The sequence below is a fragment of the Lactuca virosa genome, chromosome 3 (genome assembly GCF_052849685.1).
Source record: "Lactuca virosa cultivar CGN04683 chromosome 3, Lactuca_virosa_CGN04683_v6, whole genome shotgun sequence".
NCBI lineage: Eukaryota > Viridiplantae > Streptophyta > Magnoliopsida > Asterales > Asteraceae > Lactuca > Lactuca virosa.
The window spans coordinates 227277006-227349094 of record NC_136428.1 but is presented as its reverse complement, the minus strand read 5'-3'; positions in this window follow the sequence as shown (position 1 = coordinate 227349094).

The window sequence follows — 72089 nt, the reverse complement described above, 5'->3', positions numbered from 1 at the left end:
GTAGTTCACAAAGTAAGGATCATAGACAAACATAGAGTCCATACTTGGTGTATGGCAAAACTATTGTTTAGAAGAACATAGTGTACATGCTTGGAGCATGGGACAACTAGTATTTTTAATTCAAGTATAAAGTTGATAAAACCGAAACAATGAATAATGAGTAATCAGTATGGTGATAAATAAAAAGTGTTTTATTTATATTCATAGGTTTTGATATCATATTAGATTTAATTATTCTTGTGTTTCAGTTTGCATGTTTTGACTTCCAGAATAACTAGATCGTTCTTCTCGAATGACAAATTTATTCAAACCATCCACAGTCGATAATACGTTGGAAGTAGGTATTAAGGCAAGACTGTCATGAATCGGGTTTGTAGATGTCCAAGGTAGTGGACATAGCCAAGAGGTGCTACAACATTCATGAGTGCTCATAAGTTCTGAGTATTGGATTCAACCCGCGCTCATTTGAATCACTTCATGGATTTTATCACGAGTGATCATGAGATGATAATATCTTATATTTTTCAAACCTAGAGATATGAGTTGTTACTATGAGTTGGTTGTACATTGATTACGCGAAAACGCATTGGTAACTCGATGTTATAAAACGTGCCTTTGTGTATGATTCAACAAGTAGTAGAGCAAGCCATATGAGTCGAAGTTTATCCATTCCTTTTACCTTCAGGATAAAAGCGATATATGTGGGCCCCTCGATGATTTAATGATGATACATGTGAGTGATTGGCCAAGCCAGGACTGATTTGATCTGTTCAATCAGTCAGTCGTCATGAATCGGAAATCGGGAAACAACAGATGGACAGAGAGAATGATTTATAATCCATGTCGCAGTCCATATGATATCTAGAATGGAGGAATATATGATCCTTATCTAATGGACAAGTCATTGGCGAGATCAGAGTTCAGTTACAACGTCAGAGTTCGACAGCGGCTTAAAGAGCTACGATTGCCAGTTGGTTCTTGAAGTCATACTCAATAATAGTTTTAGACTTATCCAAGTGGGAGACTGTTGGATTAGTGTCTAAGTCCATAACTATATTTGGTATGTACTTGACCCGACTCGACATTGTCCATTTGGGTTGCATGGCATCATGCATTTGGATAGACTAAAATGAGAGAAATAATACTTAAGGTTTATTAGTATATTATAAGTTCTAATATATTAATAAGATTATTTAATTAGTATTGATCAAGAATTAGTTCGGAATTAATTAAGTGATCAAAAGAAGACTAATTAAATATATGGGTTGATTGTGTAAATCATCCATACTTGTATAGTGGGCTAATGCTTCATGGATTATCAAGTTGGGCTAAAACCCATAGGATGGTCCATGGGTGCTCCATGGTGTATTTGTGTTGGGTTATGAGCATTCTAACACTCCTAAGTGTACATGCAACCCTAAATACCTTGGATCTATGTTTTCTCTATTATACATACAATTATGAACATCCAAGGTATTATCCTAATCTAGCATACAAAATAATAAATATAACAAGATAGAATACATACCTCTTTGATGTAGAATGTCTTCATGAAGCTTGAGTGCCTAGTGCCCCAAGTGTGACACCTCAAATGGTTCACACAACACCAAATACACTTGGAATAACTTGAGAGAAACTTGAACACTCCTTGAAATCGTCTAGCCCTCACACTCACACATTAGTGCCCGATTTCTTGAGCCATGGGATTCTTTTATATGGTGGCTATTAGGGTTACACCATGTAATTCATAACTTTACCCATTCCTTATGCTCCATGGATTTTAACCTCCATGGAGTATCCATGGGTCACCCCATGGACTTAGTCCAACATAAGGAATCTTGGATCACAAGCCCACATATAAAAGAATGAATGATTTACACAATCAACCCATATATTTAATTAGTCTCCTTTTGATCACTTAATTAATTCCAAATTAATTCTTGATCAATACTAATTAAATAACCTTATTAATATATTAGAACTTATAATATATTAACCAACCTTAAGTGTTATTTTTCTCATTATAGTCTATCCAAATGCATGATGCCATGCAACCCAAATGGACCATGCCGGGTCGGGTCAAGTCTTACCAATTATAGTTATGGACTTAGACATTAATCCAACAGTCTCCCACTTGGATAAGTCTAAAACTATTATTGCATATGACTTCAGGAACCGATCAGCAATCGTAGCTCTCAAAAGCTTCTGTCGAACTCTGACCTTGTCGATGAACTCTGACCTTTGTCAATGACTTGTCCATTAGATAAGGGATCATATATTCCTCCATTCTCGATATCATATGGACTGAGACATGGATTATCAATCATTCTCTCTGTCCATTTGTTGTTTCCCGATTTCCGATTCATGATGACTGACTGATTGAACAAATCAAATCAGTCCTGGCTTGGCCAAGCACTCACATGTATCATCTTTAAATCATCGAGGGGCCCACATATATCGATTTTATCCCAAAGGTAAAAGGAATGGATAAACTTCGACTCATATGGCTTGTTCTACTACTTGTTGAATCATACACAAAGGCACGTTTTATAACATCGAGTTACCAAATGCGTTTTCGTGCAATCAATGTATAACCAACTCATAGTAACAACTCATATCTCTAGGTTTGAAGAATATAAGATATTATCGTCTCATGATCACTCGTGATAAAATCCATGAAGTGATTCAAATGAGCGCGGGTTGAATCCAATACTCAGAACTTATGAGCACTCATGAGTGTTGTAGCACCACTTTGTCCACCAACTTGGACCTCTACAAACCAACCCATGACAGTCTTGATTCATATCTACTTCCAACATATGACCGACTGTGGATGGTTTGAATAACTTAATCATTCAGGAAGAGCGACTTAGTTATTCTGGAAGTCAAAACATGCAAAGTGAAACACAAAAATAAATGAATCAAATATGGTATCAAACCCTATGAATATAAATAAACACTTTTATTTATCACCATACTGATTACTCATTATTCATTGTTTCGGTTTTATCAACTTTATACTTGAATTTAAAACAATAGTTGTCCCATGCTCCAAGCATGTACACGATGTTTTCTAAACACTAGTCATGCCATACACCAAGTATGCATACTATGTTTTTCTATGATCTTTACTTTGTAAAATAGATCAATTGAACATCACTCCAATGATCCTCTTTTCACAGTCCCAATTCCTTACTGCAAATGCAAGAATTCCAAATTCATGCCATTTACTGAAATCTGTTAGATTCTAAACTTATATGCATTGATCCTCTTAATGATTATGCACGAAGTCAGAAAGACTTGACAACAATCATTACAGAGCATTCCAAAGGAGATCAGCTCCTTGGAAACATCCTTCTTTCATTAAGTTTCCTAATCTTACACAGATTGAATAATTTCTAACTTTGAAACATTTCCATATTCCATTTTGACTATCACTTCTGAACAAGAGTTGCCTCCTTACAGATTATGTCAATATGGTCCTTCCAGAATTAACATTATACTTCCAACTGTCCTTGAGCAACCAATCTTTGGTAAACCTTAGATTGTCCTCGATAATTGCTTAATCATTTTAGTCATATCCAATTCTAGACCTTTTCCCTTCATAATGCCCCAGGCATTTGGAAAATTTAAGAAAGGATGAATATAGCACATGTAACCGATCCTATATCCGAAGCATATGGGACACGATTCATGATGTCTCACATAAAGACTAAACCAGTCTTTTGCTATAATATTTCCATTTCAATTTGCCAAGTTCTCAAAATTCAGATTATGAAAAGGGATGCCCTAATCATAATCAAATTTTAGAACGCAAATAATGGACCCATATATAGAATTTCCTTATGTTGAGCCATTCCAACATGAAATTCATATATATATCCTTGATTAAATACGATTAAAATCTCAATCTAAGCTTTTAGAATTGAAATGAAGTATAATTTCCTCTCCCTTAATTATAGCAAAACAACTTTTTCAACCCCTGCAACCTCACGAATTGAAACTTTTGTTTTCTATAATTAACATTGCTAACTTGCAACCTTTGTCATAATTATCATGCTCCCACTAACATGATGATTATTAGCATAACACTTATGCTCCCACTAGCTTTGACATGTACTCAGAAATCAGCTGACTTTCTTACCAAAGTTCAGATTTATGATACTAGATTGTTTTGATAAAACTTTATCAAAAACATACACCTCTCTTAGATAGCTCACATGTGTGTCTAAACAATTTTAGAACTATGAAAAGGGATGCCGTAATCATAGTCTCAATTGTTTAGACCTTTGCCACTTCTCACAAGTCCATGTTAGTGTGCCGGTAAACCACACACGCTCCACTAACGACTTTGAGAATGCAAATATCACAATTGCTATCTAGCTAAAATCTACTTAGTGAAAGTGTTTCCTCACCATCATTTTCATGAATCGGAGAGAAACCTTATGACACTTAGATTTAATAGTGTATGTGTTCTTATCCATGTGAATTTGTCAAAACCATAATCACAAGACAAGGTTAGTGACAAATCCAAACTCATATTGATTAAACTTGTGCAATCTTAAATTCTTGCAATTTGGCAGCTCAGGTGCCTGCCATTGCTTCCAAGTAGTTGTGCAACCAATTGAGAACTCTCAGAACTCCTATGCAAAGCCAACTTGAATAGGCACAAAGATTTCAACACGATAGGTTATAAACCTCAAGTCGTGTGCTAGTGAAGGACTTTAGGTTTTATTCTTGATTAAGTCTTGAAACTTTCAAGAGCTTTAAGACTCCCACTGTCCTCTTGACATATAAGACCCCCTTGTCAAATATTCAAGAGATAGTGTGGATTCTTTATCAAGACTAACACTTTACACAATTGGCCTAAGTTGGTCTCTGTTTTATCCAAAACATCACAACTTACCAATTTCAAATGTACAAGAGTAGATAACCTTTTACTCTTACATTTGACTAGTGTTAACAAACCCTCTTTAAGATATGTCACTCAAGTTACAATCTTGGAGTATGACTCTAAGAATTGTTTTGGAACGAAGTATGACTCATCTTTTTGATTTAACCATTTCAACAATTCATGCCTCCTCTTCTTAGTCATAAGAATGCACTAAGATGACTTTAGAGGACCAATTGTGATATGGTATCTTAATCATTAAGATGATCATAAACATGATACTAAAGTACTCTCCCATCTTTTCAGATTTGAGAAACTTTTATCTTTCTGCCATACTTTGATTCTTCTTATTCGTTCTGTCTCACATTGAAACTTCTCCAATGCTACAGACTTATACTTAAACTTATAAGTATAACCATATTTACTGAACTTAAGTAAATCATGATGAATAGTCTTCTTGATCTTTTGTGGTGGACTTGACCAGTGCACAAGAATGTGTACTCGATCCCTTAGTCCTTTCCTTATTCACATAAGGAATTAGTCTTAATTTTCCAAGCTGAAAGTTCTCATTCATCATACTATACAACTTGCATGATTCCAAGTTTCGGTCCAATTGAACCTTGGGTGATGAGAATCTTTCCTTATTTGGTAATATTAGACACTACCACAACCAAAAGAATCAAATCCATTTTTCCAATATTGCTATCAATGGAATCTTATAAGCAACAACTTTTCACAAATGCCATTGTAAGGATACTTAAAATAAATAAAATCAAAACCTTTTTCTTTTATTTTAAAACTTTGCGGAAAAACTTATCCTTACAATCCATATGAAAACCTTGTTGTTATCTATTCCTAAGCAATATAAATATCATAACTCTTAAGTAATAGCCCAAAATTTTGATCACCGAACCATGCGATTGAAATCCATCTTCGCGATCAGAATCAACATGTACTTAATAGAGTTAGACAATGGACTTTACCTGAAGTAGAGCCAAACTTATTGACTTTAACATCCTTAGGTAAATTTGGCAGCTTCGTAACCAATGCCCCTTCCTTTGGCAATAGTTACCTATGGACCCTTGATAATGGGACTATCTCAGACTTCGCCTCTCTCTTTACCATTGGGTCAACCGAGTTGACTATGGCCGATCCCTTTCCATTGGGAAGAGAGAGCTTTACTGGATATCCAATGTCATCATTGTCAATGTCCATAGCGTTTTAGGAAGTTGATCTTAGCAAATAGATAAGATCATTAAGGGTCTTGTCTTAGTCTGTTTCATAGGATTCCCAAAAGAACTCACTATGTGACTTAGAAAGTAGTTGAGCCACCAACTTTCTCAAGACTTTGACACCCAACTCTCCCGGCTTGTCAATATGTGACTACATCTCCAAGATGTGATCACACGTAGACCTTGCCTTGCCAATAGGGCTTGAGTGACCTTAAACTTTTTAGGAACTTGTGGGTTAAGGAGAATAATTGGAGGAGGTGAAAGAAGTATGATATCCATGGGACATCATCTTCATTTAGGAAAGCTTGTTTCAAGAGATTCGGGAAGATCATAAATGTCTAGACCAGACATCTTTTTGGGAGATATTCAAGATAGTTGATTTAAAGTCCTTAATATGAAACCCAATATGAAATATTAAGGCTAGGACCCAACAAACTATTTTATAACTTAGAAGAGGGATGCCGTAATCCAAGCTATAAAATATTTGAAGGTAGGTGAATGACGATTGACCAATTTCCACCATGAAAAACGAAATAATTTATTAGGTTTTAATTGGATTTGAAAGTCCTAGATCTTTGAGATTCATTGAACTGTTCAAAGGCATGTTTCAATCTCGAGTGTGCCCTTCATGTTTTGTGACTGGGATGCCGAGGATCACAAAACAAGGTGTGAATATACATGCAAATATACTTGGTACCCTTAATATTTAACCCTTAATCAGTGTGCCGGTTAACCACACACGCTCCACCGATACTATGATAAATATTAAGTTACCCTTTGCCTACCTTGTTAAGTCCAGGTTAGTGTGCCGGTTAACCACACACGCTCCACTAACGACTTAAGCAAAGTGCAAAGTGTAATTTCATGGGTTAGCACCAAATTCACATTTTCCTAAGTAACTAAGATTGGGTATTAATAAGAGTTTAGTTACTTAGTATTTATCATTAATACTTTTAATGAAAGGAGAATTATAGTCCTTGTCCTACCCGTTCAGCTAACGACCCTCCACTAGTCAAGGAAGCGGTGGGTGAGAGTGGACACCCATTAAACGGCCATTTTATAGGCGGTAACCTTATACCCCCCTTATAGACCGGCTTCGTGAATGTGGCCTACTAACGGTAAGACTGACTTTACTCTTATACATATATATAAATATTATTAACTTATAATATTATAAAGTATAAGGGTTGAATTTTAACTTTTAAAATTCTAAGGGCCAACTTGGAATTAAAGTATTCATAAGTGAAAACTTTTCAAATTCCAAAACTTGAGGGCAAGTTTTGAAACTATTCAAAACTAATGGTAAAACTACTTTAAACTAATTAATAAAAAAAATAACTTTTTTTATTGTAACTTATGGAACTAATTAAGGTTACACTTTTTTTTTTAATTTAATGAAGAGACTCTTGAACCTCCATAACTTGAGGACAAGTTATGGAGTCATAAAACCATTTAATTAGAACTAGACTCTTCATTTTGTAACCTTTGCCAACTTTTATGAGTTTTATGATTCTTAAATGTGACTTTTCATATAACTTGAGGACAAGTTACAAAAACACACTTTGGAATCAACTCTTAGATTAAAATGGATTGAAAACAACTATTTCACACAACTTTTCTATTAATCTAAGAACCTCATAAGAACAAGATAATTCAAATCATCAATCTTCAAGAAATTAGCATGAACATACAAACTAATACAAATCTTGAAATTATGACAATTATCTTAGAAATTGGATTAGCATGAACATTACCACATCAAAAACAAGTTTATAAGTCCAAAAACATCTTAGGGTAATGTTCCTAGTCCAATTCCAACCAAAACAATCGAATATATGCATCCAACTCGATTTTTCAGCTACTTTTGCAAGTATAACAAGAAAACAAGCCTAGGCTCTGATACCACTGTTGGGTTATGAGCATTCAAACACTCCTAAGTGTACATGCAACCCTAAATACCTTGGATCTATGTTTTCTCTATTATACATACAATTATGAACATCCAAGGTATTATCCTAATCTAGCATACAAAATAATAAATATAACAAGATAGAATACATACCTCTTTGATGTAGAATGTCTTCATGAAGCTTGAGTGCCTAGTGCATCAAGTGTGACACCTCAAATGGTTCACACAACACCAAATACACTTGGAATAACTTGAGAGAAACTTGAACACTCCTTGAAATCGTCTAGCCCTCACACTCACACATTAGTGCCCGATTTCTTGAGCCATGGGATTCTTTTATATGGTGGCTATTAGGGTTACACCATGTAACTCATAACTTTACCCATTCCTTATGCTCCATGGATTTTAACCTCCATGGAGTATCCATGGGTCACCCCATGGACTTAGTCCAACATAAGGAATCTTGGATCACAAGCCCACATATATAAGAATGAATGATTTACACAATCAACCCATATATTTAATTAGTCTCCTTTTGATCACTTAATTAATTCCAAATTAATTCTTGATCAATACTAATTAAATAACCTTATTAATATATTAGAACTTATAATATATTAACCAACCTTAAGTGTTATTTCTCTCATTATAGTCTATCCAAATGCATGATGCCATGCAACCCAAATGGACCATGCCGGGTCGGGTCAAGTCTTACCAATTATAGTTATGGACTTAGACATTAATCCAACAATTTGAACCCATGGATCCAAGGAAATGGAAAGCCATGACAATTAGGGTTTACCCTAATTGTGAAACTATATAAAGATCATATCATTGGGAAAATCGGACACTAGAGAATGAACATGAGGGCTAGCCGATTTTCATGAAGTGTGTATTTCTCTCTAAGTTTTTCCAAAAGCATATGATGTTGTGTGAACCATTTGAGGTGTCACACTTGGGGCACTCGGCTCTTAAGCATAAAGGAATCATGCTACATCAAAGAGGTATGTATTCTAACTTGTTATATTTCATATGAATCAAAGTTTTTTGTATGCTAGTTAGTATAATACCTTGGATATTCATATTTGCATGTATAATAGAGAAAACATAGATGCAAGGTATTTAGGGTTGCATGTACACTTAGGAGTGTTAGAATGCTCAAAACCCAACAAAGCCTCCGTCGCCGCCGCCGGTTCGTTTTACCGGTCCTTTCTTCATGCCGCCGTCACAGTTCCTTCTTCAAGACCGAAGCCCAAGTGTGGGTATGTTCTGTTGTTAAGTGGATGTTGGGTGTACTGTCATTGGCCGGAATGCATAAGAACCGCCACCACCGCCACCACCGTGAGGTGGTGGCTGCCGCCAAGCACCGCCACCGGCCACCATGGTGTGGCTGTGTGTGTGTGTTAGTTAGTGTGTGTGTGTGTGTGTTTATGTTTGGATTAAACATTTTAATTGTAATTAGCTTTGGTTAATAATAAAAATAATGATAACCACCACCGTAAGGTGGTGGCCGCCGCCGTGAGCCGCCATTGACTACCACTACTCGAGGTGGTAGTGGGTGGTGCGCCACTAGCAAAACCCTAATGGACCTAGTAAAACCCTAATGGGCTTAAGGATTAGTTTTGGGCCTATTGGGCCATGTTTAAGTGGAAACCCTAATGAGAGTTTAGAAAACCCTAATTATGAGTATTTGGGCCTTAGACTTATTGGACCCACTTTTGGGCCATTGAGATTGAATTATGTATTAAGCCCAATCACTCCATATCATGTATAAAGTAGAGCAAAGGACTTAATGGATTAAGTCCTTAATGGGTTAAGTAAGAAACACTTAACCCTAATCATCATTTTATGTGAAACCCTAATTTCACTTGGGCGTTGAGTTCGGCTTTTCCATTGGGCTTTGGTAATTGGTTTATTAATGGGCCATCCACAAATAATCAAATGGACTAGAATAATTAGTTGGGCTTAGGGTAAGGCCCATATGAAGGATTGGGCTCAATTTGGAAAATCAGGCCATAGATGGGCGATAGTTTGCGCCTAGATGGTTGTATGATATTAGGCCCTTAGAATAAGACATGTTGGACTGGACGGAACAATTGGGCCTAAAGTCAAGACCATGTAGAGGTTGGGCCCAATTTGGAAAATTTGGCCATAGTTGGGCTTTGGCCCATTATTAGACCTTTGGGCCTTTGGATTGGGCCTTGGGCTTGAGTCAAGCTAAGATCGGGGTAAGGTAGTCTCTTACCCAAGCATGGACTTATGACTATTAGTTGGAACCCAATTATTAATTGGGTGTTATTTTGATATTGACAGATCGGGAATCTGTCATCCAGCAGCTATGGTTTTGTCAGCGGGACTTCAGCATGTAAGGTGAGTTTTCCTCCAGTAGGAACGAGTCTAAGGCACCAATGCTAGCTCGTTTATATATTGGTAGTATACCGGGGTTAGCCCGATGCAGTCTATATGTTTCCGGACTTCGGTCCGATGCCGGGGTGGTCCCGAGAAGTAGTTATATATGCTTGACGTCTTTGTGATTCATGCATGTGTATGTTATGTGTTATATGCTCCGGACTTCGGTCCGATGCCGGACAAGCCCGATGCAGTGTATCTGATTATGTTATATGTTTATGTTCATGTTTATGTTATGTTCAGTTTATTCCGTACTTGAGTCCGATGCAAAGGGCGAGGCCCAAGTTATTCCGGACTTCGGTCCGATGCAGTGGGCGAGGCCCAAGTTATTCCGGACTTCGGTCCGATGCAGAGGGCGAGGCCCAAGTTATTCCGGACTTCGGTCCGATGCAGTGGGCGAGGCCCAAGTTATTCCGGACTTTGGTCCGATGCTGAGGGCGAGGCCCAAGTTATTCCGGACTTCAGTCCGATGCAGTTGGCAAGGCCCTTGTTATCCTGGACTTCGGTCTGATGCAGTGGGAAAGGCCCAGTATTTGTTTTATGTGTTATTGTATGGTATGTGGTAGTTTGGGGGAGCTCACTAAGCTTCGTGCTTACAGTTTCAGTTTTGGTTTCAGGTACTCAGTTATCAAAAGAGGAGCTCGGGAAGATTGCAGTGCACACACCATCTGTTCAGCCTGGGATGTTTATACTCTGATATTTTGACAATTGTTATGATATTTTGAGTTACACTGTTTATGATTTTTATATGATGTTCGATGACTATGGGTTTTTTATTAAATGAAAACGAAATTTTTAGACTGTATTTTTGGGATGTTACATAAAGGCAACCATGAGGGGGATGGAGTACACCTATGAACACATCGTTCACAAACACCTATAGGTTGCGAGCCTGCTAGCGTTCCACTGGACTATCTAGAAGAGTCTGTGGTCATCATCCATACTCCGCTAGATGACAAAATCAACGACAACAACATCGAGGCCTCTTATCATTTTATCACACATCGTCTATTACATCTACCCATGTTTTACCCCAATATTTTTGTAGATATAAAATACATATACAGTTTAAATCATTTTAAACATGTATAAAAATCTTTCATCAGCATAGACAAGAAGTATTCAGACAGTATGCACACATAGCACGTAGTTTATATTAAATACTTCATATCTATGTGTAAGATGAAAGTAACTATGCACTCACCTGTTAAGGTGGTGATTCTGAACTCAGACAACGCTTTGCTTCTATTAATTTATTTTCTTTCGACGAAACCTAATATCATTACCACTAGATTTTAGTCTAATATTCATTGCGACTAATTATTAGTCTAGATTCATCATTAACTCCGAGTCTACTTCATGATCTATCAAGTAAGGATCAGCCAGGCAGGACAGTTGGGAGGCAGGACCATTTCGACATATAGCTTTTCTGAAATCCAACAACCAAACTCAACGTGACCATTCTAGATACCTTTCCCGTAAGTAGTTCAATCAGTATAACGACTTTGAATCACTGATAAATCTTATTTATAGGTTCATAATAACGGTATTATATTTAAATAAAAGCTAAATTTAAAATGGTGTAGGTGTAGCTCACTTACAGCGGGTTTTTATCAAAAACCGGGCTTCTTTGGCGCAGCGTTTCCGAACCGAAAGGCTTTTTTTCTCGAGGCTTCGGGAGCCTCGGCGCTTCCTTCAGGTGCTAGGTGGTTTACCTAGACTTAGGAGGGGGTTAGGGAGGTAGTGAGAGAAAGTAGAGAGAGAAAGTTGTGAGGGAAGGGGTGAGAAAGTCGGCTGCCCTCGCAGCCCTTTTATAGGCTGGTCCTCGGACGTACACTGGGCGTACAGGGCCTCGGACGCGGGGCGTAAGTCGGATAAGATCATAAGTGTCATCGCTTCGGTGGGGCGACGTGGACGATGCTGGGCCGAGGAAAGCAGCTGTACGCGGCGCGTTCCGAGCTCGGACGCTGGGCGTGTGCGAAGGCGACGTGTCACGATCCGAAGCAAGCTCTATGATCAGCATCGGACGGCTGGGCTTCGGCCACGTCATCGAGTTCGCATCAGGCTTCGCAAATTCATACTCCGACTTCAAAAGTTCGTATCTTTCGCATACGAGCTCCGTTTTTGACATTCTTTATATCCACGCGTAGGCGGGACCGTTCTCTACAACTTTTGTTTAGACTCTATTGGCTAATTTTGACTTTATTTTTAAAGTTATATTTTTAACAGGCCGGGACAGGATTGGTCCGTTAAAAATCCATAACTTCTTCATCCAACATCCGTTTTCGTCTGTCTTTTTATCGTTACGCTACCATTAACGAGATATTTGATTCTCGTTTAGGTTGTGTAGGCTAAAAACCGCTTGATCTAATATTCGAACTTCGGGCTGTACACTGCTAAGCCGAAACTTCGAAAAATCATAACTACCTCATACGAAGTCAGATTTGGGCGTTCCTTTTATGGACGCTCTCGGTTTAACGTATTCTACGATTTTCGTTTAGATCGCTAAGGTTAAAAGTCGCTCTATCGTAAATTCACTATTTACGTCTGCCGGTGCCTTGTCGGTTCTGTCGCGAAACTCCGACAGATCATAACTCATTCGTTATAACTCGGATTTCGGCATTCTTTATATGTCCTGAATCCTTGTCACGGCCACTATCACTTCATGTATCGATATCGGGTTTATTGAAAACTTAAATTTTGACGCTTATTTTTATCCTTTATTAATTATAACTTTATAAATAAAAAATAAACATATAAATTCACATAATTCACATAATACTCAAATAATTCATCTTTATTACTTCAAAAAGAGTTACAATAGTTGACCTAGACTATTACACCACTGCACTAATGCTTAGCCCCGAAACACGGGCGTTACATGATGTAACTGACAATATCTTGATTGTAGGAGAAGGTTGAGAAGCGGATGTCATTTTTGAAGATGCGCCTTTAGATTTTGATCCTGTATATCCACCATTGGATAAGTGGACAAGAGATCATACAAAGGAACATGTTCTTGGTGATCCAAATTCTGGTGTCTTGACTCGAGCCAAGATTCGAGCCATAAATGAAGTGCTGAATGTTCATCGAGTATACTATACGTTTAATGTGTTTATTTCTAAACTAGAGCCAAAAACAATAAATGTTTCATTAGAACACTAAGATTGGGTTGTTGCAATGCAATTTGAACTTGGTGTGTTCGAACGAAATAAAGTTTGGAGGCTAATTCCTAAACCAAAAGATGTTTCATTAATTGGTCTAAAATGGATTTTTAAAAATAAAACAGATAAAGAAGGCAATGTGATTCGAAATAAAGCAAGACGAGTTATAAAAGGTTACTCTCAACAAGAAGGTATCGATTATGAGGAAACCTTTACCCCTGTTGCAAGACTCGAGGCAGTACAATTTTTCCTTGCTTATGCAGCTCATAAGGATTTTGATGTTTATTAGATGGATGTCAAATGTGCATTCCTCAACGGAGTTATGTAGGAAACAGTTTATGTCGAACAGCCACCTGTATTTGTTAACAATAAGTATCCCGATCACTGTTACATTTTAGATAAGGCATTCTATGGGTTGAAACAAGCACCTCGAGCCTGGTATGCAACTCTGACCATTTTTCTAAAAATCGCTAAATTTTAACAAGGATCAATTGATCCTACTTTATTTCGAAAGAAAGTAGGGGATTAGCTGATGCTCGTTCAAATTTATGTCGATGACATTATTTTTGGTTCGACTGACCCTTTGTTAACTAAGGAATTTAAGGAACACATGAAAAATCAGTTTGAAGTGAGCATGATGAGGAAGATTAATAACTTTTTGGGTTTGCATATTCGTCAAAGCAGGGAAGGCATTTTTATTAATCAAGAAAAATATACGCGCAATCTGCTTGAAAGCTTTGGAATGACAAAATAATACCAAGGTTAAAGAACCTATGGTTGTTGTCACACACTTAACTCCTTCGTTGGATAAGCCTATTATGGACTTAATGACATATAGAAGCATGATCAGTTTGCTTTTGTATTTAACTGCAATTCGACCTGATATTATGTTTTCTGTATGTAATTGTGCCAGGTACCAAGCAAACCCAAGAGAACCCCATCTCAATGTTATTAAGAATATATTTCGATACCTCAAAGGAACAAATTTGTTGGGATTATGGTATCCATCGAAGACATGATTCTTTATACAAGCATTTTCTGATGCGGATCTAGGTGGATGCCAACTTGATCGAAAAATCACAACTGGTGGATGTCAATTATTGGATGGAAAGCGTGTGAGTTGGAAATCGAAAAAGCAAACTTGTGTTTCGATTTCGACTGCAGAAGCAGAGTATATGGCTGATGTTGCATGCACATCACAAGTAATTTGGATTCAAAGCCAATTGCGAGACTATGAAATCAATATGAAGAAAATTCCTTTGTATTGTGATTCACAAAGTTCCATTCATATCTGTCACAATCCAGTCCAACATTCGAAAACCAAACACATTGCTCTTCGATATCACTTCATAAAGGATCATGTAGAAGACGGGAACATTGAGGTCAATTTTGTCAAAACAACTGATCAACTTGCACACATTTTTACAAAACCTTTAGATGAAAAGTCATTCTTAAGGATTGAGAATGATTGATGCAAGTTCTGTTCCGTGTTCTTCTTGATCGAATTGTTGTCGATTCGTTGGTGTTTTATTGAACTGTTCAGAAGTTACTATTTCCGTTCAGCGTTTACATGTGTTCACATTTGAATTCCCTCTAAACCATTCTGAGATCAATTCGCTTTTAGGGAAAACTTGTTCGATGTACAACATGATTCGGGATTCCTATCTGCTAGGTTGAACATCTTTCGATAACATTTTAAAGTTCATTTTGTTTGTTCTTTTTCAAATATCAAAAATCTAAGAAGATTTTATTATTTTTGTATTTGATTTCCAAAAACAAAAAGCCAAAAAGATTTTCTTATTTTTGTGTTTGATATCAAAAAACAAAAATCCAAAAAGATTTTCTTATTTTTGTGTTCGATTTCCAAAAACAAAAATCCAAAAAGATTTTCTTGTTTTTGTTCTTCATATTATGTTTAACGGTTCATGTCTCATTGTAACAACGTATTGAAGTGGCGCATGCTCAATGAACATATCCATCAAGGGGACAAGTATTCATTCGAACGGATGTACTAGTTAAGCGTCCCTACAAGCATGTTGTTGTATGTTGACCTCAATCCTCATAGACTATCTCTGTTCGAAGTCTTAATGGAACTCTCACTACAAAAGTTTCTTCCCAATTAGGCTATTTCACATTAGTCGAAGAGCTACATTTCTCTTCTCATTTTGAGTAAAGAGATTTCTGAAATGTCAATATATTCGCAGAGGTACAATGGGCTCTTATACCCAATCCTTTTCATCAAATTTTTTTCATGATCACACACTTCACGACATATCCTCCACATCTCTGGTTGAAACCAACCAGAATGTAGATATGACACCACTCTATGTTTATGATCCTGAATCATTCTTCTGTGATGATGGTGAAACCTAAAAATTCTTACTATAAAGGAATTGACGGTGTACAATTTTGTTCAAGATTTTAACGAAGCACTTGTTTCAGTACCATTTTTGATATTCAAAATCTCATTCCATTCGACTTGCATGATCTTGATGAAATGTTTTAAGACCAAGACATTTTTGTCCAACAAGGTCCAAAACTTAGTTTTATTTGGAATGTGATTTTTTTTCTAAATATCTTTATGAATTCTTTTCATTACAAATCATATACAACCATACTTGTTCTTGACTACATTGGCATTTAAGTCATTTTGTTCAGTTGAATCACACTTATGTTAAGTTGTGGTGTTGAGCAAAATTAAACCTACCTTTCGAAACCAATGAAAAAGAAGTCCTTCGATGCTCATCATTGAGTATTCAATTGTAATTAATGGGATACCACACAATCAATTCGTCATCTTTCTTGATGTTGAATGAATAGATATTTGCCTGGGATCATTCTACTTTTGTATAAAAAATACTTTGATATAACTGTACCCACTTTTTTTTTTTTAATTTTCTTCTCTTTCATTCTGTAACGCCCGTGTTTCTAGGCTAGGCATTTATATTGATGTGATAGTCTAGGTTAGCCTTTGTAACTCATTTTGAAGAAATGAAAAGGAATTATGTGAATATTATGTGTTTTATGCTTAATTACCAGGATTTAATTAATTAAGAATAAAAATGAGCGTCGAAAATAAATATCAGATAAAACCGATATCTATTAAGAAAGTTGTAGTGGTCGTGACAAGGATTACGGATATATAAAGAATACCGAAATCCGAGTTATAACGAAGAAGTTATGACCTGTCGAAGTTTCGCGACAAAACCGGCACGGTGCCGAATGACGTAAAAAGTGAGTTTTTGATAAACTACTTTTTAGCCTTAGTGATATAAATGAAAGTCGTAGTGTTCATTAAACCGAGAGTATGGATAAAAAGAACGCCCAAATCTGACTTCGTATGAGGAAGTTATGATTTTTCTAAGTTTCGGCTTAGCAGTAGACAACTAAAAACTCGAATTTTAGATCGAGTGATTTTTAGCCGACACAACCAAAACGAGAATCGAAGGTCTCGTCAATAGTAGTACAACGGTAAAAAGACAGACGAAAACGGACGTCGGATGAAGAAGTTATGAATTTTTAACGGATTTCTTGTCCCGGTCTGTTAAAAATAATAATATAAAAATTAAATTCAGAATTAGTAAACGAAGTCTAAAGGAACGTTGTAGAGCGTCATTTTACCTACGCGTGCATATAAAGAACGTCAAAAACAGAGCCCATATGCGAAAGTTATGGATTTTAGAAGTTTTTGCAAACAAATCGAGAAAATTCGCATAGTCATGCTTCGGCTACGTCACCTTCGCTCTATGCGTGCCACGTGTCCTAAATTGCCGAGTCATCCGAAGCCGTGGTGCATCCGAGGAGCGACGCGTGTGCAGCTTCGTCTGAGCCTCGCTCTCCCTGTCGCGTGTCCGACCTTCGCACCACCTGTCCCCCTTCCGTCTTACTTCAGATCCGAACCTTGGACGTAGACCTAGGTCCAATCAGAAGCAGCCACATGGACCCTCGCACGTGCGAGCCATCAGCCTTCCTTCGGATCTTCTGACACCTGGTCGCTTCTCAGCCGTTGGATCAGAAGCCTTGCCCCTATAAATAGAAGGGTGCGAGACCTGCCGGGGATAATTTGGAAATTTGTTATTTTACACCCCTTAAACAATATTTCTTTTATTTCAACTTCCCCCAAAGCCCTGGTATCAGACCAAACACCCGAAACACGTCTCGAAGTGCCCGAGAAGCCCGAGAAATTTATCTTTTCGGTTTTGAAGCCCGACCCTCGCAGAGCCCGATTTCTCAATAAAACTCCCGGTTTTATTAGAAACGATCGTTTTAGGAAACGAAGTGCTGCCCGATTATCAGTAAATCATATGAGTGTGTAGTCACTTTCATCTTACACCTAGATATGAAGTATTTTCTATAAAATACGTGCTATGTGTAATTATATTAATTGTTTAATTGAGATGACTGTTGAATAGATGTTTTATACAAGTTTTAAACTGTATATGTATTTTATCTACAAATACGTTGGGTAAAACATGGGTAGATGAAATAGTCGATGTGTGTTAAAATTTTGAGAGGCCTCGATGTTGTTGTTGTTGTTGTTGTTGTCGTCTAGCGGAGTATAGATGACGACCACAGACCTTTCTAGACAGTCCAGTGGAACACTAGCAGGTTCGCTACTTGTAGGTGTTTGTGAACTAAGTGTTCATTGGCGTACTCCATCCCCCTCATGGTTACCTTTAGGACATGTATGGTTGAGGAGTCCCCCTTAGCAGTGGTGTCCACCCCGATGATAATCCTTAGGCTAGGTCCCTTGTGATAGGTGTTTAGGGACGTAAAGTGAGGATAACGGGAATGGGTAATCAGGGTTATTGTTGATTGATGAACTTAATAAGTTTATTATTATTGTGGGTTGAAAACCCTATATGCTCACCACCCTCCCAAGCCTGACCCACTCAACTTTTTATATTACAGGAAGTGGACCCCGAGCATAGTCGGATGATGATGAGAGATTTTTGGATTATAGGCCAGTAGTTGTAAATAACTGTTGTAAGGCTTATAATTTATTGTTTATGCTTTTGATCTGTATCGGAACATGACATCCCGAGGTTTTGTTATAAAAGGAAAATGTTTATTTCTTAAAGAAAGGTTTTGATAAACTTTTATCATGTTTTGTTTTGGGGACCAATTCCGCAACATCTTTTAAAAGGATTTCTCTGACTTTATTTTAAAAAGCATAAATTAAATCGGTCTTTTTTGGCCGAGAAATTAGGGGATGTCACAGTTGGTATCAGAGCATTAGTTTAAACGAACTAGGAAATTGTAGGATTTCTAGACTTAAACTTAGAATGCTAAGTGATGATTGTGAGATGAGTGTCTACCATATTTTAGACACGAGCACTAGTTTATTTTAGGAAAGATGCCTAAAATGATTTTATGTGCTAAATGCTATATGTTTGCCATATATGCCATTAATTATTCGGATCTATGGTCTGTTGCCGACCGGATCTAGAAACCTTATGTGTGTAGGATTCTAAGCGTATGACTACGAGATTAGAACTAACATGTAAACGTTTCAGAGTGATAAGGAGAATTTAAATAACTATCGAGGATAAAGACCTAAATTCGCCTTATTCGGTATATAGATTATAATGGCAAGAACTCGAAGTGGAGCTAGAAATGCAAACAAAAACCAACAACCTCAACCCCAAGTGGTGGAATAGGTGCCTATAGCAAGAGCTGCACCAGAACCCATCACCATGGATGGAGTACAAGCCATGATTCAGACAATGATGGCTGAATAAAGGGAGGAAATAAGGCAAATATTGCTGAACAACCGGAATGAACCATCAATTCCTGTTGAACAACGTGAATTAAATGACGATCAATCTGAAGAAGGAAACAACAGTAGATCTGTTGGTCATAGTGAACCACTTGTGGTTGGGAGAAATAACCATGAGGATAGAGTGGAGAGAAATGGGTGCAAGTATAAAGACTTTATGACTTGCAAGCCATCAACCTTCACTGGAAAAGAAGATCCCATCGGAGTATTGGATTGGATCTCGGAAATGGAATTGTCTTTCATGACTTGTGGTTGCCAAGGCAAGTTACAAACCACATTTGCAGTGCGGCAGTTCAGAGGTAGCGCTGCTCGATGGTGGAGCACTTTGGGGAAAACCCTAAGCCCTAATGAGCCACTGCAACTGACATGGGCAGAGTTCTTGATGCACTTCAAGCACAAGTACTGCTCAGCCCAAAATGTGCTTGAACTAGAAAACCAATTTCTGACATTGAAGAAAGGAAGTATGACCGTTGATGAATATACAAATAACTTCACAGACAAAGTGGAGTTTGCTTTGCGTATTGTCCCAGATGAGCTAGCAAAAATTGGCAGGTACGCAAAGGGACTTCCATGGGAGTATGCGGTGCCAGTATGTCAGGCACTTACTTTGGAGGCAGCTATATGGGCTGCGAAGTCTGTTGAAGACATGATTAAGGGGAGAGCCGCCAACAAGGTTGAAGTTGGCGAAAAGAGAAAGTTTGAAGGAACTTCAGGTTCCAATAAAAAGAACAAATTCTTGAAGACTGGTTTGAGGAAATTCGGAGGAGGAGCCGAAGCCAAGTGGTGTGACAAGTGTAAGAAGCAACATGCTGGGAAATGCAGCGTGGAAGTCACTTGTTACAAATGTGGAAAGCCTGGGCATTATGCCAATGAATGCACCTTCAATAAGAACGTCTGTTTTGGGTGCAATGAAGAAGGGCATATTTTGAGGGATTGCCCGAAGAAGAAGGATGCATCAAAGCCCAATCTTCCACCAAAGCCGAAGGCGAGAGCCTTTCAGATGACACTTGAAGCTGCGGAAGAAGAAGCCGATGTCGCTTCAGGTACCTTTCTCGTAAACGAATTTCCTGCCCAAATTTTGTTTGATTCTGGAGCCAATTACTCCTTTATTTCGCATGAATTTGGTAGAAAACTAGCTTTGCCTGTTGATAGACTAGTTAATGATTTAATAGTCGAGATTGCTAGTGGCAAGTTTATACCTGTTAGCCATCGTATCAAAAACATCCTCATTGACTTGAATGGGAATAAGTTCCACGAGGAATTATTGCCTATCGAGTTAAATGGTTTCGACATAGTTCTAGGAATGGATTGGCTTAGCGCCAATGATGCCGAAATATTGTGTAGGAAGAAGATAGTAAAAGTAAACCCGCCAGGGAGAGAGTCGTTTATGGTGTATGGAGACAAACGCAGAGTAAACTCTGGAATCATTTCCCTAATGAAAGCCAGAAAGTGTTTGGTCAAAGGATGTACATCATATCTAGCGTTCGTGATCGATGCTAAGAAGGAAAAGAAGGAGGTGCAGAATATTCCGGTGGTGTGTGACTATCCGAAAGTCTTTCCCGAAGATCTTCCCGGATTACCCCCTGATCGACAAGTAGAATTCCGTATCGACTTGTTACCAGGAACGACGCCAATAGCAAAAGCACCGTATCGATTAGCACCAACAGAGATGAAAGAGCTTATGACACAACTTCAGGAGTTATTGGACAAAGGTTTTATTCGACCTAGTTCATCACCCTGGGGAGCCTCGGTGTTATTTGTAAAGAAAAAGGACGGGAGCATGAGAATGTGCATCGATTACAGAGAGCTAAATAAAGCAACAATAAAGAACAAGTACCCGTTGCCGAGGATCGATGACCTATTCGATCAGTTGCAAGGTTCGAGCTATTTTTTGAAGATCGATCTTAGGTCAGGATATCATCAACTAAAGGTAAGAGAGCATGATATCGAAAAGACTGCGTTCAGAACAAGATATGGACACTATGAGTTTTTGGTTATGTCGTTCGGACTAACCAATGCTCCAGCAGCTTTCATGGATTTGATGAACAGGGTTTGTAAACCATACCTTGATAAATCCGTGATAGTGTTCATAGATGATATCTTGATTTATTCAAAAAGCAAGTAGGAGCATGACAAGCATCTGCGTGAAGTGCTAGAAGTTCTGAAAAAGGAGAAGCTGTATGCAAAGTTCTCCAAATGTGAATTTTGGATTCAAGAAGTCCAATTTTTAGGTTATGTGGTTAACCAAGAAGGGATAATGGTTGACCCAGCAAAGATTGAAGCTGTGATGAAGTGCGAACAACCAAAAAGTCCTACGGAGATCCGAAGCTTTTTAGGATTAGCTGGATATTATCGCCGATTTATCCAAGTCTTTTCTTCGATCGCTACTCCATTAACAGCTTTGACCCACAAATGAGCTACTTATACTTGGAGTGAGAAGCATAAGGAAGCTTTTGAGAAGTTAAAGAAGAAATTGTGTGAAGCACCGATTCTTTTGTTACCTGAAGGAGTTGATGACTTCGCAGTTTATAGTGATGCCTCTGGAGTTGGGTTAGGTTGTGTTCTGACCCAAAGGGATAAAGTGATAGCGTATGCATCGAGGCAATTGAAAGAGCATGAAAAGAACAACCCGACTCATGATCTGGAGTTGGCAGCGGTAGTATCCGCCTTAAAGATATGGAGGCACTATCTTTATGGTACTAAATGCAAACTTTTCACTGATCATAAGAGTCTTCAATATCTCTTTAATCAGAAGGAATTAAACATGAGGCAACGACGCTGGCTAGAGTTACTCAAGGACTACGACTGTGAGATACTTTACCACCCTGGTAAAGCAAATGTTGTTGCTGATGCTCTCAGTCGGAAGGTAAATCTTGAAAAGAAAAGGCCAAGAGCGTTGAGAATTAAAGTTGTCTCGACAATTGTAGAAAGTATAAAGAAAGCTCAAGAGGAAGCTTTAGAGAAAAATGACCGAAAGGAAGAACGTTTGGGCAAAACGTTAGTGTTTGACACAAACGGTCAAGGACTAAAGGTATTCAAGGATAGGATTTGGGTACCTAAGACGGGAGGAGTAAGAGATCTTCTGATGGAAGAAGCTCACAAGACCATGTACTCGATTCATCCCGGCAGTACAAAAATGTATAGGGATCTAAAACCCTATTACTGGTGGCCGACGATGAAGCTCGATTTCGCTAAGTATGTGGCCGAGTGTGTAACATGTGCTAGGGTTAAGGCACAACATCAGAAACCGTATGGGAGTTTAGAACCTTTACCTGTACCCATGGGTAAATGGGAAGACATCACTATGGATTTTGTGACTAAACTGCCTAGAACAAGGAACGGCCACGACATGATTTGGGTGGTCGTTGATCGCTTCACTAAGAGTGCGTATTTCATAGCAGCCAACGAGAAATGGTCTATGGATAAACTTGCGAATTCTTACATGAAGGAAATTGTGAGGCTTCACGGTGTTCCGTTAACGATTGTATCAGATCGTGACAGTCGTTTTACCTCAAGGTTTTGGAGGAGTCTACAAGAGGAATTGGGTACCAAGTTGTGCTTGAGTACAACTTACCATCCGCAAACCGATGGTCAGAGCGAACGAACAATTCAAACGTTGGAGGATATGCTGAGAGCATGTACCCTGGAACTCCAAGGTAACTGGGATGAACACTTACCTGTAGTAGAATTTTCCTCTAATAATAGTTTCCACTCGAGCATCAAGATGGCACCTTATCATGCTTTGTATGGAGAAAAATGTCGAACGTCGTCATGTTGGCTGGAAGCTGGGGAAAAGCAGTTTATGGGACCTGAAATAGTCCATCAGACTGCTGAAAAGTTGAAAGTGATTAGGGAAAGGATGTTAGCAGCTCAAGATGGACAAAAGAGTTATGCTGACAAGAAAAGACAACCGATATCATTTGAAGTTGGAGATTCGGATTTACTTAAAGTCTCGCTGTGGAAGGGACTTATAAGATTTGGTAAGAGGGGAAAATTGAGTCCAAGGTTTATTGGACCGTTTAAAGTTCTTCACAGGATTGGGAATCAATCTTACAAGCTAGAATTACCAGAAGAACTAGAGGGTATTCATAATACCTTTCATGTGTGTTATTTGAGAAAGTTCACGGGAGATGTGCCCGACATAATTCCAATTTCTGAATTAAGGTTGGATGAAAACAAGAGGTTAATTGAAGAACCTGAGGCAATCGTTGACTGTAAGACTAAGAAGTTGCGACGCAAGATGGTCGATTTAGTGCTTGTGCGTTGGAAACATACGAATGGGCCAAATCTCACCTGGGAAACGGAGAGTGACATGATAAGTCGCTACCCGCATTTGTTTGCTGATGTGTGATTCCGGGGACGGAATCATCCTAAGGGGGAGAGAATTGTAACGCCCGTGTTTCTAGGCTAGGCGTTAATATTGATGTAATAGTCTAGGTTAACCTTTGTAACTCATTTTGAATAAATGAAAAGGAATTATATGAATATTATGTGAATATTATGTGTTTTATGCTTAATTACTAGGATTTAATTAATTAAGAATAAAAATGAGCGTCGAAAATAAATATCAGATAAAGCCGATATCTATTAAGAAAGTTGTAGTGGTCGTGACAAGGATTACGGATATATAAAGAATACCGAAATCCGAGATATAACAAAGAAGTTATGACCTGTCGAAGTTTCGCGACAAAACCGGCACGGTGCCGAATGACGTAAACAGTGAGTTTTTGATAAACTACCTTTTAGCCTTAGTGATCTAAACGAAAGTCGTAGTGTTCGTCAAAACCGAGAGTATGCATAAAAAGAACGTCCAAATCTGACTTCGTATGAGGAAGTTATGATTTTTCTAAGTTTCAGCTTAGCAGTAGACAGCTAAAAACTCGAATTTTAGATCGAGTGATTTTTAGGCGACACAACCTAAACGACAATCGAAGGTCTCATCAATAGTATTACAACGGTAAAAAGACAGACGAAAACGGACGTCAGATGAAGAAGTTATGAATTTTTAACGGATTTCCTGTCCCTATCTGTTAAAAATAATAATATGAAAATTAAATTCAAAATTAGCCGACGAAGTTTAAACGAAAGTTGTAGAGCGTAATCTTACCTGCGCGTGCATATAAAGAACGTAAAAATCGGAGCCCGTATGCGAAAGTTATGGATTTTAGAAGTTTTTGCACAAAAATCGAGAAAATTCGCATAGTCATGCTTCGGCCACGTCACCTTCGCTCTATGTGTGCCACGTGTCCGAAATTGCAGAGTCATCCGAAGCCGTGGCGCATCCGAGGAGCGACGTGTGTGCAGCTTCGTCCGAGCCTCCCTCTCCCTGCCGCGTGTCCGACCTTCGCACCACCTGTCCCCCTTCTCTCTTGCTTCGGATCCGAACCTCGGACCTAGACCTCGGTCCAATCAGAAGCATCCACATGGACCCTCGCACGTGCGAGCCATCAGCCTTCCCTTCGGATCTGCTGACACCTGGTCGCTTCTCAGCCGTTGGATCAGAAGCCTCGCCTCTATAAATAGAAGGGTGCGAGACCTCCCGGGGATAATTTGGAAATTTGTCATTTTACACCCCTTAAACAATATTTCTTTCATTTCAACTTCCCCCAAAGCCCCGGTATCATACCAAACACCCGAAACACGTCCCGAAGTGCCCGAGAAGCCCGATAAATTTATCTTTTCGGTTTTGAAGCCCGACCCTCGCAGAGCCCGGTTTCTCAATAAAACTCCCGGTTTTATTAGAAACGATCGTTTTAGGAAACGAAGTGCTGCCCGATTATCAGTAAATCATGTGAGTGTGTAGTCACTTTCATCTTACACCTAGATATGAAGTATTTTCTATAAAATACGTGCTATGTGTAATTATATTATTTGTTTAATTGAGATGACAGTTGAATAGATGTTTTATACAAGTTTTAAACTGTATATGTATTTTATCTACAAATATGTTGGGTAAAACATTGGTAGACGAAATAGTCGATGTGTGTTAAAATGGTGAGAGGCATCGATGTAGTTGTTGTTGTTGGTGTTGTTGTAGTCGTCTAGCGGAGTATAGATGACGACCATAGACCTTTCTAGACAGTCCAGTGGAACACTAGCAGGTTCGCAACTTGTAGGTGTTGGTGAACTAAATGTTCATTGGTTTACTCCATCCCTCTCATGGTTGCCTTTAAGACATGTATGGCTGAGGAGTCCCCTTAGCAGTGGTGTCCACCCCAACGATAATCCTTAGGCTAGGTCCCTTGTGATAGGTGTTTAGGGACGTAAAGTGAGGATAACGGGAATGAGTAATCAGGGTTATTGTTGATTGATGAACTTAATAAGTTTATTATTATTGTGGGTTGAAAACCCTATATGCTCACCAGGCTCCTAAGCCTGACCCACTCAGCTTTTTATATTATAGGTAGTGGACCCCGAGCATAGTCAGATGATGATGAGAGATTTTTGGATTATAGGCCAGTAGTTGTAAATAACTGTTGTAAGGCTTATAATGTCTTAGTTATGCTTTTGATCTGTATCGGAACATGACATCCCGAGGTTTTGATATAAAAGGAAAATATATATTTCTTAAAGAAAGGTTTTGATAAACTTTTATCATGTTTTGTTTTGGGGACCAATTCCGCAACATCTTTTAAAAGGATTTCTCTGACTTTATTTTAAAAAGCATAAATTAGATCGGTCTTTTCTGGCCGAGAAATTAGGGGATGTCACAGTTGCTCTTGCACACATTGCACTGAAATCCTTGACGTTTTGGGTACTACCAACTCGACACTTAGATTTTGCAACGACTGGAATATGATTTCGCTATCAAATCCCAAAAGCGTATGAGCCTTGCCTCTATGCCAAAGGAATGATGTTCTCTTGGTGTCGAAACAACAAACTATACTTTGATTGCAGTTTGAAAAATGTGGCGGTTCTTATCCGGTTGGGAACAGCGAAAGATCTGATGGACATGACGGTTCAGGATTTTCATGGGATTCAAGGAATACGTGATGATCACTTTTATGGCGTGGAGCTTTTTACGGTGTCAGTTAAGTAACCAACATAATACGTGGCAATGTATTATTGGTTAACGGTTCAAATTCAAAAATACCGTCGATTATAAAAGAAAACTGGTGATTTCATTCTTAGACTTTATTGTGTCAGATCAAATTTTCCCGACTGCTCCTCAAAGAACTACTGATACAACAACCACCACTAATGAAGAAGAAGTATTACAACCTATGATGAAGATTCAGAATACTAATCTTTAATTGGTTCCAATAATTGATCAGTATCCATAGCAATTACAGATGTTGATTTAAACCATAAATAACTCCGTTCTATCGTACATTATCTTCTTCATTTGCGGTTCCAATGACATGCATTTCACTTGTTGGTTCCACTGCGGTGTTCAACAAAACAACGAAATTCATCACGTTTCAAATGCCGAATTCAAAAACGAGAAATCTTACAAGGAAGCATTTTGCCCAAATCATGAAGTTTCCTATCTTAGGTACTTTCTATGAAGTTACTACTGATCAAGTTCTTCACATGTTCAATGAAATGGGGAATCAACTAGTTCTGACTAGAATAAGTCACTTTAAGAAGTCGAGTGTTCCTTGCATCTGGAGTTTTCTCTTTGGAATCGTGTTACGATGCTTGACAGGTCAAAGTTCAGGTTTAGACAAAGCCATATTGGAAATGTATTCACCTATTAATGGGCTTTAGTATGGTCTAAATGTGGATTGTGCCACACATCTATGGGAGGAATTTGGAAGAACAATTACTCGCACCAATATGGCTAATGGTTTTTCATGTGCTCGTTATTGGAGTTTGATATTACAGGAGGTTTATCAACGAGAGGGAATTTTGGTTCCTTCTGATGTCGAAACTGCTGAGTTTTTGATTATGGCTGCTCCATAGATTGTTGTTGATAATCTAACTATATTTCCTACTGTTGCTCGTATTCCAGATGTGATGCTCAAGCCTGTTGATCCTCAAAATCCGCTTCCTATACAATATTTGGCTTCGATTGACACTAGTGTTTCTATTGGTATTCTTCCATTGAAAAGGGATGAGGGTTCTTTGAAAGCTTATAAAGTTCCAAAGAAGAAGAAGCAAGCTGAGAAACCACCAAATGTGGTGGAGGAAATTACGAAAGAAATTATTCCTTCAAAATCAGGCATTCTAAAGTGTACCAAGAAACCAACAAAGAAACCCACTGATTCCCTAGTCAGGCAATCTGTTCAAGAACCTGAAGTTGAAACTACTGAGCAAATGCAAGTTGATTCTTCACATACTCATTCTTCTCAGAAGGGCATCAAGAAGATTCGAAAGCCTCAGTTCAACATGAGAGGTGTATTTTTTAGAGAAGTAATTGTTCCAGTCTCACCTGCCTCCAAGAAGCGTCAAGCCTTGGATATGGCTCATAAGTTGTAATAGAAGAAAAGGAAGCGCCATGATCCGCTTGACCAAGTCATTGTCGAAACTGATATTGACAGTGATAGTGAAAGATCGGATATTCGCATTGAAGATTCTGTGCTTGGGTCACCTCGAAGGGATTCTCCTCTCAAGTCGAATTTTGAGGTGACAGGGATCCTGATGTCACTGTAAATGTATCTAATACGGATACAAACATCAATTCAAATGATGAAACAACATCATCAATCCCTGAGAAGACAACAGTCACACCACTTGGGGTTTCGTATACTGAGTCCAACATGGAGGAGATTCAAACTCCAGACATCCCTATGAACGTATCTGATAAGGATACAATGTCAACATGGGTGAGGGGGTGCAGAACAACGAATCATTTGTTTCTTCTACTTTTGAAACATCAACCATTCCTACTTCAACAGTTGAAACGAACACTACTTTACTACCAATTTCATCACCTAAAACAACTTCAATACCTGTTTCAACCATCTCACCAACCTACTCCATGATCATGCATGAACCAATTACCACCCTCTTCTCTTCTCAATCCACTGAATCTAAGAGAGTGATCCATGAATAAGAACCAAATGATGATGAAATTGTTGGGTTTTAAGTACTATAACACTCCTATGGTGCACATACAACCCTAGATGCTTTGGATCTAAGTTTTCTCTAATTATACATGCAATTTCATTTTCCAAAGGATATACCTTAACTAGCATGCAATTGGAGATGTACAACATAAAAAAAACTAGTTAGAAGAATACCTCATATTTGTAGCTTGTAGTTCTTGGCCTTTCAAAAGCTTAGCACCTCAAATGTGTCACAAACACCAAAAGCAAGAGGAAGCTTATGAGAGAGAGGCTACGAAGCACAAAATCGGTTATGGTTTTCCTTTAGGATGCCTTAGCCGATTTTAGGTGTTAAGGGGTTACTTTTATAGTGTGGCTTTGCTAGGGTTTCTTCCATGCAAACCCTAATTCACCATGACTCTTCATATTTCTTAGGCGCTTTGGATTAAACCTTCATGGAATCTCATATAGGTTTAGCCCATCCCTAATCAACATGGATCATTAGCCCAAACTATAAGTATTACTGATGTACTTAATCAGTCCCCACAAATTTAATCAGTCTCTTTTGATCACTAAATTAATTCCAAATTAATTCTTGATCAATACTAATTAAATAATATGATTTCTCAATTAATATATTATTCATATAATATATTAATAAATCACAAATAACCTCTTTCTCAAATATCCACCCTGTCAAGTTGCTCCGGTGAAGGCAACCCAAAAGGACCATGCTATTATCGGGTCAAGTACATAGAAATTATAGTTATGGGCTTAGACACCTAATCCAACAGTCTCCTACTTGGATAAGTCTAATAAATATAACTGCCAATGTAACTTCAGAAATCGATTAGCAATCGTAGCTCTCAAAAGCCGCTGTCGAACTCTGACCTATTCAATGACGCGTACTTTAGATAAGGGATCATATAATCCTTTGTTCTTCAAGATATCATGCGGACCAATACATGGAACACAATCATACTTATTGTCCAGCAATTTGTTTCCCGGTTTCTGATTTGTTTGATATAGAACTTAGTTGAACACATCAATTGAGTCCTGACCGGGCCCGACACATAAGTCAAAACAAAATCACCGAGGGGCCCAAGATATCGCTTTTCTTTGGTACTTTCAAAAAATCAAACATATCTCCAAGCGAAACTAGTTGTTCAATTGTTTCGTAACAAAATTGCTTGGTTGGATCTTCTTTCTCAAGACCTGGAGGATCACTTTGCCTTTGCCTCAAGATGTTGTTGATTTGTCTTTGTCTTTCAATCTCTTTGTCGACATTCTTCTTTTTCTCCTCCTTAGACAACTCCTTCACAATGCCTTTTCCTCTTTCACCTTTACCAAGACTCGAGGATGGTGGCTTAGAAATCGAACCACAAGCAGTTGAACCAATAACTATTCCCTTGGTCAATGGCTTCGTAGTCATTGTAGTTAAGGTTGTTGACATCAAAGTTGGAAGAGAAGTCGAAATTTGTGAGCTTATCACCTTCCTAACCACCTTTCTGTGATCAGGATTTTTCGACGAACCAACTCCCTTTTCTCCCCCTTGCACCCTTGTTTTTATAGGCGGGGCATCGGTTGGCATCAAATTCACCAGCATAAGAAGAAGAGCTAGTTCAGCCTTTAGATTAGATTCCAACGAAGAAATTTTTTTGAGAGAAGATCCTGAGAATCTGAAGATGGAGAAGTAACTAAGCGTTGAAAGGGATTCCTTCAAACTCCCCAAAAACTCTTCCAGTTTAGCAAACACTTTGGAATCAGACTCTGTTTTCGAATCAACCTTAGTTGTAAGAGAATTGAAAAAATCCACAACTTTCGTAACAACATCAGCAATTACATCAACCTTAGAATGAAGAGTTGAGTAATGTTGATCAAGTTCAACAATCTCCTTTGACATTTCAGTTTTGATGGCCTCGACTTGGAGATTAACAGCCTTCGCTACTTTCTGAACTTCGTCAACAAACAAAATATGGCGTTCTTTAGTAACTGCCCTCAGATCCTTATCCTCACATTGAAAATTGTCAGCCTGACGCTTCAAACGTTCTTCATGTTTTGATTCAATCTGCTCCATTACCATTTTCAACTGATGTTCTTGGGCTTTAAGTAAAACATCAACTTTGAATCCAAGAAACAGTGTTTCGACTCCCATTATCAGCCTGAATCTGAAGTTAGGAATTCAGATTTCGATTCAAAATCTTGAACTTCTTTCCTGACATAAGCATTTGATCAGGAATATTTTCTTCCTATGAGTCGAATTTTATGTCAGCAAATAAAACCATCACATCATCTTCATCTTGATCAGGAATTGATTTGTCACCTTCGGTTGATTGAGAAGGAAAAAGAGTAGTAATAGGTTGATTCAAGATATTGTTGTAAGTGGGTGAAATAGTGGAAGCTGGTAACGAAATAGGATTAGGTGTAATAAATGGTGCTAAGGAAGTATAAGTGTCGATAATGGTGGTTTCGATTGTGGAGGAAAGAACGAGTGAAATGGGAACAGATGATGTTACGACATGAGGATTACCTTATGCTTCAAATGTTGACATCCCATCACCCATTTTAACATTTGTGTCCATATTAGATATGTCCACAGGGATGCCTGAAGTTCGAACTTCCTCCGAAACGGATTCAGCTATCGAGACTTCGGGTGTTATGACAATGGTCAAGGTCGATTGGGTAGACATTATTCTTGAACGATTATGAACACCACTGCCCCATGGTGGGAGCCAATTGTTTTGGTAAAAAATTGATCAAGTGTAATTCGACAAAATTGTATGAGAGGTTGTGGTGTTAGCGTATTGAAAATATCAAATGGTAATCAAAGTGAGACAAATGTGTTACAAGGAACACCCTTGATCCTTTGTAGGATCTCCGACATAAAACCTTGGGAGGTGATAATAATCACCTGCCTTGATGTGTTTTATTGATTTTAATATGAGGTTACAGAGATTGTGAAAGTAATATGAGTAAAAGAGTAATGCTTGGGCTAATCATGTTTTTTGTGTGCTAGATACATGTGTTATTTATAGTCTAGTGTAAGTAAGAAGAAGTCTGATAATTCTGAGATCCTCCGGAATTAGCATATGAACGTTAATTGACTTGGTATTCAGAGTCTTTTTCCTGGTTGATATGACTCTCCGTTGAGAATGGGTCTTTTGTTCACTAGTTCTGCACATAAGAGAAAAATAAAGAAAATATAGTTGTTACAAATGTTAAAAATATTAGTGGTAATAGTAAGGATCTCGAGAAATGTTTAAGGATCCTGAGGCTTCATAATTATTTGAGGATACTAAATATGATTCAATGATTCTCCCCTAACAACTCCTTTTCGAGCTACAAACACTAGGTTTTCACCGGGGCTGTAAAACATATCCAAAAGACTTTTTTGGATAACCGACAAAACGATATCTCTCATATTTGTACTCCAGTTTGTCTTGGGTTTCATTTCAAACGAAAAGCCCCACAACCCCATACCATAATGTGATTAAAAAAAGGAACATTTCATGTCCACATTTCATGAGGTGTCTTTAAAACCATCTTAGTTGGAACAAGGTTTAAGATATGGGCAACTGTCTTAATTGTATAGCCCCGAAATGTGTTTAGTAAAGAAGCACGACTCATCATAGATCGAACGATATCTAATAAGTTTTGATTTGTCATTTCAGAAACAACATTCAATTATGGTGGCCTTAGAGGGTCCATTTGTGAGACTGTTTCATAATTCTTAAGATGATCATAAAACTCAATACTAAGGTATTCTCCTCCCCTATCGGATCGGAGAACCTTTATCTTCATGCCTAATTGATTCTCTACTTCGTTCTAATATTCTTTTAACTTTTCAAAGGTATCTTTAATAAAATAAACATAACCATATATACTTTAGTCATCAGTAAATGTAACGTAGTAGTGTTTACGTCCCTTGTGGCAGATCTGAAGGGTCCCTACACATTTGTGTGTACGAGATCCAATAATCCCTCACCTATATCACAAATCCCTGTGAATGGTGATTTTTTTTTCATATTTCCTAACAAACATTATTCACACACATCATATGTCACACCCCCAAACCAAGGATGGCGGAAACGTCCGGGGGTGGAGGACTTCATGTATAGTATCACAACAACGAGTATAATAGTGCTCAAAATAAATACAACCATCATAAATATAATTGAAAAGGTTACACCATAGTATATGTTTACATGTTTCAAAATCAATTAGATTATGATGACAAAATGAACTGTTTGACGATTTAACGTCCCCTCCTCAAGATGTTGTTGATTTCCTGTTTCACTGATTTCCTGAGAATACAAGTAGTTTTGAAAAAGTGTCAACAATTAAGTTGGTGAGTTCATAATAGTTTTATTTGAGAAAGAAGCTGTTTTCCTTGTAAAAGCGATAGAGTATGATTCCAGAAAATCCAATATTTTCTTTATTAAGTGTGAAATGAACGCTCCTATGTTATGCGATAATGTACCCTAGAAAGACCCGTAGATTCCTTCTATAATCACCCAACATATATAAGTTATATAAAATTTAAGTTAAATAAACCGTCGAATATAATGGGTCTGCCCTAGGTCCACAACCAAACAAGGAACAGGAAGTAAGGCGGGCCCACCAATTCTAAGTCGATTGCAACTAAACTCATATATAACTCTAACATGTACACTTAGCAATTATAGCTGAAGTCTAACAATTCTAGATGAAACGTAGTTTTAATAGAAATGTTTTTCCAAAAAAAATCCAATATTTTCCTTATAAAAGTCATGTAGTCCTAAATCCCAAGACCGAGAGTATGAGTGTGTTTTATACTTATAACGTGTTTGTAGTGTTAAATAGATAAAACCCGTTTTCAAAGTAGAATTTTCCCTGTAAACTTGAAAGATTTTTAACTCCCTATGTGAGTCGTTATAACCATACTACAACGAGAATTAACCTGCAACAACGTTTTCCAGACGTCAAGATCCTATGACTCTTGTCACCCGCAGACCTGCAGGTCCGGCTGTAGCTAGCATCGAGGTGTGGGGTGTCAATCCCAATATAGATCTATACACAATTATCACGCTCTCCCTACAAGAGACTCTGGTTATAACTTACAGGAATTTGAACCCGTACTCTAAGACTACGATGGAAGAATTGTCTCACAACTTACGTTAACTAGTTTACATATAGTTTGAGTATTAAACCCCTTCCGTGGTGGAAGTGAAATCACCTTTTATGAAAATAAATTAGTGATATGAATCCATAAACTATTACTATTATAGTTTATCAAGTACTATACGAAAAACCCATTTGTTTTGAGAGTAAAACTTTTTTCATGTAGTATGGTTCTATCGTAAAATCCATAAACTATGCTTATTGTAGTTTATTATATGTGTTCGAAATGAATGAAGAATCCTTATCATGAATGACTAAATTTCTGTTTATGATGATAAACTAACAAGAAAATCCATTCAATATTTAGAACTTATTGTTATGCACTTTGCTCAACATACTACAAAGTGTTGTTAATATTGTAAGCTATGTAACTAGTTTTCAACCCTTCTGCATTGTTTTAAAAATATCATAGAAAAATCATACCAAGTCGAAAACTGAATCCGTAAACTCTGAGAGTTCATAAAATGTGTCTAGTTTATTCATAATTTTTATTATGATTTTTAGAAGTCTTTAACTTGTGTGAAAATTTTCATATTCACAGACTGGTCCGAATTCGTTTCGGAAATGATAGGCAGTTTTGTAAAAACCACCATAAGTCATAGACAAATCGTATGGAGATGTGAAAGTAGTAAATTTAAAGGTATTAACCTGAACTATTTGTATATTAAATAGTTTTGAAAGGTATTAAGTTTAAGATGGTAAAAACAGTCCGTGAATAAGACTCAACTTTACTGATGAAAGCTGTTGTTTGAGTTTAGTTGAGTTTTTGGTATTTTTAACTTGTATTCCCCCCCTAAAACTTGAAGAAAACGTGAAAATGTAGGGCTATGAACTCACCTTGAGTGATTTCAGTAGATGGATGATTAAGAAAAGAAGTGTTCAACTCAAGAACACTTAGGAGATGCTTGAAGATTCGAAGATCTAACAACAAATATGATGATATTTGTGTAAGGAACCCCTGATTTGAGTGAAGAAGTGTAAGGAAAACAAGTGAGGGATGAAATATCTTACCAAAGGTGGATGAGAAGCCTTAGAACTCCTGGAGAATTCAAGATTTTGGAGAGAATAGTGAGAGAGAGAGAGAGAGAGAGATGGGTTTGATTCTTCTTGAGAAAGAGTGAATAATGTGGGAAGAGAGATAATAACTTCCAGCCTTTAATCAAGATTATGAGCTGGAGAAAGGGGGTGAAAGGATAAATAGTTGACTAGGTATGGGTGACTAGTGACTGAGTATGGTCTTATATGACTCAAACGTAAAGTCAACACTCCACCTCTAAACCATACCCACTAGATTTTATTCCTAAATAAAGATTTCCCTAAAAATGTGTTTAAATTATGAATATATAGGGTCTTATATGTCAAAATATGAGTTTGGGTGAAAATCCCACGTAAAAATAATGACAAACGGGCTTAAAACGGAGTCGGGGTCGAAAACCGGGTGAAAAATGCATTTCAGTTGGGGCCGAAGTTCGGTCCCCCAGCAGCAAGGACCGAAGGCGAACTGGTCAGGTAAGGGAGCGAAGGCGAAATGGGCCGAAAGGGGGTTCGGTCCGAAGGGACCTTCGGGTTCGGTTCAGCAGGGTTCGGGTTCAGTTCTAGCCAACTTCGGTCCTGTAGCATTTCGGTTCTAGGCAGTTCGGATCTAAGAGGGTTCGGTTCTAATAGAGAGGTTTCGGTTCTTTAAGGCTGTTTTTCATATAAACTTCCCGTTCTGAGCGGTTTTTGAGTGTTTTGAGTGGTTTTGAGAGAGATTTGGGAGAGATTGGGAGAGATTTGGGAGAGATTAAGATTGATAAAAAGAGATTGAAAGAGACTTTGTTTGTGACCTTTTTGAGTGTTTAGCTTCGCAACTCAAGGTTCGTAAACCCCGTTAAGCCATGTTTAAGGGTGTTACACACCCCCGAAGGGTATGCAATAGTGTTTTATCATTTTGTTACCTCACTTATCCCGTTTAGGGTTTAAGAATTTCAATCATACGAACTTTGCAAGTGATAACTTCTTATTAAAATAGCAAGTTGTACAGTAGTAACATAATGTATACCCTAATATCCAAGGTTAATTGAGTTGACCGGTTTGACTTGTTGACTTTATTTGTCTTTGACTTGACCAGAAATTGACGGTTGTCACATCATCCGATTTAAGGTGCAACGACTCCAAGACTCCTTCCGACTGGAGCTAGGAGATGCGTTTCTTATTTATATGGCCAATAAAACAATTCCACAAACACAATTTCTATAGACTATTAGAAGAATCAGTATTAAAGTTAACATTGTCATTATTAGAAACATAAATAACACTTTCAATATTCCATTGCAAGGGGGAGCATTAAACACAAAACAACCATCTTTATAAACTTGAATGTCCCCTTTTTCATCATCAAATGAAAACTGAAAACCTTGTTTCTATAATGCATGGAAGGAAATAATGTTTCTAGTCATCTCAGAAGAGTAGTAACAATTAACTAAACTAATCATAACTCCACTACTAAGCTTCAACTTGAATTCTCCAACCATCATGACAGGCGACCTTCGTCTGTTTCCCATGACCAGATTGATCTCTCCATGATTAAGCTTCCTTCTTCCCTTTAGTCCATGCAAAACCGAGCATATTTGAACACCACATCCATTATCAATAACCTCAGAATTAGGAGTAGTAATATAGTGAAGTTCAGTTATATAAGTACCTGAATTGGACACAGTCGCTTGAACCTGGCTATCCTTGAGATCTTTAAAGTACTTGGGGCAGCTTCGTTTTCAATTCCTCTCTACATACAGTAAAATCACAATCCTTCTTTAGGATCACTCACATGTGGATATGTCCCATATCCTTTAGCCTTATTCCCACTTTGGGAATGTGATGCGACTACTTTCCCTTTCCACATGGGATTGGAACACTTTCTCTTGTGTGCACCACCACTTTAAATGGAAAGGACTGTATTGGTTGGCACATGAACTTTCTTTATGACGGCTTCAGTTGTCTGGAGGAGACTGTAGAGCTTCACAATTTCTTTTCCACACTATTCAAATGATAACTCATGATTAAAATATCATATGAACTTGGAAGAGAACCAAGCACAAGATCCACCGTTAGGTTCTCGTTGAAGACAACATCGAGGTCCTTGAGTTTGTCAATATAACTCATCATTTGTTGAACATAAGTTCGAAAAAAACCACCTTCTTTGATTTTTCATGATGTTAGGGCTTTTTAGACTTCGAATTGCTCTTGTCTTGCTATTTACTGAAACAGTTTATCCAACTACAAGTTCATTTCATAAGCCCAAGTGTTCTCGAACGTCTTTTGGAGATCAGAGGACATGGTGGCTATCATAATGCAAGAGACCTTATTAGATTCATCGACATGTTTGGCATGGGCGAATTTTGTTGGGTTTTTATTCAAAATTAGTTTAAAAAACAAGAGATTTGGCTAAGAAAGGCATTGATATTTTAAACAACATAAAACTATTTTATAGCCAACCATGGATCTTCTTGCAAAGTTTGAAAAAAAAACAACAGCCAAAAAGGAGGAAGAAGAAGACAAACTTTGTAGACTTTGAATCCTCAAGGGGAGGCTTGGAAGTTGTAGAAGAATGTAAGAACCTTTGAGACACCAACAGTAATCCAACTTGATGATGATGCTAGTTTTTAAACTTTTATACTATTAAGCTTAAAGTTCATAACCAATGTCTGAACTTCAAGAGAGTAAAGCATACAAGTATTCTTCAAAGGATGAACAAAAGGGAGAGAACATCCATCCTATATGAATGTTACACTTTTTTTAGCCTAAAAGAAAGAGTTCCAAGCCTTTACTTAAAGCTAGTTCTTTATCCATAAGGTTCGTTACCTTTTAGACAACGCATACCACTTTATAATATTTTAATCCCATGCTTTCAAGACATGTTCCCTCGATTAAAATAAGCCATAAGCCATGTTTCTTTGTTTTGCATAAAATAATTAAAAAGCCATGACTAGTCTAACTAATTAGAGGATTTATAAAAGAAAATCAAAGTTTTATAAATTTTATAATCTCTCTTATAAAATATAAAACTTAACTTTTGGGATAAAGACAAAAGGTCTTTCTAGTTCAAAAAGATGTACATGACTTAATCATACAATATGATATATTATGTTACTTGCTAATGAAAATTATTATTTCCAAGAAATAAATAATTTCTAATTAATTATAAGAGTTTGTTGAATATTTATTAACATAAATTTCTAATAAATAATATATTGTATCAAGTTGTTAGTGTGACCCATTAGTATCATATGTTAATTTGCAATATTACTTTAATATGACTCTTGAGTGTACAAGATCTTTAATATTTTTCTTCATCAATTTCGGGAATTGGATCATCGAGCATGTACTCATGATTTTTGTACCTCAAGTGATCCTCAGATTTCTCATTTCGTCAAGTTTGTTAGCCACGCGAGTGAGTTTTTCTCTTTGGAGAATAGAAATGAGTGGAAGTTTGAGTAGGTGTGAGGAGGAGGAGGAAGAGGAAGTCCATTTTGAACCAACATCTATAAAATATAGAAAGTTTAGTTAGTTGATTTAATCATTTAAATAATTATCCAAATTATTTTAAGGCTAGGATCCATATTTTCAAATTGTTTTATGAAGATGGATACCGTAAGCATATTAAAAAATTATTAGAGGTAGGTAATTCGGTTTACCAATTTCAATCACTATGAAACTCCTAGATTTTTCAGATTCATTGAAGCTTTTTAATGGAATGTTAATCTCGGATGTGCACATCCTCTATTTATGCAATCGATATCGTGGTCTCACAAATAAGATGGTAAACCAACCGTGCAAGAACGCGTGACCCTCAATTATGTAATGGCTCTAAAATTGATGCGTCGGTTAACCATACATGCTTAATCAATAATCCACAACCACAAGTCCACATCATTTTTTCCTTTACATCTCAAATTTATGTGTAATTACCCACAACCGCTCCACAAATAGGCTCGTAATGGATAATGTATGTTAATCATGGATTAACAACTATTCACATTTTCCTAAAATAAATAAGAACGATAATTTTGTTTTTTAGTACTTATACTTGTTATACTTTTAATGAGACATCGTCCTATCCAACCCTTTTGGCTAATGACAATCCATCACTGTTGGATTTTCTATGCAACTATACACTAGAATAAGGCAACAGAAACATTCAAAAATCATCTTAAGTGTACATGCACCCTAGGATTCTAGTTTTACTATCATAGAAACGTACTTTTAAAACTAACTTAACAAGCTAAAAGAAGGAAGGATTTGTGTACTAACCTTTTGACAAATCGATTTTTCCCTTGTAACTTTGATTCCTTTGATCGCTTGTTGCTCTTAGAAATACTAGCACCTAAAGTAAGGTGCCTCAAATAGATCACAACGAATAGTTAAGAACCTAAGAAACTTTCGGAGATGGGTGGAAATCGGATTTTGTGGCCTTTCAGAAGGAGTGTATGGATGAAAATATGAGGAACCAAAGGGTCCTATATATAGTTGTGGTGATAACATGATAACCCTAGTTTGAATTAATTAAATATTAATATTTAATGCATATTCAAATCATATCCTTATCTATAACTCGGATTGATTCTGGAAGCCTCCAAAATAGTCCACTACATAAGGATTCCATAATGTTCTCATTGTTCAACTATTGAACAATTTACATTCAGTCCCTGCACCTCTAGATTAATTCCAATCAATCCCAAATTAAATCTAAATTAATTCTAGTTATTTTCAACTAGTTCCTAATTAATTTATTAACATGTAATAAATTAATAAACCATTTTCTCAATGTCCTAAAACCATTTTTAGTTATTCTTGCTCTTGAGGGAAACCCAAAAAGAACTTTGCTATTATTTGCAAAGTTACACAAATTAGTTATGATATTGGACACCTATGTCCAACAATAAGAACTAAGCTAAAACTCATGGTTATAAGTTAGTTAATTATCTAGATCTATAACAAATCATATGGTCAAGGAAGTTCATGTGACATTTGAAGGAAGAAAACAAATATGTTGATATTCAATGTGAGAGTCACAAAGGAAAACCGTACAAAGGATATCAAGTGAAATATTAATAGAGGAATTATCCCCTTAACCTCACGAAGCTGGTAAGTGGAAAATTTAGAAGTTCATGTTGAGATGTGGAGTCTTATCTAAAGCGAGATGGCGAGGTTGGTGTTGCAACTTATTACACACAGTCTTGGCTTCGGCCTAGAGCATAGTTCCGATTGTGACTAGAGTGAATCTTGATTTTCATCTTAGGATAAAAGTATGAGCTTCGGCTGAGAATAGAGGTTCGGTCTAAGCGAAAAAGTCAAGTTTTTGGCAGCAAAGCCTAACATTGAAGCATAGAGACAAAGTAATGAAGTTTTAATTAAGAAGCCCAAAGGCAAACTTTCACCTTCGATGTTAACCAATCTTCAATGTTTCTAGTCTTCAGTCCTTCAGTAGCAGAGTAGTAGCTTCTAGTTCTTAGCTTCAGTGTGTCATGTTAACTTGGAGAAGAAGCTTGCTCGTGGGCCAACCTATATCTTAGGCTCATTATCTCAATAATAATTTTTATCTCAACGAAACTATAAATACATCTTAGTGATTGTAACCTGTAACAGAGTGTGCATATTTATATATGTAGTATATACACAAAATAAGTGTAAACGATTGATTGTCAATAAAATATCTATCTAATTTTGGATGTCGATGTAGTTTTATTTCTCAGAACAAGTGGACCATATTGAACCCCATTACATTCTTTGTTAAAGTGCTTAAAGTCCTGTTATTTCCTAACAATATTGAGGAAAACTGAAAAAGTTATGACTGCAACTTATCTTATTAATCATGCACCATAATCTACGGGTGTATGTGTGTGTTTGTCAAAGATATTAAAGTCCATCTTATAGATGACCAAGTTTCTTTTGCCAAGTTACCTTGGACACACAACACTAAGACAAACTAACAAAATTACTTCAACTTTAAGGGCATCACTTTGATTTAGGACACACAATACTAAGGAAAAATAACAAAGTTACTTCAAATTTACAGGCATAACCTTGATTTAGGTAATACAATCCTCCAAAAAATTTACCACTCCCTATTGTAATTTTGCCCCAAAATCTTGAAGACAACACTCATCTTCGTCAAAAGAACTTTAAGTTTGTTGTCCTTAACAACTTTGTACACATGCAACAATTTTGTATTGAACTCAAGAACAACTAAATGATATTCAAATTTCCAAAATTATTGATCTAAGTAGAGGTACCATTAGGGTGGTTAACTTTGAGTTTCCAATAAAACCTGTAAACAACATTGGAAACATTAGAATTTATCATAGTCATATGTTGATTGAACTCAGAGTCAATAAGTTATTTATTGGGCTTAGGAGAATAATAACTTTTAGTTCCAAATAAAAAAATGTCAACAGCATTGAAAATATAAGATTAACTCATAGTCATATGTTGATTGGTCTAGTAGTCAATAACCCATTTATTAGATTTAGCCCGACCAGACATAGAAGCATATATAGTACCTGACATATTGGCAAGAGACTCTCCTCCGTCTTAACTATCATTTATTAGCTTCAGAAGCTTATACACTTAACTAGATGTGAAACACAAATAATTAAAAGTATATGGGTGTTAGATGCCAATTTATGAATCTTTTATATTATTTTTTATTAGTGTTATATACCCTATTTTTTGCATTTGTGTCTATAATAATTTAAATAAAGTTCAGCTCATGTATTTCATTAGAATTCCCGTACTACTCATATTTTTATGTCGTTTTCAGGTATTTTGGGATGGAGCAGTATTCTAGAAGCATCTTGAATGCATTTATGGAGCTTAATGGAGCTAAAGTACATGATGATGCCAAAACCTAGGCTAAATTTGCGGAAATTGAAGAGTTCATGTCTGAAACGTGCATTTTTGGGAAAACATGATCGTGCTTTTCATTCCGCGATCGTTTTTTTGATCATGTTCTTGTTCACAACGTTTTCAAGCCAGAAATCAATTTTCAATACTTCGAAGGACTTACAAGATCGTGTTTCTCAAAAAGCAGGATCGTGTTTTTTTGTAAAAATGTCCAAAATAGCAGCATACTTCATTTAACTGGCTTTAGAAACGTGTTTTGTGAAATAACGATCGTGTTTCCCAAAAACATGACCGTGGAATCTGTTGAACGCTAATATGTTGTTGTCTCTTACCTTTAAATACTCCCTATTGCTTCCTGGTCAAAAGAGATTAAAGAAAACCCTTTCTAGACGAGTTTGGAGCGATTTCTGCACTTTTTCATTAATTTCTGAAGATACGAATAGTTTAGATCGACTGTTTCAATTAGTTTAGTAAGATTTAATTATTTGATCTTTCTTTTTATTAGCTTTAGACGTTTTTAACCATGTCTAGCTAAAAACCTAGTTTCCAGTTCTGAAAAAGATCAGTAATTTTTATGTAATTAGTCATTAGAGTTGGTTTTAATTTGTGATTCTATCTAGTGATTTTAGTTTTGTGCTTAATGAATGTTTTATTTTGAATTCTTTTTAGCCTGATCACCTAATTCAGGTTTAAGTCATTCTAGTTAATCAGTTTTTAAAATATGTAATTGTTTTAATCAACTGGTTATAAGTAACAAGTCACATATCGGTTCCGTGTTGGGATTTGACTATTTTATAAACTGAAAATCACATATTATTACACTTTCGATCTTGTGAGAAGTATTGAATATTGTTGGGATTAACTGAAAAGCTTGTTTTAGTTTATTTATTTGGTAAAAGAGAACTTACTAGAGTTTTTTAGTAGTTTTTAGTACCGAATTAGATAGAACGCATCTTAAATAACCAGATTTGGATTGATTGCATAATTAGGAAACTCATAGCATAAGTAAAACACTTTTTATTATTGAATTTACTTTAGATATTTCCTTACTATTTTCAGTTATTAGTATTCTAAACAAAACCGTACCCCATCAGCAATGTTTTAGCTTCAAACCCCACTACATTTGATCTTGGGGCTGGTTCCTCCATTTCAGGGGAATGTTTTGGCTTCAAACCCCACTACATTCGATAGTGCCAAGCGGTTGGCACAGCGGTTCATTGACCATGGGGTCCGTACCCCATCAGCAACAACAACCCTAGCCATCTCGGAACCCTCCAAAGCCGCCGACAACAAGCGGAAATTCTGGGATGACAAGAAGAAGAAGAAGGCTGCCAAAAAGCAGCAGGTCGTAGCTGGCCACGCTGCGATAGCACCTGCCGCTGCTGCACCGGTAAAGTAGTACGCAGGGAACCTGCCGAAGTGCAACAAATGCAGCTTCCACCACAATGGACCCTGCAGGGAAATGCAGTGTTCAAACTGCAACAGGAGGGGGCACAATGCCCGTTTCTGCAAGGCTCCGGCAAAGCCAATCACCGAAGTCCCAGGCACTGGTGTAGGCCAGGCTTGCTACGGTTGTGGCGAGGCGGGCCACTACAAAAGGAACTGCCCGAAGGCGGGGAACGCCGGCGGAGTGGGAAGAGTTCTGGCTATAGGCTACCAGGAAGCAGTTTCCGACCCTACAGTGGTAACTGGTACGTTTTTCCTCGATAACTCTTATGCATGCATTATGTTTGATAGTGGAGCGGAGAGGAGTTTTGTGAACCAAAAATTTGCTCACTTACTTAAGCAAAAATTGCAAGCACTTAAGGAACCGTTCACAGTAGAAATGGCTAATGGAAAGACAGAGAGTACTAGCTGCATATACATAGGTTGTACTCTAACTCTAGATAGCCATTCATTTTCAATCGACCTCATGCCGGTCTCAATTAAAAGTTCCGACGTCATTATTGGCATGGATTGGTTGAGTCTGCATCGTGCTGACATCATGTGTTATGAAAAGGTTGTTCGCCTTAATCTGCTGTCTAGCGAAACTCTAGTAATCTACGGCGACAAACCCGGCACTAACCTTCGCCTCATCTCGAGCATTCAAGCCCAGAAATTCTTGCGAAAGGAATGTCGCGCATTCCTTGCTCATGTTGTCGATGTGAGCCAAGAAACAAAATACATTAAGAACATTCCAGTAGTACGCGATTTTCCCGACATCTTTCCAGAAGAACTCCCAGGATTACCTCCACAACGTCAATTCGAGTTCAGAATTGACTTAGTTCCAGGGGCTACCCCAGTAGCCAAATCGCCATATCGTCTAGCACCTGCAGAGATGCAAGAACTGTCCGGTCAACTTAACGAACTGCTCAGCAAGGGCTTTATAAGATCAAGCCTCTCACCCTGGGGAGCTCCGGTCTTGTTCGTCAAGAAGAAAGACGGATCGTTTCGTATGTGCATCGACTACAGGGAACTCAACAAGCTTACCGTTAAGAATCGTTACACACTGCCTCGTATAGATGATTTGTTTGACCAACTTAAAGGGGAGAACTTCTTTTCAAAAATTGACCTAAGATCCGGGTATCACCAGTTACGGGTGTTAGGGGAGGATGTTCCGAAGACAACCTTCCGAACTCGTTATGGACACTACGAGTTGGTAGTGATGCCGTTCGGATTGACCAATGCGCACGCAGTATTCATGGATTTAATGAATAGGGTTTGCCGTCCCTACTTGGATCAGTTCGTCATCGTCTTCATCGATGACATACTTATCTACTCTCGTAGTAAGGAGGAGCATAGTCAACATCTTCAACAGGTCTTGGAAACACTACGATCGGAGAATCTCTATGCGAAGTTCTGGAAATGCGAATTTTGGATCTGAAGAGTCGAATTCTTAGGACACGTGGTTAGCGAAGAAGGAATACACGTGGACCCTTCCAAAATCAAAGCCATTGAGAACTGGTCAGCACCGAAGACGCCTACAGAAATTCGTCAATTTCTAGGCTTCGCTGGCTACTATCGCAGGTTCATTCAGAACTTCTCACGGATTGTGAAACCTCTTACGACTTTGACCCAGAAGGGCGTGGCCTTTGACTAGGAAGAGAAGCAAGAGAAAGCGTTCCAAACGCTAAAGAGAGCCTCATGCACCGCACCGATACGATCCCTCCCCAAAGGGATAGAAGACTTCGTGGTCTATTGCGATGCGTCAAATCAAGGGATCAGCTGTGTTTTGATGCAGCGAGGTAAGGTCATCGCCTATGCCTCGAGACAGCTAAAGACACACGAGGTCAACTAAACCACTCACGATCTTGAGTTGGGAGCAGTAGTGTTTGCTCTGAAGATCTGGAGACACTACCTGTATGGTACAAAAAGCACTATCTTTACAGACCACAAAAGCCTACAACATATATTCGACCAGAAAGAGCTCAACATGAGACAACGACGGTGGGTCGAGCTACTCAGTGATTACGAATGTGAAATTCACTATCATCCCGGCAAGGCCAACGTAGTAGCTGACGCCCTAAGTCGGAAAGAATACTTTGGTCGTAGAGTCAAATCTTTGACTATGACTATCCACTCACACTTGTCCACACAAATCAAGGAAGCTCAGCTCGACTCTTTGAAACCTGAAAATGTGGCGCGTGCATCCCTGAGAGGGATGGATAAGAATTTGGAAGTCAAGGGTGACAGAGCCTTATATCTCATCGATCGGATCTGGACATCGAAACACGGTGGTTTCAGAGACTTGATCATGACCGAAGCTCACAACACTCGATATTCCATCCACCCAGGTTCAGATAAGATGTATCTGGATCTTAAAAAGTTATACTGGTGGCCTAACATGAAAGCAGAGATTGCTACCTTCGTAAGTAAATGCCTTACTTGCGCCAAGGTTAAGGTCGAATACCAGAAACCCTCAGCTTTACTACAACAGCCGGAGATACCAGAATGGAAGTGGGAGCGGATCACGATGGACTTCATAACCAAGTTGCCCAAGACAACGGGTGGTCTCGATACCATTTGGTTGATCGTAGACAGGCTAACAAAGTCCGCACACTTCCTTCCTATCAAAGAGACGGACAAGATGGAGAAGCTAACAAGAACCTACATAAGGGAGATCGTACGACTGCATGGTGTTCCCATATCCATTATCTCTGATAGAGATAGTAGATTCACTTCGAGGTTCTGGCAGTCGCTACAAAGTTCCCTAGGAACTAGGCTGGACATGAGTACAGCCTACCATCCACAGACCGACAGACAAAGTGAGAGGACTATCCAAACCTTGGAAGATATGTTGCGAGCCTGTGTGATCGAATTTGGGAAGGCATGGGATACTCATTTACCCCTTGTCGAGTTTTCCTACAACAATACTTATCACACGAGCATAAAGGCTGCTCCATTTTAAGCCCTCTATGGCCAAAGTGTCGATCCCCTCTGTGTTGGGCTGAGGTGGGTGACACCCAGTTAGCTAAAGGACGAGTTCCTGACAACAATCTCACCGGTCCGGAGATCATTCGGGAAATGACAGAGAAGATCGTTTAGATTCGTGAACGATTGAAAGCCTCTAGAGACTGACAGAAAAGCTACGCAGATAAACGAAGGAAACCCTTGGAATTCCAGGTGGGCGACCGTGTTCTATTGAAGGTCTCACCCTGGAAAGGCTTGATACGCTTCAGAAAGCGTGGAAAGCTAAGTCCAAGATACGTAGGGCCTTTCGAGATTCTCGCTAGAATCGGCCCTATAGCTTACAAACTCAACTTACCCCGCGAGCTTAGTAACATACATTCTACTTTCCACGTTTCAAACTTGAAAAAGTGTCTGTTCGACGAGACTCTTGTAATCCCACTCAACGAGATCGAGATCAATGAGATCCTCAATTTTGTGGAAGAACCTGTAGAGATCATTGACCGAGAGGTCAAGCAAACGAAGCAAAGTCGTATCCCGATAGTGAAGGTTCGCTGGAACGCCAAGCGAGGACCTGAATTCACTTGGGAGCGCGAGGATCAAATGAAACTGAAATATCCTCATCTTTTTACTTAGTTATTTGTAACTACTTATTTGCTTCAACTCTAATTTCAGGACGAAATTCCCTCTAACAGGGGGATGATGTGACAACTCGAAATTTCTATCTTGTACAACCATTCACTTCAATCGAAGTCAGACTTGTTTCTGCTAACTTTTAGCACTGTTTAGAGTCTGTTTGAGTGTTCTAAAGCCTAGTACCTTCAAGAGGTAATTATAGGAATTATACTCTAGAGTTCGATGTGCAACATTCAAGTCTCAAAACTCCAAGAGTTTGGAGTTTACGACCATAAAATGGAGTTTGCGGCCGTAAACTCTATGGTATCTATATGACACTTAGTCATTTTTAGTCACTTTTACCACTTTCAAGCCTAGGACTCATTCTCTCTTAAGTATCATCCGATTTTTCACTAAGATCTTCAAGATTGTAAGTGTTTCTTTCCTTGATTAGTTGATATCCTTCACTATCTAGTGATTGTACATGATTTCATCCATGATATCTCTTCATTTTGATAGATCTTCAAGTGTTCTTCATTTCACCAAGAACACCAAGAACACACACTAGTGTTCTTGGACCTTAAACACCCTTACAAGCTTCTTATAAGTAAGTACACTACTCTTAGCTTGTTATATGCTTGAATCACTTGTTAAACTCTTAGAAAACATCAAGAAACTCAAGAACATATGGTGTTTACGGCCAAGGCAATCACCTTGGGCCGTAAACACTATTAAGTGGTGCATTTGTGCCACCAATCCTTCCTAAGGCTTAGTCTTGAACTTAGAACACTTCCTTTTGACTTGTAAGACCTTAAAACACAAAGAAATCATGGACAAAAGGGTGTTTACGGCGAAGGCAATCTCCCTTGGCCGTAAACTCTACTTATTGGTGCAAAGTTGCCACAAACACCTTCCTTAGCCTTAGATCTAGGTCTTGAACACTTACAAGATGAGTATAGGACCTTAAACATCAAAATGGTACAAGTTACCATGAGTTTACGGCCGTAAACTCATTAGGCCATAAACCCATGGGCCGTAAACTCATGTGGTAATTACCATTTGGGCCGTAAACTCCTATGTGAGGCCCTACACCCCTTAGATGCAACCCTTTGTACTTCTAACACTTGAATCAAAGTGTTTTCCATGTCCTAGGGTGTCTTTACTTGCATAATTAGTTGTTTAAACACTAATTGTAAACATATGTGTGTCATTATATGATAAATAGGATCTGTGTGTGTGCTCAAGTCTTCACTTGACACCTAGCATCCTATACCACACTTTCATCCAAACCACTCACTACAGGTGAGTTCATACCCCTTAATCAACCTTTTAAATGATTTTAAATGCTTTTATGGGGGGGGGGGGAATACAAGTTGAACTAATATAGTTATTATATCAATCACATGTGATTAATAGCTATCAAACATATGAATTTTGTTACTTTTCAAACTGTGTTATCAAACAAACTACTTCAAATCGTTTTATAAACTCGTTTACATGTTAAATACTCTTATTAAAATCCTTTAAACTTATATTTTGTTAAATGTGCATCTATATAGATATAGTTATATAAGTAGGATTGAAAGGACTTAGGACTGATAGCTCACCTTACTTCCTGTTCCTTGTTTGGTTGTGGACTTAGGGTATCGGTTGTTTGTCCGAAGGTCGTTTGAATCTTAGTTATATATTATGTATATGTATATAGATATAAAAGTTCCTTCATTCAGTTCAATACCTTTGGGTAGCAAGGGTATACAATCATGTTCATTCATACAAACAACATTGCTAGTAAACTATAATAGGTATAGTTTAGGAAGTTACTAATACTATTACTAGAACAATGAAACATACAAAGAGTCAGTTCATACATGAGTCAATACATACTATTATGAGAAACTAAGAGAACATACTATTATGAGAAACTAAGAGAACATACTATTATGAGAAACAATACATACTATACATTATACAAGAGAACATACTATGATGAGAAACTAAGAGAACATACTATTATGAGAAACAATAGATACTATACATTATACAAGTATACAATAATATAAATGTGAACCATTGTTCGGGGCATGGCATCACCTGTCATGGCTCGTTTTGTATCCAGAGTCTCCTAGAAGGAGAGCGTGAATTTGTGTATAGATCTATACTAGATTGACTAGCCTACACCTTGCTGTTTGCTCAGTGGGACTTGCAAGTCTACGGGTGCCAAATGTCATTTCTTCCGACGTCTTTCATCGTCATGTTATTAGTCGATAGTATGGTGCAACCATTTCACATTTAACCTTAATTAACGGGCGGATTAAGGTAGAAAGTATAGCAGTAGTTACTATAATACAACACTACAGTACTTTATTATTTCCCCATTGCATTCACATTGTGATCTTTTCACATAAAAGGTAATGTAAAACTATATTTTTGGTTAATGATATTCACACTTGGGAAAATATACACTCTTACAAGAAACAAACATACAGAACATTTGATGCCTTGGTAGAAGGCTACGTTTAGTAGAAAATATAGGATTTTCTAGGAGATACAAACATTTACTACAAACATTTACAAACTTATACATCAAGCACTTACAAACATTTTCATACAAAACAATGACACTAAAATGCTTATGAACTCACCAGCTTTAAAGCTGATAAACTCTTTCAAAATAACTTGTATTCTCAGGTCATCAGTAGACAGGTACCGATGCCAGGTTTTGAGAAGATGGAGCTCGTTCAAGACTCATATCTTATTTTTGATTTACATTTTTGGTGTCTTATAAACTTCACAGAACACACTTGTATTAAATTATATTATTAATGCAATGGATGATGTTGTTGCTTGTTTACTACTATGCTTTGTTGTGATACTGTACATGACGTCCTCCACCCCCGAACATTTCCGCCGTTCCGGTTTTGGGGTGTGACAAAACCCCAGGAGGCGACACCCTCAATCTTGCAACACAAGATCCTAAATTTCGATAACACATGATCCCAAGGTGAACATATGGAAACTACAGCTCCAACATTCCTTGCTACCCCAACCGGGGGCGCAATCCCAAACAGTCGAACTCCTATGATCCAGGATCTTGACGAAACTTTCAATACCCCTAATAACAGAAATATCGGTAACTTCTTTGAAAATAACACTTTTAATTCTAAATCTGAGATACTTGATGCAAGAATAAGTCTAGTTATGTCCAAAGAACTTCAGAAACTAAGAAAAATGATCTCGAGCGTACCAGGGGTGGTCCAACCTATGCTGGAAGTATCCCCCACCAGTCACAGGATCTCAAGATTTATCCCCTCGATAACTAACACTGAAGTTCCAAAGCGCTTCGAAACTCCCATCATGAAACCTTATGATGGAACCACGAATCCTAAGGACACGTAGGACAATATAAAGAGAGAATGGAAATCATTCCCATTCCATCATACTTAAAGGAAGCCTGTTTATGCAAGGGTTTCAGCTTGACTCTTATAGGATTAGCCTTGAAATAGCTTCTCAATGTTCCTCCTTACTCTATTACCTCTTTTGTTCACTTAGTTAACCTTTTCAATAAACAATTTTCTTATAGCGGTATATTTGAAAGGATCACTAGTGATCTTTATGGAGTGGTCTAGGATCCTAAAGAATCCCTGAGGGACTTTGTAAGCAGGTTTGGCAGGGAAGTGTTGAACATATCGAACATCGACATGGCCACTGTCATGGAAGCCTTTAAGATGTGCGTGAAGAAGGATTCTCCATTATATGAACACCTTATGATGACTCCATGCAAACGAATGGATTAAGTAAGAAGCAGAGCACTGAGATTCATCAGATTGGATGAAGACAAAGAAATACAAAAAAGGGCCAACACACCAAATTCCTATGATAACCTTACAGGAAGGCCGAATCCTCGACTCAAAGATCCTATAAGTCAAAACCATATTCCAAACCTGTTCATCATAGGGTTAATGTCCTTGACGATGAAGGAGAGTAAGATGATTTTCCCAAAATGACTGATTATTGCTTTTCTGTGGATGTTTCAGGTATGATATTCGCTATGTCGGATCTTGGCGAAAAAAGAAAGGTGGTCAAGAAAACGAGAGAAATCAAACAATTGGAAGGAAAAATCTAAGTGGTGTGCATATCACGAGGATTTTGGCAACAACATTAAGGATTGCATAGCCCTCAGGAAGAAAATTAGCTATCTCCTGAGCAAATGATACCTTAAAGAGATCTTAGGAAGATGAAAAGAAAGATCCAAAGAAAAAGAGAAAGATCCTAATAAGATCTTATTAAAACCAAGACCCCTTCCCTCGGATGCCATGGTAATCAATGTTATATCCAGAGGATCTGACATCTGTGGAACTTCTTATTCTGCAGCCAAAAGACATGCGAAAGTATCCAAGACGGAAAGGGAAGAAAGACCCTGAAAGAACAGATCGATAACAAACAACAAGGAGATGACCTTCTATGAACAGGATAGAGAAAACATCTAGGATCCTCACCATGATGGATTGTTGATTACTCTATAGATCGCCAATCACTTCATCAGAAGGATCCTAGTAAACAGAGGATCCTCAGTAAACATCATACTTTTAGATGCTGTAACTAAGATGAACATCCCAGAATCCACAATAATCAAAAGATCCTCAATACAAATAGAATTTAGCGGTGAAACGAAGCACAACATTAGAGAAATCAAGCTGCCTATTTACATTGAATGGGTAAATTCTATGAAACGTTTTTGTGTTATTGATGCTTTGTCTTCCTTTAATTTCATATTAGGTAGGCCCTGGATCCATGACATGAAAGTGGTTCCATTGACATACCATCAATGCATCAAGATGCCTACCCCATGGGGAACAGTGAAGATGTTCGATGATCAACAAGAGTCTAAAGAGTGCTATAAGACATCGATGAATCTTCAACGACACCACGACAAGCATAGAAATTAAAGCGGAGGGCACCAGATGTGCTAGAAGCAAGAGGACAAGAAATAAAAGAAGTGCCCCTAAACCTTGAGGATCTTGAAGCCAAAGTCCTCATAGGATCCTTGATATCAGAACAAATCGAGCAAGACGTAGTAAAGTTATTAAAAGACATAAATAAAACCTTTGCGTGGAAACACGTGGATTTGATAGGTATAGATAAAGAAATTATAACTCATAAACTCAATATAGATCCCTCTTTCAGGCCTATACATCAAAAAAGAAGAAAATTAACACCCAAAAGGAACCAAACCATTCAAGAAGAAGTTGAAAAACTTATCAAGACATGAATGATTAAAGAGGTACAGTTCCGAAGATGTATAGCCAATGTGGTGGTTGTACAAAAGAAGAATGTCAAATGGAGAGTTTGTGTGGATTACACGGATCTCAATAAGGCTTGACCTAAGGATCCTTTCCCTTTGTCACACATATGATAGATGCTACAATAGTTCATGAGCTATTAAAATTCATGAACGCCTCGGCTGGATTCCAAAAAATACAAATGGAACCATCCGATTAAGAGGATATTTCCTTCATAACACGTACATGAATAAATTGATATATTCTAATGCCTTTTGGTCTTAAAAATGGAGGGGCAACGTACCAAAGATTGGTGAATCGAATGATCAAGGACAATCTGGGGGACACCATGGAAGTCTACATTGATGACATGGTGGTCAAATCTAAAAGAGCTGAAGATCACCTTAAGGATCTTGAAGAAGCCTACGTTATACTAGATGAATATAACATGAAGCTGAATCCGTCCAAATGTCACTTTGGAATGAAGGCATGCAAGTTCATTGGTTACATGGTCACCAAGAGAGGAATAGAAGCGAGTCATGAACAGATCAAAGCCATAACCGATCTAAGATCCCTAACTTGGACCAGAGATATCCAGAGATTGACTGCAAGAATAGCAGCTCTAATCAGGTTCATCTCAATTTCCTCAGAAATATGCAAACCTTTCTACGATATTGTAAAGAAAAATAAGAAGTTTGAATGGACAAAGGAACATGAAGATGCATTTGAAGAACTTAAAAATTATTTAAGTTCACCACCCTTATTGGTGAAACCATTAGATGGGGAACCACTCTTTCTATATCTTTCAGTATCCTCAAATGCAATAAGAACAATCCTAGCCAAGGATCTCTACGGGGATCAACATCCCATTTACTATGTAAGTAAAAGTCTCTTGGATCTTGAGACCAGTTATTCTCATCTCGAAAAACCAATACTTGCACTAGTTACAGCTACTATCAAATTAAGAAATTATTTTGAAACTCATACCATACATGTAAAAACTAACAATATTATTAAGAATGTTATGAGAAAACCATAAATGTTAGGAAGAATGGCCAAGTGTTCAGTGAAGCTCAGTACATATGACATCATATACGAGCCAAGATCTGCAATAAAATCATAAGCCCTGGTAGATGTTGTGGCTGATTTTAGTGAAGATTTACAAGCTGAAGTAGGATTAGAAGCTCGACAACTTGTAGAAGAAGAAAAAAAAAATGGGAAATAGATGATCTTTACAGATAGAGCATCCAACTTTAGGGGAACAAGCCTATGGATCATACTAAAATCGCCACAAGGGGACATACTACCCCATGCTGTTAGCTATGAATTCTATGAAACCAATAATAAAGCGGAATATGAAGCACTAATAATGGGACTACAATTAGCCAAGGATCTTCAAATCAAGGATCTTCAGGTATACGTCTAATTCATTGTTAGTAACTAACCACTTTAACTGATCCTATATAGTAAAATGTGAAAGACTAGTACGATACCTTCAAATACTTAGAAGCTTAGACTCAGAAATTGAAAACTTTAGCTTAAATCAAGTTCCTAGAGAAGATAATACCGAAACAAACGCACTAGCCAACCTAGGATCTTCTATCAGAATGTCACCGGAAACCAGGATCTCGATAGACCACATAATAATCCCGACAATAGAAGATCCAACCAAGAAACTAGAAGACCTCACTACCCATGATTGAACAGCTAGCATTCCAGCAATCGAAGATCCTGATCTCCAACCCCCTCACCATGATCTCAACACTCAGGATCCTAGTCCAAACATTCATGATCCATAACAACATCTAAGATCCTAAACCCAACCTATTATAGAATACCTCCAAAATGGAACACTCTCAAAAGAAGAAAAAAGTGATAGATCATTTAGAACAATGGTCTCACGCTTTGTGATGATCCACTGAGTATTGTACAAGAAATCCTTGGAAGGACCATATCTAAGGTGCCTAGAGGATCATGAAGCTATGGAATTCATAAAAGATATACACGGAGGGGATTGATGCAACCATTATGGGGGCAGATTCTTATGTTCCAAAGTGTTAAGAACGGGATACTATTGGCCGACCATGAAGAAAGATGCCTTCCTACATGCTCAGGAATGTGATGCTTATCAAATACATAGCAACATCCTTCACCAACCGGCAAAACCCTTTCATCCCATCATTTCACCTTTTTCATTCATGAAGTGGGGAATGAACATAGTTGTTAAATTGCCTAAGGCACCAGGAGGAAAGGTTTTCATGCTAGCAATGACAAATTATTTCTTAAAATGGATAGAAGCTGATGCTTTTTTTCAAGTGATAGATAAGGAGGTGGTCTCATTCATCAAGCGAAACAGCCTCACCATATTTAAGATCCCTGTAGAGATCAAATGTGACAATAGATCCTAATTCATAAGCAAAAGAACACAAGACTTTTGCACCAATTGGGGAACTAAAATGATAATGTCCATCCTAGTTCATCCTCAAGCTAATGGACAAGCAGATTCTAGTAACAAGATCATAGCCAATAACCTGAAAAAGAAATTAGGTGAAAGAAGGGAAGATGGGCTGAAGAACTTCCTTTCGTGCTATGGGAAAATATAACCATAGCTAAAAAGACAACAGGTCAAACCCCATACTCGTTGGTATTTGGAGCAGAATCCATGATCCCCATAGAAGTAGTGATCCCAACGGCAAGGTACCAACTCCAAACTCAAGACAACAATGATAGGATCCTAGGCGAGGATCTTGATATTATCGATGGAATAAGGGACCTCGCCAAGATCCGCATTGCAACAAATCATCAAAGGATTGCTAAAGCCTACAATAGGAATATTAAGATCTGAAGATTCCAAGTAGGCGAATTGGTTTTAAGAAAATCATTTCAAAACACCAAAGATCCTAAAGACGGTAAACTAGCACCCAAGTGGGAAGGTCCTTATCTTATTGGTTTAGAAGCAAGAAAAGGGCCATTATGGCTAGCTACTATATAAGGAAACCTCTTACCAAGATTATGGAATGCTGTACACCTCAAGGAATATTTCATAAGTAGGAGTCATGATATTTCATTATGATAAAGACAAGGTACGCAACCACTACTTACCTTCACCGTTCCTTTTTTATTAAATTTTTCTCTCTAAGATTATTACTGACTTAAGCATAAGAGGGGCGTTAGCTAGACTAACGTCCACCCCAATCTAGAGTTTAGAACTTGCAGAAACTCAAGGGTCCCAACTGCTATGAATGGAGACTGATCATCTCTCCTCCGATAAGGGTACTTAATCCTCTCTATTGTTTAAAGTGTTAATAATCTCTTTCATCTGTATTTAGGTTTCTACACCTCGCTTAGACGCACTATATCTAACTATGGGATGCGAATAAGGGGACCATTACACGCTTGAGTGACTTGATAACCCTTTTATTTCTAAACAGATGTTAAGATCCTAAAGTTTAATCTACAGTTTATAACATTGTCATGCTATCTTAAGTTGAGATCTTCCCCATAATATCTTAAGTTGGGATCTTCCCAATAATATTTTAAGTAGGGATCTTCCCCAGAATATCTTAAGTTTGGATCTTCCCCAAAACATCTTAAGTTGCGATATTCCCTAAAATATCTTAAGTTTGGATATTCCCCAAAATATCGTAAGTTGGGATATTCCCAAGAATATCTTAAGTTGGAATTTTTCCCAGTAAAACTCTAGGCTGGGATCCTAAACAATGAATTACTATGTGGGAACTTCCCTAATATTACCTAAATTCTAATGTAGGGGGCATGTCCAAAAACATTCTCCTAATAAATGGATCAGTTAAAAGTCTAATGGCCTCAGCGGCACTACTTTTGATCTCGACAAGCTGCCACATTTTGGGATCTTACATTCTCCACGTCCTCTGCGAGCTTGATCTCTTCCTCCTAGATGGCCTCAGCGGCACTACTTTTGATCTCGACAATCACATCCTCAATCTCCAGGTCGTGTTATTCCTCTCTCTTTGCTTTTTCCATGCTCAGCTTGTCCACCTTTTTTATAAGATCTCTAGTGATTCCCTCTTGCTCCTTCAAGGCATGCTTCACTCATTCAACTCTGAGCCTTAGATCCTTAGTGGATCGAGAGACGTGATCAACAACCTGTAAAAAGATCATGATAAGTAAGCAACAATAAGATAGAAAGGAGCTCAAAAGTACTTATAGATTGTGAGAAGGAGATTAGCTTCAACAATACTTCATTCAGTCCAAGGCTCTCCAGGCCAAGGTATGTGATTCCTGTCGACTTCCTCTTCTTGTATCATGGAGTCTTGACGGTCTGATCTATCGAGGTCCTATTTGGAGGGAGAGAGGATGAGGCATTTTCCTTCTTAACAACATGTTGGCCAGTGGATATAGCGGAGTCGATATCAACAAGGGTAAACCGAGCACTAGAACGTGTAGCCGTGGACCCTATACAAAGGAACTCAATCAGATCAGGATCATTCAAATAAAATATATGAACGAAGGATCCTCACCTGACAAAATAGGGCCAATAGCATATGAACTCTCTTGGAAGCTGAGTGGTTCAAACCTGAAGGATCTCTCGGCTTCGGGCAAAACAAGGAAATTCTCAATCTTCTCCTCGGTATCCTCAGCGGCAAGGACGGGATCCTCGTATTTGAAAGCTGCATCAAAACAAATAAAACAAGGAAGTGTGAATTCTAGGATCCTTAATATAACAAAATAAGATCCTACCCTTTTTATCCTGGTTTTTGGGAAGAGATCCCCGCTAAGGATAGAGTCACGCCTCACAAAGAAATATTTTTTTTCCAAGCACCGTCATTGTATTTGAATTTTAGGATACGAGGTGATTTATTAATTTTGACTTTGAGCAGGAAATGAGAATTCCAAAAATTTGAAAGATCGTAGACATGGGCCAACTCAGCTAGACCTATGTCTAGATCATTGGACCGATTCAATCAATCAACCTAGGATGGGATCTTCCAAACTATAGGCATGGCTTGGATGTACGGAATTTTGGTGACTTTGAAGAACTAAGAAATAATACCGGAAAAGGCGTATGAAAAACCCAAAGAAAATGGGTATTCGTGAAAGAAAACCCAGGAAGGAGAGACAAAGTCTGGTTGAGCCTTAACATCAAAAGGCTTGAAAACAGCATCGGTGGAAAAAATATCCTAACCGATTTTAAAGACTCGATATCGTCATCATCAAAAGAACAAGTCTCATCGTAAGACAAGATCTTTTGATCGACGAAGTCTTCATTAGAAGGAGCGATGATGCTATCATGAGAACGGAGTGCCTTCTTTCCCATGGTCAAAGACAAAGAAAATTAAGAAGAAAAGAGCAGGAAGAGTGCCTTCATAGATAACTACTAACGTCTGAAAGGGAGCTGGAAGAAGTAAAGAAGAATCGGGAACCTAAGTTCCCTATTTATGTGAAGATCACATGAGAGAGAGAGAGAGATGATTTGACAGATAATCATGCCTACATTAACGGCTAGAATTCTATCCGTTAGAATTTAAATTTATCTATCCGTTAGAATTTAAAATTTTGTATCTGTTAGAATTTCAGAATTCTTATTTTTATGTTAATTATAAAATTATAAAATTATACTCTTTAAAATACCCGAAATTAATCCTAAATATTTTGAAGGTATAATTTGGGGGCAATTGTTAGGGCTCAGGATCCTTAACCCTATTTAGGATCCCTGATCTTAAATGAATCGAAGGATCCCAAAACATACAACAAGATCCTAATGATTATTATTATTATTTCCTAACAAAGATTAATGGCTAAATTTCCTTTTTAGTCTTCACTCGTGCATAAATAGTCAACTAAAGGCTCCTAAAGTACGAAAATTCATTTTAATCAGACTTAAGACCCGAAATACCATGTCAAAAAACGTGCGAATACTCATTGAAGAGGATCCCGGAAATATCAGACTTTTAGTTATTTGCATTACACTATAAATACAAATGTATTCTACACACCACACACACAACTAGAGCTACTGAACCATTTCTACTTGTATTCTTGTCATCATTTCTATAACTTTCTTTCTAATCAATAAAATCAAACAATGCAGGTAATCATTATCACCTCCCAAGGTTTTATGTCGGAGATCCTATCAAGGATCAAGGGCTTTCCTTGTAAACCACTCCTGCTTTTGTGAACTAAATTCAATTCTCGTAATAGCTACAGTACCATAGCCTCACATATATCTTGGGTGATTCTTATTTGATTGATTTTTTACCATAACAGTATGCGCCTTGCGCAAAGAGGTATTGACTGTTATTTTGTGTCCCTGAGGATTCGATCCTGCTTCCCTGTGCTACCCATTAGTACAACCAATCAATGATTTTTATTTTTTTAGATGTTAATGACGTGTTTAACAAATTGGCATCGTTGTCGGGGACACAATATTGCTAATAGTTTTTATTATGACAAGATCTTCACTAACAGGTACACCACTAGAGTTTTATAAAGAGATAGAGAAGACATCAAGAAAAGTGAAGTAAGAAGCGACAAATCAAAAACATTCAACATGTTTTCCATCTTCATCATCTTCTCTAGCCTCAGAGAAAACAGACCCAAAAGGCAGTCCCTTGTGGAACGAATCCGGACCCATTTTTTCATCCTCACCAAATGCTCCACTATCATTACCTACTCATAGCGCAAATAAACCTTACCCACCACCTTCCAAAAAATCTGAGAATACCGAATCTTTCGATTCTGATTCTGACTCTTCCACCACCACCATAACCATTTGAGATATTGTAGAGAGGACTCTTAGACATTGGGTCACCCAAGAGGTTACTCAAAACCTCTTTGTATTACCTTTCCTGATACCCATAATTTCGAACTCAAATTTGGGTTAATACACCTCCTTCCTACGTTTCGAGGTCTAGAAACAAAGATCTGCACGAACTCCTCAAGGAATTTCATGTTTTTTGTTCCTGAATGAAACTGCATGCTATCAGAAAAGATCAGATAAAGTTAAGGGCATTTCCCTTATTAGTTCAAGACTCGGAAAAAGAATGGCTCTATGATCTCCCCTCTAGCTACATAACCACATGGAATGAGCTTGCAAAGCTATTTCTAGAAAAGTGATTTCTGGTAGCACGAGTTTCAAATCTTGACCGAGAGATCCTTAGAATTAAACAAGGGAAACAATAATCTTTACATACCTACTGGGAGCACTTAAAAAAGATGTGTGTTCGATGTCGAAAACATAGAATCAGTGATTATCAACTATATCAATGTTTCCATGAAGCCCTGACACCCATGGAGAGAAGAAAGATAAATGCTTGAAGTGGCAGAACCTTAGGCAACACGACACTTACCTATATCCGTGAGTTGATCAAAAAAATAGTCATCAAGTCAAAACATTACGGAAACGAAGACGAGTGGTACATTAATCAATCGCGAAGGGGTAAAAGAATTGAGTTCATCTCATTTCAAAGCTCAAATTTACGAACTAACAAAAGATGTTCTTTTGCTCAAAAAAGAAAAAGGAATTGTGCCTGCAAGAAAACGATGTGGAATATGTTTGAAGACGGAATACCCAACTGATATGTGTCTGTTACTGAAATAAGACATTGGTTTTGTAAACGGTGTCGAATGTTATCAACAAAAAAAATTTAATCGGCCTCAACATAATTTTAAAAATATTTTCCAATAGCGACAACAATATTAGAATCTGCCTGGATTCCAATAGCAACGAAATTTCTAGCAGCAGCCCAATTTTCAGCAAAATCAACATCAACAAAATTTTTAGCAGCAATCTGGCAGCTCCAGCATGGCCTTGGATGAAAGAGTAAAAAGTTTGGCCACTAGTAATCAGCAGCAATCTGGAAGCTCCAGCGTGGCCTTGGAAGAAAGAGTAAAAAGTTTGGCCACTAGTACTCACGCATTCCAGAATGAAACCATAGGAAGTATAAAAAAATCTAGAACAAGAAATGTTGCAACTTGCAACCTACGTGAGTCGACTGGAATCTTAAGGTAAACTGCATGCGCAAGCAGAAAATAATCCGAAACATAATGTGAGTTTGTTTATATTGAGAAGTAGTAAAAACTACGAAGACCCGAGCAAACCAGATGAAGAAAAAAAGGAGGTCAAGGAAGAAATAGAAGAAGTTTTAGTTGAAAAAGAAGCTGAAAAACGTGAAGAAAAAGAAACAGAAGTGGTTAGAAAGAAAGACACTCCAACGCTAGCAAAGCCGATTCTGAAGGAGTACAAGCCAGTGCCACAATTCCCATCTAGATTGAAGAGCACGAAGCACGAACGAGAGGATGAAGAGATTATGGACACCTTCCGAATAGTGGAGGTAAATATTCCATTACTTGATGCAATAAAACAAATTCCTCGTTACACGAAATTTTTAATAGAATTGTGTTTCAAAAAAAAAATTAAAAGCAACGAAACCATTAAAGTTGGCGAAAACATTTATGCGATTTTGTAAAAATGTTTGCCTCCAAAGTGCAAGGATTCTAAAATTTTCTCGATTTCTTGTAAATTGGGAAACCTTAATTTTCCAAAAGCCATACTTGACTTAGGTGCTTCAGTTAATGTCTTCCCATTTTTTGTTTTTGAAAAATTAAATTTGAGACTTTTAAACAAGACCGGGGCTATCATTTAGTTGGCTGATCACTCGACAATACACCCGAAAGGTGTATTTGAGGATGTTCCAGTGCAAGTGAATAAGCCAATTTTTCACCCTGATTTTTACATTTTGGGCATGGAAATTATGGAAGTTTTTGATAAAACTCTATTATTTTTGGAAGACCATTTATGAAAACTGCTAAAACTAAAATAGATCTTTTTAATGGTACACTTCTATGGAATTTAATGGAGATGTGGTGAATTTTAAAATAAATGATGTTGGTATTCCAACCGATAATCTTTCTGTTAATTTTCTAGATACCAACAACTCTCTAACTGGGGACTATTGTGAGTTTTCTAACCATTTTGTGCAATAAGTATTTTTAGACAGAAATTTATGGTTTGGAGCATCAAAGGAGCTGGAGGAAAATGACAAGCTTGGGGAGGAGGAGATTATTGTTGCTGAGGGTACTAGAAAAAGAAAAATGTTCAAAAAGTTGAAAATGGATTTATCCAATAAAAAACTAAAACTAGTATAGTGTGCAATTACCAGATCCAAATTTTTTCCTATATATGAAGAGGTATGGAGTCAAAGAAAAAGAAGATGAGCCGACGAAGAGCCCCACATTTTCTAGTTAAAAATCTAGTTAGGCGAAATCGAGCCAACGAGTTTAAAAAAGGACAACTTTCCAGGAGGCAGCCTGTGTAGCTTTTACTTTTCGGTTTCAATAAAAGTCGGCCGCAGCTCCAAGCAAGCTTAGGAAAATCATAGGATCTTCTAAATTGTTGAAATTCAAAATTTTCGCCGAAAGCTTCATCAGATTGTCAGATTTTTCTGCATTTTATCAGGTACATTCTTTCCTATCTGCAAATTTGTATCTGTTTTATTAAGCCGTGCATTCATCTCTGAGCATTGAGAACAATGCTTAATTTTAAACTTAGGGAGATGATTAGTTAAAGTTTTGTATTTTTTTTGTTATAAATTTAAAATTTTTAGTTTTTTGGTTAATTTTTTCATTTTTTTAGTATTTTTCTAAATGTTAGTTTTTTTCAACATTGCAAAAAAAATATGAGAAAAAAATCCGAAAGTATTTCCGGTTTATGTTTATGTTTTTCAACATTATAAAGCAAAAAAAACCAAAAATATTTTATGCTTAGTTTAATTTTCTGAATTAAGAAAATTGAAAAAAAATATAATGAAAAAGTTACATGATATAATGAAGTTTCTTACATTCGATAGCTCTATAAAGATGGAAAATGAAATGAAATAAACTGTGAGACACCATAGGCTGCTATGTCATTTGTAAAAATAAAATAAACTGTAACACTCAATAAATAAAAGAAATTTAAAATTTTTAAAATCAACTATTAACCAACATTGTTTACAAAATGAGTCATTGTTTCAAAAACATTATTTAAAAATCAGAGTTTTCACAAGACCCGGTGACATAAAACAGGAAGATGTGCACAATCACGTCTTTGCTTCCCACGATCCTCAGAAGTACCTGAAACAATAAAATAAAATTGTATGCCTAAGCTTAGTGAGTTCCCCCAAAGTACCAACACATAACATAACAAATAAAATCATGCATAAATGAGCCTTCAGTCTGACTGGACCGTCTCGCAGGGCCTACAGCCCATCCGGACCGCTCTCCGGGCCTTCGGCCTGACTCGGCCGCCTTGCAGGGCCTACAGTCTATCTGGACAGCCCCGGTTGTCTTGGCCTTCAGCACAGAGCATGCATGCCTCAACCCAATCAAACATAACTTGTCGATATATACATAACAGATAAACATAAAACCAGTCAACTAGCAAACAGGCAAATCTACAGATCATTACCGCATGCTAACATCCTATATACTAGGATACCGATCTAACAGATCTCTACAACATAACGACCTACTATCATATAACATGATATCCAATCCAATGGTCCGACCTGGTGCCTTCGACCCATAAGTACAGTGAGGAATACACACCTGAATCGAAGAACCTTGAAAGACTGCAATATGCTCCCTTCTTCACTACTTGCTCCCGCAAATCCACTAACACCATAACCGTATAACATCTTAATCAATAGTCCAAAATCCTCAAGTTTCACTCCATGCATGCTATAGAAGGTCTTAATGTATTAAGATGTAGAGATTTTGTGTTTTAAGCACTTAATGGACATGCAAATTCGTAAAGTTGGAAACTTTATGACTCTTAGTGGTATTTTGGCCTTGGATATGAAAGTTGGACGTGAGAGCTTAAGGAATTAAGCTCTTATTGAAGATTTGTGAAGTCTAGGCATACGCCCTACGCAACCTGGAGTATGCAGCGCGTACGTGGTAAACCATCCCGACTACAGTTAAGGTTTGAGTACATTTCGCGTACGAAGCATGGGTAGACTCAACTTTTTTGACTCGGTTGACTTGTTAATTTTGTCTAGTTTTGACCATGGGTATTTTGGGAAAATATTATTAATTTTGAATGGGTAATGTTTTGGCATTTAGGATTTGGGTGAGCCGTTATTTGGGAGCAGAGTATTGATCAACTATTCGTCAGACTGTGAGGTAAGTCTTCCTCACTGTACTTACGGGCCGAAGGCACGAAGGCCAGCCCTTTGGATTGGATATCCTGTTATATGATAGTATATTATTATCTTGTAGAGATCTGTTAGATCGGTATCCTGGTACGTAGGATGTTAGCATACGACACTGATCTGTAGATCTGCCTGTTTTTCTATTGACTGGTTACATGATTATCTGTTATGTATATGTCGACATGTTATGTTTGGTTGGGCTGAAGCAATCCTTCTTTGTGCTTAACGCCAAGATATCAGGGGCGGTCCAGATAGACTGTAGGCCCTGCGATGCTGTCCAGTCAGGCGAAATTCCCCGAGAGCGGTTCAGATAGGCTGTAGGACCTGCGAGGTGCTCCAGTCATGCCGAAGGCTCGGTGAGCGGTCCAGAGATGTTGTAGGCCCTACAAGGTGGTCCAGCCAGGCTGAAGGCTCAGTTGTGCATGCTATTTTTTGTTATGTTTTATGTGGTGGTACTTTAGGGTAACTAACTAAGCTTTGCCTTACGGTTTAGTTTATTGATTTAGGTACTTCTGATGATCGTGGGAAGGTGAAGACGTAACCGTACACTATTGGATTAGGTGTCTAAGCTCATAAATATATTTGGTATGTACTTGATTTGATTTATAACATGGTCCTTTTGGGTTGCCTTCACTCATGCAACTTGATAGGATGACTAAAGGAGAGAGAGAGAGAGAGAGAAAGAGAGAGAGAGAGAGAGAGAGAGAGAGATAGAGAGATAGAGAGAGTAGGATTTATTATATAAATAATAAATTAGTACTCAAAATGATTTTATTAATATATTATAAGATTAATATATTATTTGGAAATCATATTATTATATAGTAATAAATAATAAATTTATTTGATATTAATTTTGGGATTAAAGGAACTGATTAATAATGGAGGGTTGTTTTGCAAATCATTGATAGTTGCAAAACTGGGCTAATGGACTCCATAGAGTGGAGTAGATGAAAATTATGGGTAAGACCATAAGATTTCGTCCAAGGGATCTAAAGAGGAGGTCCATGGGCTGCTTAAGTCTTAAGCAGGAATTAGGTTTTCCTCCAGAAACCCTAGTAGCCCACCCAGCTATATAAATCCCCTACACCTCTTGGAATTTCAGCCCTAAGCTTGACAAACCCTAGGATAGCCGATTTTCTACCTCTCTCCAAGTAATTCTTTGCATTGGGTGTTTGTGATTCCATTAGAGGTGCAACGTTTGGGGCACTAAGCTTTCATAGTCAAGGTGGTTCTTGTTATTACTACATAACAAGTGAGGTAATGATCAAACCCTAATTCTATATATGAATTTTGAATTGTATATGCTAGATCTAGGGTTATTGCTTTGGTGTTTATATTTGGATGGTCAATAGAGAAAAACATATATCCAAAGCAATTAGGGTTGCATGATCACATAGGAATGTAGATATGCTCATAACCCATCCATGGTATCAGAGCCTAGGATGTTTTTCAATTGAATGAGTGCAAGAGTGAACTGTCCAAAGTGATTGAAAATCAAGTTTTTGGCTGACTGACACATGAAATCGACAAGTCCATGATGAAATCGACGAGGTGGGTGAACTCGACGAGTTCAGAGCCCAACTCGACGAGTTGACACGTCAGTTACCTTAAAATTCGATTTTCAGATCATTTTTTCATTTGGATAATTACCATAATTCGTTTTTATTGCCTAAAATCAATTTTTCTGATTCGTATCATCATATCCTTATCAAAATTAAAGGATTTGGTTAATTTGGGATAATATAAGATTATTTTGATTCAAAGATTTAACCTAGATTTTGAAAAGGTTCAAATTACACCCTTTTAGTTTTATAGTTTGAATTTGAAATTAAAAGCTTTAATTTTTGGAAATTTAAATGGTAAAACCCTAATATTTTTAATAGTTTAAAAATACACCCTCATGGATTTTATTAATTACTTAATTAAGTTTTTAGTTAAAGGAGAATTGATAAATCAACAATATGGTTTAAATTTAATGAAATTAAAAGTTTAATTTATTAAAGGATTAAACCACTTAGTATTTTAAATGTTTAAAATACACCCTTATACCATATAAGATTAAAAGTTTAATTATATATATGTAGAAGAAACGTTCAGTCTTACCGTTAGTAGGCCTCATTCACGAAGTTGGTCTATAAGGGGTGTTTAAGGATGCGACCTATATAATGACCGCCATTGGGTATCCACTCTTACCCGCCGCACCCTTGACTAGTGGAGGGTTGTTAGTCGAACGGGTTTGATAGGACATTAAATCTCATTAAAATTATAATGAATATACAAAGTAACTAAACTTTTTATAAATTTCCAATCTTAGTTACTTTAGGAAAATGTGAATTTGATGCTAACCCATGAAATTGCACATTGCATCTTATTGATCGTTAGTGGAGCGTACGTGGTTAACCGGCACACTAATTTGGGACTAATGAAGGATGAAAATGGGTAGCTCGTAAATTACCGTTGATCAATGGAGTGTGTGTGGTTAACCGGCACATTGATTAGATGATAAATGGCATCGAGAGTACCAAGCTATTTTGCATGATTATTCACACCTTGTTTGTGATCCTCGGTTTCCCAGTCACAAACTTGAAGGGCATAATCGAGATTAAACATGCCATTGAAAAGTTCAATGAATCTCAAAAGATCTAGGAATTTCATTTAAAACCTAATTCGTTAAAATTTTGTTTTCATGGTGGAATTGTTAAATCGTCATTTACCCACCTTCAAATAATTTACAATTGGATTATGGCATCCCTCTTCCGAATTGTGAATTATTGTGTTGGGTCCTAGCCTTAATATTTCATTTCGGTGCTATATTAAGGTTGTATCAACTAACTTGAATTTCTCCCTTTTGTAGATGTCTAGTTTTGACAACTATGGTCTTCCGCAATCCTTTGGAAAAGGTTTTCCTCTTGAAGATGATCTTCTACGTGTCGATCAAGGTGAAAGATCAATCCCTTGTTCCTGCATTGGTGGAACTCGAAATCATTCTTCTCTTCCTCCACCTCCTCCAGTGATTATCCTTGACCCATGTTTTCTTCGACTAGATAAGTTCAAGGTCACTCAAACCCTATTGGCATGCAAGCATCGAGATGGAAGTCTTGTGTATGCACATGTTCTGAAGATGAAGTTGCACATTAGCTGTTGACTTGGTTCTTTAATCACTTCATGAGTCATATGGTCAGTTCGTTAAGGACTACTATATGACCGACCACGACGTGACCCTTATCGATCTGACGTATTTGCAAATTACTGCTGAATCAGTAATAATTTGGCGCACTGGTAAAGCAAAATTGATTGGAAGATCCACCTCCCAAATTTCCATGAACATAGGTAATAACAACGTTGATAGTCCAGAAATGATTTCTTCTCCTAAGGGAGAGAAATTAGCCAAGGTCGAAAAGTGTGAACGTAAGAGAAAGGTTGACTCTGTGATAGTTCCACGTGTCACTCCTAAAGAGTCCATTTGTTTCTACTACAAATTGAAGGGGCATTGGAAGCGAAGCTGTCCTAACTACCTTAGAGATCTAAGAGATGGTAAAGTCAAATTGTATGGCTCTACTTCAGGTACATTCACCATCTAACGCTATTAAGTTCCTATTTATAGATTCTTATTACATGATGTAAAGTTACATTTTGATGTTTTACAGAATCAAAAAGAAAGAAGGAAGCTTAAGAGGAAAAGTAAGCTCAGTCTCATCATGAAGAAGTGGATTTCGATCGCATGGTTCAATGATCATATTTTTGAGTTGCTGCTTAGGATTTATGATAGATTGCTTAGGAATATATTTAGAAACATAGTTTTTATATGTATTTGCTTTGTAAGGACAAGTTTTCCGCACATTATTAATAAAATTTGTGTTATTTACTTTATGTTTCCTTGCAATGACATTTATGGAAATTTGGTGTTTATATATTTCTGTTATTAACAATGTTGAAAATGGATTTGATTCTTGGTTATATCGTTTGTGGTAGAGGCATAATTTACCAAGTGAGGAAGGATTCTCATCACCGAAGTTTGAACTGGACAGGAACTTGGAATCATATGATTTGAATTGTGTGATGTATGAGAATCTTGATCCTTGCGAAATTGGGACTGATTCCTTGTCCACATATGTATGTGAGTCAAGTGAAGGACTAAACGATCTAGTACACATTGATGTGGATTGGTCAGATCCACCACAAAGGAAAATAAGTCTATTCATCATGATTTACTGATAGTTAAGTGAATATGGTTATGCTTACAAGTTTAAGTGTAATTCTTATACCTTGAATAAGTTTCAAAGAATAGCAGAACGAATAAGAAGAATCCATTGGGCAGGAAGATGAAAGTTTCTCCAATCTGAAAGGAAAGGAGAGTATTTTAGTATCGTGTTTTATGATCATCCTAATGATTATGGAACCATGTCACAATTGATCCTCTAAGTACACCTTAGTACATTTACATGACTAAGAAGAGGTATCTAGAATTGTTGAAATGGTTAAATCAAAAGGATAAATCGTACTTCGTTCCAGAATCAAGTTTTAGAGTCATACTCTAGTTACTCCAAGTTGTACCTTAAGTAAATTTTTTTAAGTAGGTTTATTACACCTCATGAAATGTGGAGTAGAAATGTTTCTTATTCTTGCACATTTGAAATTGGTAGTTGTGATGTTTTGGCTAAAACAAAGATCAACTAAGACCAATTATATGAAGTGGTTTTTGATAAGAATGCACACTAACTCTTGAATATTTGTTTGTCAAGGAATGTTCCTTGCAAGAGAATCTTATATGTCAAGAGGGCACTGGGAGTCTTAAGTTCTCTTGAATCATTTCAAGAACTAAACATGAATAAACCTTTTAGTAATCACTAGCACACGACCTGAGGTTTACAACCTATCGTGTTGACATATTCTCATTTATGTGCCTATTCCAGTTAAGTTGACTATGCATGTGAGTTCTATGAGTTCTCATTTGATTGCATAAAGGAAAAGCACCTTGATCAGTGAAAGTGCATTGATTTGTATGGGTGATCTGCTCAATAACTTGGAAGCAATGGTAGGCCCTTATGCTACCGGATGGCAAGAAATTGAGATTAAGCAAGTTCAGTCCATATGAGTTTGGATTTTTCATAAACCTTGTCTTATGATAGTGGTTGGAAATGACAATTTCTTATGGATAGGAACACATACACTTTAAAATCTAAGTGGCAATAGGTTTCTCTCTACTTCATGAAAATGATTGTGAGAAAACGCTTCCACTAGTGGATTTATTTTTAAAAGGATTAGAGTTACCAGGTGTGATGATTGTGTTCTCAAATTCGAGTATGATTACGGAATCCCTCTTCATAGTTCGAAATGTGAGAAATGGCAATTACTTTGAACATTTGGTACTTATTGCTATAAGTTCTGAAAAGGTTTAGATACACACATAAGCTGTCTAATGAAAGGTGTATAAGCTTGAGAAGTCTAGATAAAGACTTATCGAAGCACCACGTATCAGAAATATAAACATTTGTAAGAAAGTCAATAGGTATATATTTCTAGAAGTCCAGCTGATTTCTGAGTACATGTCAAAGCTAGTGGGAGCATAATTGTTATGCTGGTAAGAACATAATTGTTATGCTAGTGGGAGCAAGATTATTATGTTAAGTGTTGCAAGTTAGCGATGCTGATTATAGGAAACAAAGTTCTAAATTTGCAAAGTTGTAGAATTTGAAAATTGTTTCGCTATAGTAAGTTTTAAGGGAGAAGACATTTATACTTCATTTCGAATCTAAAAGGTTAGATTGAAATTTTAATAGAACTTAGTCATGAACATATATGAATGTCATTTTGAAATGTTTCAACATAGAAAATTCTATATATGGAAATATTATAGCGAGAGACTGGTCTAGTATCATGTATTTATCTAAGACATTATGAATCGTATCCCGTATGCTTCGGGTATTGGATCGTTTACATATGCTATAATATTCGTCTGTCCTAAAATTTTCCAAATGCATGGCGCATTAAGAGGGAAAAGGATTAGAACCAGATATGACTAAAATTATTAAACAACTGCCAAGGACAATCTAAGGTTTACCAAAGATTGGTTGCTTGCGACAGTTGGAGGTATAGTAATGGATGGACCATATTGATATAATTCTGAATAGATAGGATTCTATTATGATCGGATTGTCATATGGCAATTATGGAAATGTTTCCATAATGGGAGTTGGATATTAAGAATCCATGTTCAAGTTAGTAACTTTAATGCAAGAAGGATGCTCAAGGAATGATCTTTGAATGTGAGACTTCATCTCCAATGGAATGCTTTGTAATATCATTGGCCAAGTCTCTGTGACTTTTGTGCGTAGACATTACAAAAGGATCATTGCATGTAAGTTTAGACTCTAACAGATTCTAGTAGTGGCATGAATTTGGTATTCTTACACTTGTGATAAGGATTTGGAATTGTGAAATGAGCATCATTGGAAATGTGTTCGATTGACCTATTTCACAAGGAAAGGACCATAGATAAACATAGTGCGCATGCTTGGAGCATGGGATGACTATTATTTTAATTCAAGTATTAAGTTGATTGTTCGAAACTTTATACAATGAATAAGGTCTAATTAATATGGTGATTAAATAATAAGTGTTTTATTTATATTCAAAAATTTTGAGACCATATTGGATTAGGTTATTCTTGTGTTTCACTTTGCATGTTTTACTTTCCGAATAATAAGATTATTCAAACATCCACAATCGATCATACTTTTGGAAGTAAGTAGTGAATTAAGACTGTCATGAATCCGAATGTAGATTGTCTAAGAGCTTAGACATGGCACAAGTTTGCTGCAGTGTTCATGAGTACTCCTCAAATAGAAATTTGAGTATTGGATTAACCCACGGTCAAGTATTACTTCATCGATTTTATCACGAGTAATTTTGAGACGATAATATCTTATATTCTTAAAACGGAGCCATATGGGTTGTTGTTTACGAGTCGATTGTGCATTGATAATACATAAACGCATCGGTAACTTGATGTTATAAAACGTATTGTTGTGTGTGATTTGATGAGTAAATTGTGCAAGCATATGAGTCGAAGTTTATCCGTTCCTTTTACCCTAAATGGGATAAAAGCGATATCTGTGGGCCCCTCGATAATTTAGTGATGACACCGTAAGCGCTTGGTCAAGCCTGGACTGATTTGATTTGTTCAATTAGTCAGTCGTCATGAATCGAAAATCAGAATGGTGGGATAGAGAATGATTATAATCCATGTCTCATGTCCATTCGATATCTTGTAGAATGGTGGGATATTTTATCCCTTATCTAAAGGACATGTTACTGATAAGATCAGAGTTCGACAACGACTTTTGAAAACTACGATTGCTAGTCAAATTCTGATGTCATACTTGCAATAATAGTTATTAGACTTATCCAAGTGGGAAACTGTTGGATTAGGTGTCTAAGCCCATAACTATATTTGGTATGTACTCTATTTGATTTGTAGCATGGTCATTTTGGGTTGCCTTCACTCATGCAACTTGATAGGATGACTCGAGGAGAGAGAGTAGGATTTATTATATGAATAATAAATAGGTACTCAAAATGATTTTATTAATATATTATAAGATTAATATATTATTTGGAAATCATATTATTAATTAGTAATTAATCATAAATTAATTTGATATTAATTTTGGGATCAAAGGAACTGATTAATAATGGAGGGGTTGTTTTGTAAATCATTGATAGTTGCAAAAAAGGGCTGATGGACTCCATAGAGTGGAGTGGACGAATTTATGGGTAAGAACCTATGATTTAGTCCAAGGGCTCTAAAGAGGAGGTCCATGGGCTGCTTAAGCCTTAAGCATGAATTAGGGTTTCCTCCAGAAACCCTAGCAGCCCACCCAGCTATATAAATCCCCTACACCTCTTGGAATTTCGACCCTAAGCTTGAGAAACCCTAGGATAGCCGATTTTCCACCTCTCTCCAAGTCATTCTTTGCATTGGGTGTTTGTGACTCCATTAAAGGTGCAACACTTGGGGCACTAAGCTTTCATAGTCAAGGTGGTTCTTGTTATTACTACATAACAAGTGAGGTAATGATCAAACCCTAATTATATATATATATATATATATATATATATATATATATATATATATATGAATTTTGAATTGTATATGCTAGATCTAGGGTTATTGCTTTGATGTTCATATTTGTATGTTCAATAGAGAAAACCATAGATCCAAAGAAATTAGGGTTGCATGATCACATAGGAATGTAGATATGCTCATAACCCATCATACACTTCTTTTTATTTTATGGCCTTATGATTTTGGGATACTCTGATATTGATAAGCATTTTGGAAACAATGATTTTTTAAACATTTTATGATTATGGGTTGTTTTGAAAAGTTTAAAATATTTGTGATTTTTGAGATGTTACATAAACCGTATATCGAAACACTGCATAAGCTAAAATAAAACATTTTTAGAACTAATTTCTATAAATTTCTAAGTAAATCCTCAGTTTGAAAGCTCTTGACCCCAAGTACGACTTTGTTTGATTTTCTCCCTGGGATGGTTACAAAGAGGGAATCATATTACATTCATTCAGTTAACTATATCCATAAATTCTGAAGACATAGGGGGCCAAGGTTAATTAAGGTATAAAGTTTAAATAAAATTCATGGTTGGTTTATCGGTTTATACCCTTGAACATCTTTTCGACCATGGAATACTAAGTAAATGGTCAGTTTGAAAGCTCTTAACCCCATAGTACAGGACTCTGTTTGATCATCTCTTTTAAAAAATTGAAAAACATTGAAAAAAAAGATAAAGAAATAGTTACATGATATGATGAAATTCTTTACATTCAATAGCTCTGTAAAGATGGAAAATGAAAGTCCGAAAATGATAAGTTCTATAGTGGTAATTGTAATACCAGTTTCCATAACTTGGTGATTGTGAGACACCGTAGGCTACTAGGCCAATTGTAAAAATAAAATAAGTCGTTTATCGAAACACTTCATAAACAAAAATAAATCAGTTTGAAAGCTTTTGCCCCCCAAGTACACAACTCTGTTTCATTTTCTCACCCGGATGGATACAAGGAGGGAATCTATTGACTTCATTCAATTAACTATATCCATAAATTATGGAGAGATAGCGAGCCAAGGTTAATGAAGGTATAACGTTTAAATAAAATTTATGGTTGGTTTATCAATTTATACTGTTGAACATCT